This window comes from Procambarus clarkii, chromosome 11 (assembly GCF_040958095.1).
Source record: "Procambarus clarkii isolate CNS0578487 chromosome 11, FALCON_Pclarkii_2.0, whole genome shotgun sequence".
In the NCBI taxonomy this organism is placed as follows: domain Eukaryota; kingdom Metazoa; phylum Arthropoda; class Malacostraca; order Decapoda; family Cambaridae; genus Procambarus; species Procambarus clarkii.
Window position 1 is genome coordinate 32334618 of NC_091160.1, and position 61599 is coordinate 32396216.

General features: G+C 41.5%; 3 protein-coding genes across 11 annotated transcripts in view; 1 reads left to right on the forward strand and 2 right to left on the reverse strand.

Moving 5' to 3' along the window:
- Nucleotides 1–138, reverse strand: part of LOC123748791 (NAD(P) transhydrogenase, mitochondrial) — a 70114-nt gene extending 69976 nt beyond the window's left edge. Inside the window, exon 1 of one of the 2 annotated variants that reach the window (XM_069322505.1) lies at nt 2–138. The gene's annotated coding sequence lies outside the window, so the exon portion shown is untranslated. The remainder of the gene's footprint in view (nt 1) is intronic. The other variant, XM_069322506.1, reaches the window with a different exon arrangement.
- A 143-nt stretch (nt 139–281) lies between these two features.
- On the forward strand, nt 282–21353 carry LOC123758244 (isocitrate dehydrogenase [NADP], mitochondrial). Its single transcript, XM_045742384.2, has 9 exons — nt 282–476; nt 2390–2505; nt 4601–4745; nt 6297–6496; nt 13706–13843; nt 14014–14127; nt 18567–18714; nt 18987–19191; nt 20534–21353. Exons 1-9 carry the CDS (start codon nt 377–379, stop codon nt 20706–20708), a joined length of 1341 nt encoding a protein of 446 aa, XP_045598340.2. The 5' UTR covers nt 282–376; the 3' UTR covers nt 20709–21353.
- Nucleotides 21354–25406: 4053 nt separating this feature from the next.
- Nucleotides 25407–59866, reverse strand: LOC123758245 (SOSS complex subunit B1-B). 8 transcript variants are annotated; one of them, XM_045742386.2, is made up of 6 exons: nt 59705–59843; nt 47118–47288; nt 38101–38186; nt 35295–35404; nt 31570–31670; nt 25407–26675 (listed from the first exon to the last, which is right to left on the reverse strand). In XM_045742386.2, the coding sequence occupies exons 1-6, from the start codon at nt 59737–59739 to the stop codon at nt 26255–26257; spliced, it is 924 nt and encodes a 307-aa protein (XP_045598342.1). In that variant the 5' UTR covers nt 59740–59843; the 3' UTR covers nt 25407–26254. The 8 variants fall into 8 exon arrangements, with proteins under 8 accessions (XP_045598342.1, XP_045598343.1, XP_045598345.2 ...); XM_045742387.2 differs by lacking the exon at nt 59705–59843 and adding an exon at nt 59391–59540; XM_045742389.2 differs by lacking the exon at nt 59705–59843 and adding an exon at nt 58468–58658.
- Nucleotides 59867–61599: the final 1733 nt, after the last annotated feature.

Below are 61599 nucleotides of genomic sequence, written 5' to 3' on the forward strand. Positions count from 1 at the left end.
CCGCTAGTTGAACCACAAAACTAAAGAAAATGCTGAAAGTTGATGTTGTTGTGAACACTTCGCCCCAGCCTGGCCGAGTGCTCGTCTGCTCGGCCCCGGCGCCGCCTCCTGCGCACCCTCACACCTTATACATCTCACATTACAATAGTTGACGTCAAATCTACAAACGTAAAACAATATTATATTGAAAATATGAATAATAAAATTTGTTTTGGATGTTCCAGTTGAAGATAAAAAGCGGTGTTGGTGGTGGATAAATGTTTAAGATTGTAAAGGTGTGAAGGAGGAGAGAGCCAGCAGTGGTGGCAGTAGTGGCTGGCAGCAGCGGCGCTCATACACTGGTCAGCGGCTCAACTCTACTTCTCTTCTCCTCACCATGACTTCTGCACTTGCCAACATCACCAAGGCAGCCCGTGCGGCGTTGCCATTACAGTCCCGAGTGGCTCTACCGACTATGACGACCCAGAGGCGCGGCTGTAAGTATTAAATCGTGAGATTGTGATTGTGGCCGGCGGTGGCCGGGTCCGGGTAGCCGGCCGCTGCTAATTTAGTCAGCCGGGTAATACTGGTCTGGCGGAGGTCGCCGGCGGGGACCTGCCTACCCGCACTACCTCCACTGTGTGGAGTTGGTGTAATGTAGGTTTGTCGTTGTAGTTGTTAATTATGGTAACGACGGGGCTAAGCTGTATGTTCCCTGCCTGTATGTAGGATTGACTGGGCACCTAAGTTAGTTTATCTGAGGGTAGGAAGGAGTGGAGTGTGCCAAAGCTCTGATGGGCCTGACACAAGCCTGTCATTTCCTATCCTGTTTCTACATATGTCACACGATTAAGTATTTCGTGTTTGTAATCACTAACTATAAAATATAATTATCAAACAAATAAAGAAAACATCATTTATTTATGAATTTAAGAAGTTAAAACACTTAGTGTTTACAAAATACAACCAGTGAAAAGTTTCACAATAGTTTCCACTAAGGTGTGAGAGATTTTTGGGGGAGTGAACTACTCTTGTTGTGGTGTCCTGTGGCGATCTGTGGTACTACAGCCGTGATGTGGCATACGACTCAGGATTCCACTGAACTAGAGGAGGTCCAATTAGTTTAGCAAACATAAGTGCTTATATGAAACAACTGTGGATGTCTTCAAGAGAAAACTAGATAGTTTTCTTCAAGAAGTGCTGGACCAACCAGGCTGTGGTGAATATGTGAACCTTTGGGCCCTCTCCAAGCAACAGCCTGTTGGACCAAGCTCTCACGAGTCGAGCTAGGCCTCGGGCCGGGCTTGGAGTAAAAGAACTCCCAAAACCCCATCAAACAGGTATCAAAACGAGTATACATGATTTGAGAATTCTTGAGCGTTTTGTTATCAGGTTCATGTGATTGAATCTCCCCTCACTCGGCAGTACTAATAGGAATAACTTGTAAACAGCTCGGTAATGAGTATAAATCTTGCGGGATGCAGAATCCTTAATCCTCCACATAGTCTAAAATCTGACAGGAAGTGAGGCTTGTTTCCACTGAGTCGCTGAGAGAAAGGTTGAGGGCTTTTTCTAACATTGATTTCAGCAGGCTGTCGTACTCTTCTGATTTAATATTATTGGAAGATGGCAAACATCTAAGAAAGTAGGTCAGCCTGGGGAGGGACAAGCATCTGGTGACGAGGTAAAGTGCATCATGAGCATCAATGTCTTCGATCCTCTTATCCATCCTCTTCAGGTCAGTGATCTTCTTACCAAGGACCTCGTCGATGGTGTTCCCTCCAAGAGGAGCTCCTAGGCGTGTGCTGTCATCAGGGTTGGTTATGGATATCAAGCAAAACAACCTTTATTTGCTCTATTATGTGCTGGTTGGTGGAGGTTATTTCACACTTGGAAGAGTTCAGGGTGAGGCCTGGACTTGCTCCTTGCTCCTGAATTATTCTTATGTCATTCAGGAGGGAGTCTGGGGAGCCAGCTAGAGTACCATCGTCCAGAAAACCATATGTTGAGCTCACTGGACAGGATATCAGTAATTTCCTTGATGACTAGGCAGAAAAGAAAAGAAAAGGAGCAAGAGGGTCACCCTGTTGGACACCTTCTTGTGATTCAATTTCATGTTCTGCGAGTAAGAGTTAGATTCTTGCTGTAACAAGTTTATAAACGGGTAGAGGGAAGGAAAATGTAATGAATCGCACTTAGTACTGTATCCCTTCTTACCAGATTGAACGCATTTTTGAAATCCAGTTTTATCATGGCTTTTTTATATGTAATTCCCTGGCACCGTATGGGTGCCAGGGGACCGTACAGGTCCATACATATTTATATATATATATATAAGTGAACAGGTTGGCACTTAGACAATTATTATTTAGAGTAGCCATTTTCTCTAATATTTTTCATTGCTTTCCAGATGGCACAGACAAACGCATTGAAGTGGTAAATCCTGTTGTAGAGTTGGATGGCGATGAGATGACTCGTATCATCTGGGAGAAAATTAAAGAGTACCTAATCTTCCCCTACCTTAAGGTAATGTACAGCTAGCAGTGTCCTCAGACCAAAATTCTAGCATAACTAGTGTGTTGTAGATCATTTTTCTTTGCTGCCAATTTAGGAAAATATTGTATCCAGTGCTGTGTTGTGCATATTTCTCTATACAAACAATATTATGAATACAGTATTCTTAAATTGTACTCTCCCTTCTGAACAAATTTAGAATACAGAGGTGAGAAGAGTTGAAAGTGTCTCCTAGCTATCTTTATGGAGTAAGAATGTTCTTTGGCAGTGTCTGCTTGCTATTTACTGGAATTGACCAGATGGTAACCATCCATCTAGTGGCCACAATTTTTCCTGAGAATTTTTTTCCAGCTACATTTTGAATGGCAGTAATATCTTGGTATTTACAGCTTCAGCTGGTAGGCAGTTCCAAGGGTTTATAACCCTATGGGTGAAAAAAAGTATCTCCTGTTCTGTCCTACATTGTAACTTGAGTCTTGAAGCTGTTACCTCTTGTATGTTTTACATGTTACCTTTTAATCTCTCGGTTGCACACCTGTTTGTGTGAAACATTGTAATGCTCAAACATATTCGTGTCACTAAGAAGCGTACTATATTATTTGCTTAAGACAATAAAACATTAAATTTTTGGTGTTTTATATTGTACGTAGTTATATATAACGGAGCAACAGAACCAACTAGGAACGAAAATACTGTATTCTAAATCTGGTCTTCACAAACAATGAAGACTTAATCAGAGACATTACAATCTCAGATATCACTCGGATCACAAACTCATCGAAGGGAAAAACTAACATAAATACTCATAATACACCTAAAACAATTATCTAGCGAGAGAGGTTATTCAATAAATTCAGTTATAATAATAAAAGAATAGACTGGGAAAAATAAACGGCTAACTTACAAACATTCAATGGGAAACCGTTCTAATAAACGTAATAAAAACCGTAATAAAATCCCACTCAAGGGATTGGACAACTGACTACCTACAACCTACAAGTACTAAAGCCAAGGGTGTACGTGAGGGCATTATTTGCAAGCACACAGAATGAAGAAACAGGAAGCGAAAATTTATCTGTACTTGGTGCACTGAGAGAGAGTCACGCTGTGTACCATGTGCTACTTTGTTGATTATTACTCACTTCCCAAGTACTGAGTGTTTAATACAGTGTGTTACTGTGTAAATAGTGTGTGAAACTATACATATTGTAATTTTAGTGAATTTTTAACAGGTAATATTGCGACAATAAACATTTATTGTGGACACATTACTGACACATGTATCACAGTTCCAGGGAACATTATGAACGTTCTACTGTATACATATTGTAAAGCACACAAATATGCATCATATAAAATAAAAAAAAATAAAACTGCATTGGAAATACATAAAACAAATAATTGAAAATATATTTGTGGCAACACCCGGCGCTTGAATGGCCCGCGCGACTATGTCTGGGCGATTCACTCACGGGGCAGCGACCAGGCCCTGATTACGTCACAGCGCACCTTATCCACGTCCCCACAGCCAAAGCAAGTGGAATTTGGTATTTATTTTTACATAGACATGTTCAGGGAAGGGAATTTATCATTTTATGAAGAAAAAATAATTTTTTGGGAACACTTTTTCATGCGCACCGGGGAAATTTCACAATAAACTCGGCACAGCACGGTGGCTAAACATTTGTGATAAAAATATGGTGTTGTGGTTATACTATTCAAAGTGGTGTCCAGTTATTTGTAATACTTATGGAGATGTAATGTAATTTTAATTGTATGGCCTTTAATAAGACTAGTTATAGATTGAGTACTGTACCATTCTTACCATACCTAGAGAGGATTTCGGGAGTTCTTCTACTCCCAAGTCTGACCTGAGGCCAGGCTCGACATGTGACGGTACTAATGTGCTTTAAATTGCCTTTGTGCTGAGAGGGGGGTATTAATAATAATTTGTAATAACTGTATTCTTTCCTTACCTTAGTACAATTCACCCATGATTCTTTTGTCATTTGGAACTGTTTTGAAGCCATTCTTAACCACTGAATAATAGTACATTTTAAAATCTCTGTGCATTTTAATACCTATATCTACACTTCTAACATTAAAGATTGACTGCAAGTACTATGACTTGGGCTTGCCGTATCGTGACCAAACGGATGATCAGGTGACTATCGACTCTGCTCTTGCAATCCAGAAGTATAATGTTGGAATAAAGTGTGCCACCATCACTCCAGATGAACAACGTGTTGAAGGTTAGATTTTTATCATTTATTTTGATTCTGGCAAGTTTCCAATGGAAAAAGTGTGATTGTTGTTGGGCTGTCTAGGTGCTTCAGAATTAGGCATCCCACCTCATCAAAGACAGAACATTAATTTTTGTATTACCCTAAACAGTTTGTATTTGTAATACTGTACTGATAAATGCAGAGACAACATACATGTTTAAAATGCCACCCATTTCATTTACCATTATCAGTTGCTAAACCTACAGGTCTGTTTTTAATGGCAGTCTTTTATCCCTAATCTTTGTTTGATATCTTTTTTTTTTCCCCTGCCATACTATACTTGTTTCTTTTGTCTTATATTTTTACCATTAGTAGTTTGACATTGTTCTAGATTGACTTCTCGCATTCTTAATCCATTTCCATTTTACAGTACTATTCTTTATTTTGAAAAGATTCTTTCCATGTTCACAGAGTTGTTGTAGTTGACTACTATGAATTTCTGTAATCTAAATTTAAGTAAAAAACTGTCTAATTTTCAGCATTTTGGATAAAGTTCTGCCAGATTTCTTTAGTTATTTTAAAATTTATAGCTTTACAAGTAGAAATACAGTACAGTGGAACCTTGATTAAAGAATTTAATCCATTCCGGCACCGAGCTCGTTATGTGAAATGCTCGTCTTTCAAAAACAAATTTCCACATTTATAATAATGGAAATAAAATTAATCCGTTCTACCACCAAAAAACATCAATATGATATTCGATGTTTTAAATAATGAAGCAACCTACCTTACATACACTGAACAAACCTTTGACATTTTTCTTTCTTCAAATTTGTTCAATTTTTTTTTTATATCAAAAGGTTCGTTCGGTGTTTGTCAGATAGGCTGCTCCATGTTTCATAAAAAAAAAAAACGGACAAATGCCATTAAGGTTCGTTCAGTGCTTGTCGGGTAGGATGCTCCATTATGACAATCTTTTTGTTTCAAATGTGTTCAATTTGTTTTGTATTTTTCATTTATTATTAATAATGGAGCAGCCTACCCGACAAACACTGAATGAACCTTTATGGCATTTGTCTGTTTTTCATTTTTTTTTATATAAGAAACGTGGAGCAGCCTACCTGACAAACACAGAACAAACCTTTTTGACATCTCTTTATTTAATTTTTCATATTTTTTTTTATTCTACAAAAAAGTCAATGCTGTGCAACATTGACATCCCAGCATCATTATCATCTTTAAACAAAAACAAAAAATATTATTTAAGTCGGAGGCGTCAGTGTTCGAAAAGCAACAGGAACGCACCATGTGGTTTTCTCGTTAATCAAACGAACGCTCGTCAATCGAGACAAATTGTCAGCGTTCGGCGCACTTGTTATTGAAATGGCTCGAAAATTGAGGTGCTCGTCACTCGAGCTTCCACTGTATTAATGTTAATAGTGTTTTAGTTTCACATTTAAATATACTATATATTACTATATAATTTTATTAATGTACTAATGCTATATCTATAACCCTTCCTAGGGCTGTCATGTTATTCAAACACTTAAGACTTGCATACATTTATAATTCTTCCAGAGTTTAAGTTGAAGAAGATGTGGCTGAGCCCAAATGGAACCATCCGTAATATTCTTGGTGGTACTGTTTTCCGTGAACCCATTCTTTGCCACACTATCCCTCGTTTGGTTCCTGGTTGGACTCAAAGTATAGTTATTGGCAGACATGCCCATGGTGATCAGTACAAGGCTACTGATGTTGTCATACCTTCTAATGGAACAGTAAGTATATTTAGTTAATTAAAATATTTATTTTGGAAATAGCATTTGCTGACTTACCTGTTTAATACCATGTACAGTAATTTTTTAAAGCTCCTACGCTACCTTGGGAATCACTTTGGTATTATTATTAAATGTAGGGCCCCCTCAACCTCACCACTCAGTCCCAGACCATTTTGTCTAGATCCCAACCCAATAGGTCTGTGTCAAGTTGGGGAGGGGGAAGATTATTTTTTCCTCTCTAGGCTAGCATTGAGGGAAAGGGTGCAAACCTCTTTCAGGATGGGTGGTCCCCATACTCGCTGAGAAGCCAACTGCCCTAACCTAATGGACTTAGCCATTTTCAGGTAAACTGTTATAAATGTGGGCCCTCCTCAACCCTATACCCTAATCTAGGGGCTTGGTTCACTAGGCAGTGTTGGAAAAGGGCTAGGTCAGGTTATGTTAAAGGTAGTTTGTCTAGCACGTTCTGTCTGAGGTCTGCCGTTAGGAGGTTATCTTGAGATGATATTGGGACTTGGTGTCCCCGCTGCCCGGTCCTTAACCAGGTCTCCTTTTTGTTACACACGCACCCCCCTTCCCCCCAGGAACCAGCCCGTAGCAGCTGTGTAACTCCGAGGTACCTATTTACTGCTAGGTAACAGAGGCATCAAGGTGAAAGAAACTTTTTGCCCATTTGTCTGCCTCCACCGGGATCGAACCCGGAACCTCGGGACTACGAATACTGTCCACCCAGCTATCGGGCGCCTTGTGCCTTAGGAGGCCGAAAGGTAGGAACTCCAGTGCTGTATTGCCCGAGTGTGTTAAGGACTCTTGCATCCCTCGAGGCACCTTGTGGAGTGTTAGTAGGGGAGCCGGTTTGTTCACATTCCTTGACCTCAAATGGGTTTAAGAAGTCTTGGGGCGTTGTTAGCTTATTTTTTAGAAAAAAACTTTGTTCGCTTCACACGTTTTTTACAAGGAATAAATAATACACAATTCAGGGGTATATGTTTCTCCCATTTCTGGCTAGAATGTGTGGGGAGCAAAAGGCCATCAGTGAAATAGAGAGATCCGAAATATTTTTTCTCCTATGCAAAATAGAGATCAAAAACCACATCTAGTATCGGGCCCTCTGTGAAAGGGAGATGGAACGTTCATCGATGACAACAAAGAAATGAGCGAAATACTGAGGAAGCAGTATGACTTGTTTACTCGTGTTTAGTGGCATGCTGAAAACAACTAAAGATTGATAACCCAAATAAATTTTTCATGGATATGATACCAACAAAATAATGTATCAGAGGTCACCCTATCCGAACTCAATTTTGAAGAAGCCATAGACAGTATGCCTATGCAATCTGCACTAGGCCCTAATTCTTGGAACTCTATATTCATCAAGAACTGTAAAAAAAAAAAAAAAACACAGGCCCTTCACATTTTTGGAGACAAACCCTAGATACTGGCATTATCCCTGACATACTAAAAACAGCAGAGATAGCACCACTCCATAAAGGAGGAAATAAGGCAGAGGCAAAAAATTACAGACCGATAGGTCTGAGTTCAGGCAATAAGAGACGTAGCTACACATAGTCGGCTGGTGGCTGCTGCCCTCACTGGTTCAAAGCCAGATGCACTAATATTTCTCCTCCAACAATACTGTTTGTGGTGTTATTACACTATACACACATTATATATAAGTATCTACATATTTTATTTACCAATACCTGCACAAATAAGCTGGTATGGTGCCCAAAGACCATAATGGCCACCAGTAAACATGACATGTCATGCAGACGATGCACCACCTTCACCAAAATGGCGGCTCCCAACATATTGCTATTATTACACTATACACACGTTATATATAAATATCTACATTTATGTTCACCATAGCAAACCACTAAGCTGGTATGGTAATTAGTCAATAAAAGATGGCCACACAGTCAGAAGACAACGCCATCTCCCTCCCTCCCTCAGCATTTCTCCTCCTACCATGGAGCACAGCGCTAAATATCACCACAATCCTGCTATTTTCAGAATCCTGGTCAGTTTTATCACAGTTAGGGAGTGCTTCTGTAATGCTATCATCGCTATATAATAGCATGTACGTATATATTTTGACATTTTTAGGCGATGCTGTGGTCACAAGCTGAACAGCGGTGCTGTGAGCTCATCCTGTGTACGCCAGCCTTGGTGGCTCACTCGGTACTAAGGCTCTCACACCCGGGAATGTTGCCCACAATTTTTTTTCTAGGTGGCATCTGGTAACTATCGGTCATGGCTGGACTATAGCTGCCCCTATCCCTCGCGGGGCATTTAAAATAGTCTATATATGTGTATTGCGCGGTTTCCATAAACTTACTCCCATCGTCTATATATGTTTTGTGCGGTCTAAGGGTTAAAGCTTGTCTACCTATGCATGCGAACACTGAACTCAGCAAAGCATTGTGGAGTGCAACTAGGATACAATGAGACATGTAGGACACTGCTGGGCATCCACTGCATTCTAAACTATCTCCTGCTATCTCAATTTGTTTTGCTGCTGGATCCAAAAAGTCCGGGACGAGAGTGAGAGGCTGACGAGTTGTTCAGCTCTCGCTCACTAATCCAAATCAAGCTCGTCATGACTTCAACCCATGATTGCAACCTCAAGTCCTGTGGCTATGGGTGAGTGGCGAAGTAGCAGGTACGTGTACATTGGAAGTTGTAATCAGACCTGCATACAGGGTCACTCAGGGCATAGGGGTCTTTCTCTACTGGACCGAAGCAGCAGCCGAGTTCGGCAGCTCTCTTCAGTTCATGGAAAGGAATTTATCATTTTACAAAGAAAAAATAATTTTTTGGGAACACTTGATTTCATGCGCACGGGGGAAATTTCACAATAAACTCTGCGCATCACAGTGGTTAAGGATCAGGCAGCGGCCATGTTGCTTGCTTAATTCTCTTTCTTGCAACAGGCCTTTTTGGTTGTATAGTTGGAGGCCCCAGAGTTGCCTTTCTTGGGTTTTGGATGTGGGGGGGGGAATTGGTGGCTTAGGCCTTGGTTCCGTCTGTGTCCCCACTTCCTTCCCACCCTGCTCTGCCCCCACTTCCTTCCCACTCTGCTCTGTCCCCCCCCCCCCAACCCCCCCAATCCCCCCCATCCCATCTGGGTCCCTAACATCTGAGGGTTTCGATGTTGGGACGGGGCCTAGCTCGGGTGGCTTTGAGTGCTGTCCCTTCAGATTCGGATGCATAGGTAGTTTAGCTTGGTTTTCCTGCCGGGGGCTTCTGGATCGACTTAGCAGACTCCCTTCTTGGAAGCATTTCCCCCTGGACTCTGCCTTTTCTTCCCGCCTCTGCCTATCTGCCGGGATAGTAGGCATGCTGAGTGCTCGCTCTGCCCCTGGGCCTTAGTTGAGGGTTTTCTTCTTGAGATAATTTCGGGGCTTAGCGTTCCCGCGACCCAGTCCAGGACCAGGCCTGCTTTTTGTTACACATCCTCAGGAAACAGCCCGTAGCAGTTGTCGATCTCTCAACTATTTACTGCTAGGTGAACAGGAGCATCAGGGTGAAAGAAACTTTTGCCCATTTGTTTCCACCTCCACCGGATGTTGAACCCGGAACTTCAGGACTACGAATCCAAAGCACTGTCCACTCAGCTGTTAGGCCCCTGCCCCCAGGGACTCCGTAGGGAAAGGGGGGAGTCCACTTGAAGTTCTTGGGCTCCTTGTGCCCTTGCTTGTGCTCTTTTTTTTTTTTTTTTTTTTTCTCTCTCTCTCTCTCTCTTTTCTCTCCTTTTTGCAAGGGTTGTTGCTGCAGAAGAGGGTATGTTCATCCCCTCCTTCCCTTCAATGTATTCGTATTACCATATTGGCCGGCGTGAATTACGGTCCCCCTCGTCGAACATGTTCATCTTTTACTTGGCAGTTTTGTTATAAAAAAATATTTCATTATCCATTTATTGCACGTTTTTCACATGGTTTTGTTACCCCTGCGTTTCCTTCCTCTCAGATCAGCAGTTTCGTTGTTTATATTTTGGCCAAGAGTGGTGCTATCCTGGTTTTGATGTTGCCACCAGGGTGGCACACCCGGTCGTGGTGTGCCATCCCTCCGCTGCAGTTTGTTTGTTGTCCTCCGCTCTTTGCAAATGGCTGTCAGGCAGTTGAAAGTTTATCATTCCTTTCCCAGTATTTTGGTTGTTTTTCATTTCGTTAATGAACCATTGTTCTTACCAGTAACTCGGCTGTTCCCTTATGTCAGACATGTCTATGATATGGGTGGGGAGGTGTGAATTAGTGGAGCTTCCCTCATCACTGCAAATGTGTCATCGGTAGGTAAGTTTGTACTCACCTTGTTGTTCTTTTCTAGTTGTGCTTCTGGGGGTTGCGCTTTGACTCTTTGGGCCTACCTCTCTCATCATTCTGTTGGTGTACACATTTTTGAGCTTCTCGAGCTCTTTGATCTTGTGTAAGGTGTCAGCCTTCACCACATTACTGCTTCCTGCATTCCATTTCCTTACTACTCTGCCACTGGACACATTCTTTTTGTCTCCGTGGCTCCTTTGGGTACTCTGCTTCAACCTGTGTCCCATTATAGATGTACCAAATATGTTGATTCTTCCATCTTTTTCTACTCTACCCATTACCCCTGATGAACGTCCAGCCCAACCACTTGGCCTAAACAACCTTTCAATTGACGCTGCTTCCTTCCTTCTTTCCACGGAGTGGACGATCGACTCCGCTTCCTTCCTTTTGGCTTGGTCGGATGTACGGGTGCCAGGAAGTGAACCTCTTCACGTCAGCATTGTCTCGGCATCTTCCATTGTAAGTGGCGCCGTTCCCCGACTGCAAAACGCTAGTGGTGGATGCTTTTTGGCAGGACTGGTAGAGATGGGGGTTCATGTACCTCTTTCTCCCAAGTCCAGCTGTTGCTCTGGGTTCTGGCTCTGCTGGATTCCTATTGGGGGAAGAGTGATTCTCCTGGCTCCATGGTGGCAGGCCCAGCCTTGGTTTCAGGTGCTGCTTGCTCGGTGTCCAAACTTGGGCATTTTTGTGCGGCTATGCCTCTTTCAGCAGGTTGGACCAGTGAGGTACCTTGCTGGTTCACTTTACTGTTCCACACTACGCGTCTGGTATTTCTGACGGACAGGTCTCCATTTGTATGGTGATCAAGTGGCTTCTTTGATTGTGTCCCACCTGCGGTCTTCATCTCAACGATAGTATGAAATTTCCTGGTGGTCTTTCCGTCATTTTCTTCTCCATCAGGTTCCAATGCCGCACTTATTGTGCGGTGTTGGCAGAGCTGTTGCAGCTTGTGTTCGGGGTGGATGTCATTTCAGTTCCGCAAGCTCGTGTGTTTTTACACCTCCGGCCTGCTCATGCACTGTCTGAGCCTTCTTGTTCTTTGGACTGGGTTCTTTTCTATCCTCTCGATTTGTTGTGGCCCCTTTGGTTCGGGGTTGCTTTTTGGAGGCCTTGTTTTTAGTTGGCTTTGGCCTCTGAGAGTTGGGTTGGGGAGTTTCATGCTCTTCTCCGACGACAGGGATTCTGATCGTTTGGTCTAGGTGGTCGTTTACGGCTTTCTCTTCTTTTCTGATGCAGAATGAGACTGCTGGCTTCTGCAGGTGTTCGTTGTTGTGGATGCTTCGTTGGTTAGGCCAGGGTGCTTCGCATGTTGGCCAGTGGCGACTTTACACACCTACCTGCCTCTGGTTTTGTATTGGTGGACACTGTCTAGGTGGATCCGGTTTCCATAGTTCCCTGTTATAGGACTCATGTCTGTTTCTTCTTTGTTATGAGACATGCAGTGCTGCCGCCTCTTTGGGTAAGTCCCTATTTTTACTTACCTTTGAGTAGTTAGCTTCAGGGAGCCAACAGGGCTCCCCACAGAATATCAGCGTTAAATGTAATGAAATGCCATTTTCTGGGCAAGCCCCCTGGGTCATTTCCTGGTCGATGGCAATTATGACATGCTTAACTTGTAAAGTGCTCATAGGCCATTGCTCCCTGTGCCTCCGAGGGATGGGGGGGGGGGGAGGGCAGGTTCTGGCTCATGGCCTCCGGTAGGCAAAAAGACTCCTGTGACTGATGACCCCAAACTAATAAAGCACATCAGTTCAGATAGCTTTAGGAAGCCTCCAGTGCTCATCCAGAAAAGGGCCTTTATATACATTCAAGGCTGGTTTTTTATGCACCGTTATGAACCACTAAACAGGTTTAACAAATGCACTCGTTGAATATATTTTCTTTGTATTTTTAATGTTTTTACAATGGTTTTTCAAGTGCAATGATACTTTATATCACAGAACTTGTAGAATGACAACATGCACAAATATATTAGTATCACTAATATGTGCACAGTATTATATTATTTGGACAATACAGCATATTATTTTTGATGTTAGGACACTGTATACAATTGTGTACGGTGTACACGCAACTTGCAACTGATGACCATAATAAGTGCTTCACTGACGACTTTTGTTCAAACTACAACGCTGTAAATGCTTCACCCAGGTACTACAAATAAATGCCAACAGAACCTAAGCACCTAACCTAACCAATGCTAAAATATGCATAATTTTATATGCTAATATAAAATATTAATTATATTTGAGAAAATTCCTATTTTAAATGAACAGCATGTTAAAATTGATGAATGCATCTTTGGGATAGACCGCTGGGTGGAATGGACTTATTCTGAGGACGGGTTAGATTACTATGCACATTGATAACACTAGAGAAAACACTGCTATTATTATCAGATGCCTGGTCACTAATGATGCTTAGATGCACCCAACTACCTGTGTGAGCTATGGCTGTGTGCCTTGCGCCGTGAACATTCACCTGCATCAGGTTCACTAATATCCAATCTTGTACATGGTCTTTATAAATGTCAAGGTCCTCTATCACTGATAAATAATTGCAGTTATTTATTTCATCTTTTAAGTGATGCTGTACACACGAGCTGCATGGCAGTCAAGATGGCATCTGTGTACTGGAGGTTTAAGGAAGTAGATTTGTACCCATAGGAATTTTAAATCTTGTGTGGAATGGTACTTTAATACAGATCTAGATGTGACATACGTTTGAGGGATTAATGGTAATAACATTCCTAGATGTGACATGCAGGTAAAGTGTTAATGTCTATTGATATAATCACTAATTATAACGATATGTTAAAAATAGTTTGTAATGTGCTAAAAGTACAGTTCCACAATTGCATGTTTAATTCCTAATATATTGGTAGGTGGAGTTGGTGTATACTCCAGAAGGTGGCCAGCCTCAGAGAATGAAGGTGTTTGACTTCAAGAATGGAGGTGGTGTTTCCATGGCCATGTACAACACCGATGAATCAATTCGTTCTTTTGCACACTCTTCCTTCCAAGTATGTAAAAAAAATTATATTGTAAAATATAACAATTATTTAATTTTGTAATAGTTATTACATTACTGATCCATGTTATTTATCCATGTTAGAATATTACTTGACTAAATCGTGTGAAGCTTCATAATCTCGTAAATTTTTCACAAATTATCGTTACATCTTGTTTGCAGGTTGCACTGTCAAAGGGCTGGCCACTCTACTTGTCCACAAAGAATACAATCCTTAAGCGGTATGATGGGCGTTTTAAGGATATTTTTGAAGAAATTTACCAAGCAGAGTACAAGGTACAATTGTAATTTACATCCATTTTTGTCATTTTATTCATGCTTGATCATGGAATGAAATATGTTGTAAAATCATGATCAGTTCGTACATTAGTACAGTGTATCCTCACTTGAACAAATTATATGGGGCGAGGCCAATTCAGTCAATAAGGGACTTTATTCAATCTGTCAGTCCCTAAGCAACACCCTCTAATGCAGCAAAAAAAAAAATCAGAGGGTCCACATCTATTAAAATGCATATAAAGGTTTACAACAGCTTACCAGGAGAGTAGCATACTGCAATATCTTCAAAAATAACCCTGAAGCACATTTAGGCAAGTACAAATCCATCTGTAATACTAGTGTGTGTGTAATTACCTTGGTGTAGTTACAGGATGTCCTGTCTTCCTAGCACACTATCATATAATACTTTGAAACTAGTGATGGTTTTGGCCTCCAAAACAAGAACTGAACCTTGTAGTATTCGGCTAGTAACACTCCTCCAGTCAGATACATTGTCTCTGATTACTGCCCTCATCTGTCTGTTATAAATTTTTTCATCCATGTCAGAAGTCTCCCTGTCACCACTCCAGGATGTTCCAGTTTCCAGAAAAGCCTCTTGTGTGTGGGACTTTATTAGGTCCAGATACAGTCAACCTAACCATCACTCCTGTAGTATATCTGGCTCTATCATAAAAACTAAGTAGATTTGTTGCACACATCGCCTTGAAGTGATAGTGAGTCTTTTTCCATGTTTATTTCCCTCCCGATTTTTGTATCATTGGCAAATTTGCAAATGTTGCTGCTCAAATCTAAATCTAAATCATTTATATATATTATGAATAACAGAAGTCCCAGGACAGAGCCTTGAGGCACTCCACTTACAACATTTTCCCAGTCTGACAACCTTATTTATACTGTTTCCTTTGGTATGGCCATGCCCTAATCCAACTTAATATAGCACCCCCAATACCATGAGCCTCTATCTTTTTAATCAGTCTTTTATGTGGCATTGTATCAAAGCTTTGCTAAAGTCCAGGTACACATCACAAACCTTACCACTATCAACTGCCTCAACTATGCTGGAATAAAATGATAGCAAATTTGTTAAACATGAACGTCCATTTGTAAAACCATGTTGTGAATCATTTATTAATTTGTTTTTCAAGATGAAGATGAATGGTATTTGTAATTATCGATTCAAGTAACTTTCCCACAATAGATGTTAGGCTAATTGGCCGATAGTTTGACGCAAGTGACCTATCTCCTTTCTTAAAAATTGGTACCACATTAGCAACCTTCCACGACTCGAGCACTCTGCCTGGTTGATTGGTTGATGCCTGACTCTTTAACAAATTATTAAATATGGTAGACATTGGATCACAAAGCTCCCCTTTTCATTCTTTAAGCACCCTGGCAAACACTTCATCTGGCCCTGGGGATTTGTTTGGTTTGAGTTTTACTACTTGTTTAACATTTATCATCCCTGGTAATTGTTAGACTAGTCAACTTGTCCTTGTCCCCACCCACATAGACTTGTTCAGCTGAAGGCATAGAGTAAAGTTTTTCTTTAGTAAATACAGATAAAATATTTATTAAAAATACTACTCGTCTCTTCGTCATTATCGGTTATCTGACCTGTCTCAGTTTTTAATGGGCCTATCCTCTCCCTAACCTTTGTTCGATATAACTGAAAAATCCCTTTAGGATTTGCCTTGCTTGGCCTGCTATACAAACTTCACAGTTTCTTTTTGCCTCCTCATCTCTCTCTCTTTTTTTTTTTTTAACATTTCTAACCAGTTGTACAAATTCTTGTTCTAAACTGACTTCCCCATTCCTAATCTTTTTGTACCAAGCTCTTTCTACCTATAAGGTTTTTCAGATTTTGTTATCCATTTCGGGTCATTAGTATTCGATCTATTCAATTTGTAAGGTATACTACGTTCCTGTGCTTTGTTTAGAATGTTATTTAAATAAGTTATATTTTGAATCACATTGAAATTCCCTTTTTCATCACTCATCGCTGGGTTCACGTCTTGCTCCAAGACTGGCCCACCCCTATGCCCAAGACTTTCCAATGTATTTGACCCAAAAAATTTCTTAGGATATTAAAATTAGCTTTTAAAAAATCTGGCACTAACAGAATTTTCTCCTGCAGGTCTATTCCATTCCATGGTAAATCTGATTTCTTTGTGATCACTGTTCCCTAGTTCACTCCCTATTTCGATGTCATTAATCTGTGTTTCCTTGTTAGTTAACACTAAATCTAAAACATTATTTTCCCGTGTTGGTTCCGTAAGAAAGCTATCGTCAATTAATTCTAGAAAATCTTCTGCTTCGTTATTCCCTGTTCTGTTAATCCAGTTTATTCCACTAAAATTAAAGTCACCCATGACACAAATACTGTTAGACCTAGATGCTCTAGATATTTCATCCCATAGATGCTTTGCTTCCATTGTCTAAATATGATGGCCTATATACAGCTCCTAATATAAGATTATTTGCTTTTTTGTTTAATTCTACCCAAATAGTTTGTGTGTATGACCAAGTTTTGATTCCCTCTTTGAGTCATTTCAAATTTTCCCTAACATATTAGATGAGGAGGGGGAAGTAGCCATATATCTGTGTGAAATGTTTCATGTTTGTGCCAGGCTTTGTTTCTCCCGCAAACACGATCTTTTATCACCTCCTTTCTCCATACCAATTCCCATACGACTATCTACTAATAGTTTAAACCCAAACAAATCCCTCCCACCACAGGATCCAACAAGTTAGCAACAACTACTACTCCAGCATTGGATAGATGCACCCCATCCCGAGCATACATGTCATTTCTTCCATAGAAGTGTTCCCAGTTATCTATAAGTGATAGTGCATTTGATTTACAATATTTGTCTAGTCGGCAAATGACACCAAGTGCCCTCGACAACTATTCATTTCCAACTCCCTTTCTTGGAAGAATGCCACATGTGATCGGGATTCCTCCCTTGCTCCTAATTCTATGGCTGTCTTAAACCTCTGTATCAGTTCCTCACCCCTAATTTGTCCAACATCATTTCCACCGGCATTGATAAAATTAATGAGTTTGTTCCCATTTCCAGCCATAATATCGGCCATGTTAACAATATCGCCCATTCGTGTTCCCAGATAGCAAACCGTTCACCCGTTTTTTCCCTATCTGGCACAAAAAGTTCTATCCAGATACCTCACTTGTGAATCTCCAGCAACCAAAATTTGTTTAGGCATTTCCTTTATTTTGTGAGCACCTTGAGGGACCTGCGCTCCTTTCGTTGACTTTCGCGGGAACTACAGCCTCCACACAGCATTCGTCCTCCCAACCCATTCACTATGCTGAAGTCCTTATGATATCTGTAGGTGGCCTTGTCAAAGTCTTCTTAAGACTCCTATCCTTTACGACATTCCATGTCAATGACTTTCTACTGCTGCGCTCCTCATTTGTTACTTCTTGACGATGTTTCGTCTGTCTTGGCTCCTTTATCAATCTTAGCTCCTCCTACAGGGAATCCACCTCTGCTCTCAGAGCTCCACATTGCTCCCTCACCAGCACTAGTTCACTCACTACAGTTTCCATTTTCCGGACAGGATGACGGTAGTATAAACCCATAGTATGGGTTTATACTACCCATACTATGCATATATGGAAAGGAAATAAATTTACTAAAGGACACAGGTTCAAGCAAAGAAAACAATGATGCCGAAAAAGTGTTGTTTTTCTTTTGCAAACAGTGTGGTAGACGGTTGGAACAAGATAAGTGAGGTGGAGGCCAAAACAATCAGTAGTTTCAAAGCATTATATGATAAAGTACTGGGAAGACAGGATGCCACAAGTGTAGCTCTCAAGCTGTAACTACTCTTGGGTAATTACAGTAAGCAAGTGTGTTGGTGGGTGTAGGGATAATAGTTTGTCATATTGACGGTAAAGTTTTTGCATATTTTAATAATTAAACTAAAATTCATTTGGATGATGGAAAATTATTAATACATGGTGGGTTGATACTAATTTTTCTGTACCATGTATATTTACTTATTAATATTTTATTATAATATGTAAAATATTATTTGTCTGATTAAAACTGTTTAAGCACAGTACAGTTGATTAGTTTGATTAGGCTGTTCATGCCTGATAACAAGCTGCATCCTGATGCTTGTACTCGGCAATAGTTTGGATGAACAGTCCTTGCCTAATCAAACATTTGTATGTTCCACTGAATTTGTACTGAAAATAATTTGTTTGGATCATCCAGGAATTAATTAGAACGGGGTTTGTCAGGATGCACTGTACTGTATTAAAACCTACACTTTTATATACAATTATTGGTATTTCATAGATATTTTATAATTGCATTTCTGCAGTAAGCAAGCATTTAACCTGAAAACTACTACCTATTTTATGCAAATATGGAAAGGGAATAAATTTACTAATGTACGAAACCTTTCAGAAACAATTTGATGCCAAAGGTATTTGGTATGAGCATCGGCTCATTGATGATATGGTAGCCCAGGCTCTAAAGTCCTCTGGGGGCTTTGTATGGTCCTGCAAGAACTACGATGGTGATGTCCAGTCGGATGTGGTTGCTCAAGGCTATGGTAAGTTAAGCATGTATACTCTCTAGTTTACGACATGTTATTTGATAGTATAGGTAATGGATACCAAGTACAGTGTAAGGAGGCTGACTCCATACACAGTTTCAAATGTAGATGTGACAGCCCAGTAGGCTCGTGAATCTGTACATCACTTGATTGACGGTTGAGAGGCGGGACCAAAGGGCCAAAGCTCAACCCCTGCAACCACAACTAGGTGAATACAGTATAGCTATTAAATGGTGAAAACTTAATGGGCAATAAATCTTGCACAACAGGTTCACTTGGTCTGATGACATCAGTCTTGATGTGTCCGGATGGCAAGACAATAGAATCGGAGGCTGCCCATGGTACAGTGACAAGACATTACAGAGAGCACCAGAAGGGCAACAAAACCTCTACAAACCCTGTAGCCTCAATCTTTGCCTGGACTCGAGGTCTTGAGCACCGTGCCAAGTTGGATGGAACTCCAGAGCTGGCCAGGTATACACTAGTATGCACTTTATAAAAGGTGTGATTAGTACCATTTCTGTATAGTATATATAGCCATTTATTCTAGAAAAGTTAATATTGCTAATAACCCAACTCCCTCACCTGTATTTTTTTTTCTTTACAAACAGTTAAATATCAATTTAAAAATTGTATCTTTCAACTGGATTAGCAAAGGCCATTCATTACTAAAATGAAACATTTCTGTTCAGCATCAAATGTTAGTGATGAAATAAATAGGCTATAATTTTCAGGTATATTTGTAAGGTAATAAGTTGAATACTAACCTTAGGATAACTTGGATAAATTATTTATTCCTGGTAGAGTTAGTCTTCAGTCATTGCTGAATGAGGTTTAGGTACCAGTTTAAAGTATACTTGTGTAGTCCATCCTTCACCGTGTCTCAACTTTCATTCAAAATTAAATTGTAAAATGAAATAATGACAAAAAAAATAGATTGGGGCTTGACAAAGCAAGGAGTGAAAGTAGAGGAGGGGGACATGTTCCTTATACTTAAAGTTGAGAGGATTGCAACTAGGTTAGTACCAAAATTGAGAGCTAGGCTATGAGGACAGAGGGAATTCACCCTTGTGTGATTATATCCTCTAAGGTTATAAGATAATGAGGAGAACACACATTTGACAAATGTATGTATATTTGAATTTAATGATGGTAGGATGAGGATATAGGTGGAAGCTGGACACTGGCAGAGGTGTAAGGAAGTTCATTTCATACATGCATGGTCAGCAAGTGGAATGCATTGAAGGAAAAGGTTGAATTCCATCCATAACTTTTAAAGCTTTCATTCTCTCAATATTTAAGAATAATTAGCACAAGATGTGCAAATGGCTAGTGGAGTGGGGGCAGATTTGCATAAAGTGCTAAATCATGCTCCCCTTCTTTTTATATGTATAAACTATGTGCACAAGGCGTTTTGAGGTCATCTTGAGATGATTTCGGGGCTTTAGTGTCCCCGCGGCCCGGTCCTCGACCAGGCCTCCACCCCCAGGAAGCAGCCCGTGACAGCTGACTAACTCCCAGGTACCTATATACTGCTAGGTAACAGGGGCATTCAGGGTGAAAGAAACTTTGCCCATTTATTTCTGCCTCGTGCGGGAATCGAACCCGCGCCACAGAATTACGAGTCCTGCATGTTATCCACCAGGCTACGAGGCCCCCCTTAGAAGTGAATGATCTAATCTCGTCAGTAATATATGTAAAATTTGGAAACATTGGCTAACTTTACAATTTTGCCCTGTCATTGTCCCTAAAATAGACCTAGGGTTGTTCTCTTAACATATTTGCTCTAGTGATAATGTGTGTTGTTTATTTTCAGGTATGCTCAGTTATTGGAGAAGGCCTGTGTTGATACAATTAATGCTGGTCACATGACAAAGGATCTTGCTGGTTGCATTCATGGTATAAAGAATGTAAAGGATGGAATGTACTTGTATACAAACGACTTCCTTGAAGCAATTCGTGAAGATCTAGCAAAGAAGATGTCTGCCTAAGACCATTTATCTCTGGAGTAGTGCAGCTGAAGAGGAACTACAATAATATTGATACTTTAGATAAATTTAGACAATTCAAAGAATTGTCTGAACATAGTTAACTACTCGTAATTCTGTAAATTGAATTTGGCTCCGTTTTAATTTTTGAATTATTTAATAGTAGAGCCACAGTGATGGTAAATATACTTTCTAACCTTTTGGACCTGATGGGATGACTGTTATTCAGTGTGCATGCTAAGTTTTTATATAGAAAAATGCAATTTTTATATCTAATAAGGGGTCTCCCCCTTAAACAATTACCAAAACATATTAATTTCATGCAAATTGCTTTCAGAACACACGTCTTTAAATGCTGTTGTGACATGGGTCTGAACATAGTTAATGTAGGTATGCTACCATACAAGGTTTTTCTTTGCATTGAAATTGCTGTTAAAATTTTTATTTAAATTGTATCTAGGAATTTGGTCCATTTTTTAAAGTATAAGCTATTTATATTTTGAACCAATCAAACTTGCATTTAGCTGCTGAAGTTTTAAATATTTGCCACTTAATTAAAAGCATTACCAAGATTAACTATGACCCTTCTTTGTGCGTGTCATAACTTGCCAAGATAAGTCATTCCAGTGTAAATAAAATACAAACATTGCAGACGTTTCCTCTAACCCAAATCTGAAATACGTATTATAAAGCAATTTTAAGAGAAATCACTAAACCTGGGAAGTTATATAGAACCATTCCAGGAAGGCTGTGTAATTATCAAATGAAGGCACCAAACCGGGAAGGCTATGTAACACCATCAAATGTGCAGAATAATCAGTGCTAAATATCACCAAGGATTCCAATACAAGGACAAACGCATAAGGTGAACGATATCAAAAGTATCCAATTCACCAAGAATTCTATTGAGGGACAAGTGACCACGAGGGACGGTCGGAAAGCAAGAGACACGCTCGTCCTAGAAGTCATGTTACATCATTCATTCTAGTATCAAATGGTTTGCAATACTGTATAAAGGCTCACATTTTAAAACTGGCCCCATAATGATCGGAAAAATGGTTTTAATCAATATTTTATTTTTGGACATTCTTGTTGTCCTTGGCAGGGACGGCCCTGTCGGACGTCGCCAAAGTCTTGAAAGTGTGAATCCTTAATCTGCTCCGGGCCTTAAACCACACAATACATACATACAATGGGAGTAACTTTCCCGAAACCGCGCAATACGTACATATACGATTGAGGGTCTAACGCGCGATTTTAAATGCCTCGAGGGATAGCTCCCGGGAGAGGAAGAGCAGAGTAGCATGGAGGGTGAAGAGGTTCCAGTCAGCTGTGGGAAATTGCCACCTAGGGAAGGAAGGGAGAGTGAAAAGAGAAAAATGTAACAAGGATGGGGAAATGGTCACTGTTATGGAGGTCATCAAGAACCTACCATGTGAAATCTAAGGAAAGAGAAGACAAGCATGGAGAAAGATCAAGACAGTAGTGGGTGTGAGTGCATGAGTCCACGAGTGGGTTCACCAGAATTCAGAAGAGAGGACAAATGGTTTGAGAAGATGGCCCCAGGTATTTGTCAGCGCATCACCCCAGAGGGTATGCCGACAGTTGAAATCTCCCAACAGGTGCACAGGCTCTTGAAAGGAGTCTTAACAGAGTCCATTTACTCAAAGATACGAGCTGCAGAGTATTGGATGGGCAACTGAAAAAGTGGGGAACGAAGGAAATATCAGTATGAGTCAAGAGAGCAGAAGAGTTATGGGCCCCCAGCAAAAGCTGGAGGTGGGGAGAGAAAGGAATAACCACGGAAGTGACCAGGACAAGCACAGAGCATTGGCTCCTGGAGATACACACACAAAGCCGTGAAAAAAATGTGTTATCAGAAGTTGGCATAAAATCCACAAATGTTCCATTGAAAAATAGAGAGAACAGAAACAAAAGCAAAGACGAGCACAGTATATTAAGTAAGATCAAGATCAGTGAAATGGAGGTTAGGTAAATCTTTGGTAAATTATAGGTAAATTTAGCAAGGATGATGGAGTCAAGGGAGCGGGAAGCGGCATTAGAGAGGGACGGTCAAGGGAATCAGGGGGAGGGGGGGGGACAGAAGCATAGTAGCGCATCTAATCAAGGGCAGCACCCGAGAGAACCTCAACCACCAAAATGGTAGGGGATGCAGGGATAAAGTCGGAGTTGGAAGGTGGGGAAGAAAGCGATGCCTTCTTATCTGCCAGAGACAAAGAGGAGCCAGGCTTACATTTCTGACTTGAAGAGACAGGTGTGCCAGTAACAATGTACTGGGCAACAGCCTCCATAACCTCAACAGGAGAAGGAGAACGGGAGTGATCAACATGAAGATTGCTGGGAGGAGGATGGACAACAGCTTGGAGGGCCAAAAGACAGAGGGTAGAGCTGGGAAGAAGAATCGGGGGAGAAGGGAAAGAGGACACAGGAGATGGGTAGACTGGAAAGGAAACACCAGACAGAGAACGAGGAGGAAGACCTTCTTGTTCAGAACGTAAACGGCAGGCGAGGTGGTGGTAGGGGTGTTCGGGTCCAAGGCATGGAAACGTGAGAGTAAGGAGGGGAGGGCAAGGAGAGGCGGGATGCAACACGAGCATACGACATGAAAGCAAAAGAGGGCAGACAGCGTACTTGGCGTCTCGCCTCATGAAAAGACAAAGGATCGCAGTGTTTCAAATTGAGGATGGCATCCTCAAATTTGTAGTGCATACACGCGTGGGAGAAGGTAGGGTGGTCATCACCGCAATTGATGCAGATGAGCTTGGGAAGAAGAGCACTCTGTCTTACAGTGGCCCGAGTCCCCACACAAGGGGCATAGACACACTGCACTTGTGCATTTGAGGGGACCATGCCCAAATTTCCAGCACCTATTGCAGAGTCTAGGAGGGGGGAATGTACTCCTGAATGGACCTGGAGTACAGAGTATAGAAGGCAGACGGGATCTACTATCAAAAGTGATCTTCACAGCTCGAAGAGGTTGACAACAATGACCACAATGAATGTATCAACCTGGAGGATAGAATGGCATTGGGCTTCAGGGATATGTTGAATATCCTCATGGCAGTCTTTCAGCTCCCTAAAACTAGTTGCAACATGGTGCAGTAGAATAACTGTGCCAATACTAGCATTTAATTGGTCATTTTTGGAGATCCTAACAGGGGTCTTCCCAATGCTGGACAACAAGGCTAAAGGGGGGCAGCTTCCTGAGGAGCAGCAGCAATGACACATGTACCAGTATGGGTGGGGTTAAAATTAACAAAGGTATCCACTGAATCAGCGAGGTGTTTATGGAGGAAAAAATCGTCAGGACATGTAGAATCCAGATGGTTAAGATCAAAGTACTTAGGCCATATAGCAGGACCAAATATGGCTTGGAATGTAAAAGAACTGGAAGGAATCGTGTGGTGCATCTGCGAAGGGAACGGCGCCGAGCACCTCTAGTAAGATGGGGGGGTAAAAGGTGCAGTTGTCACAATGAGACAAGGAGCCATTCCAAGAGATGAGGTCCTCACCACTATGAGCTTGGGGCTCGACCCCGCCACAGAGATGCGAGGGAAGCGGAGAGGGGTAGTTGGGAGGGACAGGGAAGTAGCTTGGTCTGGGCCCAATGTAGTGGGGGCTATAGAGCCTGGCCTTCCATCACAGTTCGACTCTGGGGCCTGGTCACCCACCCTACAAGTCTGGGGAGTTAAAAAGAGAGTCAGTCATCGGCATATATCAGCAGGTAATAATTTCATCCACAAATAATATCCACCATGAGCCACAATTAGAGGATAGGACACCCGACAAGATGGGGCCTCCCCAGGGGTGCATAGTGAGCATACGCCCCGCAATTGCCACCTCAAGAACCGTCAGTCTGTCGAGATTGGGTTCAGCAACGAAGGCAAGGATAGACAATAAAAGCGTCCCCTCGCTCAAAACATCAGGTACCATAGTTTTACGGGTGAGAGCGTGCGCCTCCCCAAACACTTGGGTATCAAAACAGATGATGATGTCTGAAAGAATAATCAAGAATGGTAAAAAGTTGGTGGGAAATGACAATCACAGAGGAGAGGGGGGTGGGGGGAGGAAAATGAAACATAAAAAAAGAGGAAAAGACATCCAGCACAATTTGTGAAGACGGCAGCAGGAGCAGAAGCCTCCAAAAGGACTGTCCCATGGAGCATCACACCCAGGCAGCCACCCACCAAGCCCCCTCACGATGACAACAGGCAGAAAAGGGAGGGGGGGGGGGGTATAAAGGGACTAGTGATTGGCATTAGGAATGAAAGATAACTGGTCATGAAAATTGGGACAGTGTCCCACATCACTAATGTGATAATAAGGTGGTCTGTTTCACAAAGTGCCCAAAGTTAAGACTGATTAATACATATCCTAACCAAAGTTGTTTCCCAACTATTATGGTGGTAGGAGACATAATTATTGAAAAGAAGGCACAATCATGGGAAGACACTGTCACTGGATATTTAAAGGGCACTAACAATAAATTTGTTAAAGATACCAATATTGAAAAAAATAGGTCCAGAGGCAAATGACTTCAAAGGGTATCTGAATTGCCATGGTTTTCATAGAGGAGACACCAGGAAAACAAGACTTGTGCTCTTGAAAATTGGGACATCACCTCAAGGTGTAAGACCAAATGGGTCAAAATAGAGCAGGGCATCATCAAAAACAAAGCCAAACAGCAATGTACCTTTTATTAATGGCCTTCACACAGAGGCAAGGGCAATATTTGGAGATTTCACAGAGACTCAAAAATCGACAGTGAAATCTGTATTTCCATTTAAATCACTTTTTGAGCTTTGTTGTCTATTGTAAGCCACATCCCCAATTTTTCCTTTTGGGGAGAGGGAAGGAGGGGGCTCAAAAATGCACAGTTTATATTTGTGCAAATAGTTCAGCGCTTTCTTTTGATAATTACTTATACTTGTGCAAATATAGTAGGATTTTAACATATGATTTATTAAATGCATAAAGTTTATAATTTATGGCTCTCCAAGTCTTCCAGTAATATAAATGACAAATATTTTGTAACATAACATATACTGTATATGTATAACGAAAGCTCCGTCAAGAAATTTCTATTACTGTACTGTATTTTCAACAAGATTTGATGGAAATGCTGAGCTAACAAATTACATTTGCATAGATTTAAAATTTCCAACTCTGTGACGATCATACATTCTGCTTTATTGCAGTTAGTAATTTAAAGTAATATTATATATGAAGTGACAATGGTAAACTTTGATGGAACATTTTTTCAATTCATATTCTATAAATTAGTATAACAAAAAGTTTCATATACAGTACCTTCTTATGACAAATGAATTGCTATAATTAAATTGGAAAGTTGATTCCTTTTATAAAAAGAATACCCACCTATAAATTTTATATTTTCATAACCAAAAGCTTTTAACAGATACAAAAAATGTAAGATACGTTCATGATAACTTACAAAAGGGCTTTCATCTCCTTCCATACTAACAATACTAACACTCCCATATCACAAATGGATATACAGTACAGTATTACCTTTTGGTACTTTGTCTATTTGTTGGCGCATGGTTACGGTTTTTACTTGAATTTGTGGAGCTATTTGAGTTGCCTCCTCCGTGTCTTCCTCCAGTACTTTGGTGACCGTTGGAAGCTGTTACACTGTTATTGTTGTTGCTGCTGCCGCCACCGCCACCTCCTCCTTTAATTCCCCGAGGATCCAGGTTTCCTCCATTTGTATTGGGCTTCTGCAATCTAGGATCTCGGACTGATTCTGTCAGCGGTACTCCACTGTTGCTTCCAGGGCCTCCTTGTGACCCTGGGCCTCGTGTGCCACCACTCCCAGAGTCTCCACCACCACCACCACCACCACCACTGCCTAATGATTTATTAGGGGCTACAAGCTCTGGGTTGGGTTCAGACATATTTGGCTGCTCGGAAAACTGCATGCAAAACCTGTGAGTAAAAAAACAAACAAAAGTACAATGAGAATATACGAGTACTGTTGGAGCTCAGTAATCTGAAAAAGTTCTCAACTTTTTAATCTGGACAGAAATTCAGGTAAAAGGTTATACACACTGTAACAGCCAAGGAAATTCCTCCTTTTTTTTTCTTTCCTTAATTATCCTCTCTTCTCTTCCTTCCTCATCCTTGTTCCCTCAGCTCCCAGTTTTTTTGTTTACAACAGGCAGGATGGAGAGCCATATATTGGTGGGCCAACTCGAACAGCTTGCCTGGTTAGTTGAGAGGTCCTTCCCTGTCTGGTGCAGTTGAAGCCTGTTGCCCCAAGTGGAGACAAAGGTCCAGGCACCATGTGTTCCCATGAGAACTTGGTGACCCTCTGTCTCCGGCCACACCCAGCAATAGGGCTAGGCCTTGTTACTGGTCCTTGGATGCTGTGGTGCATGGTTAGGTGCCATACGGGCAATGTTTCATAGCAAGTTTTGAGAAACTTAAAGAAATTCAGTGTGAATTGGGCAAAGAGTAGGGAACGATCTGTGCTATCACTCCGTGGAAAACTGGTTGTGCCATCCGCCGGTGGAAGTAGCAGATTAAAGTAGATGTTTCCTGAGTTTTATGCACAGTATTTCAGCACCATCTGCTGGTGTGTTTGTGCAAAATGAATTTTTCAGAGAACCAGACACAATAAGAATTCCAGAGAACAACATAGAGCACATAGGTGTCTAAACAAAGTGGAAAAATACTCAAGGAGCTAAGTAAGAACAAAGCAGTTGGCCCAGATGGAGTTTGCATGGTTGTATGGTGCCCATATCTAAAGAAGTACATCAAGAAACTGGAAAAGGTGCAAAGACATGCAACTAAATAGATACCAGAACTGAAGGACAAGCGTGAAGAGGAGAGGTTAGGGGCATAACCTTTAACCACTGAGCTGCTCGGCTTCCAAATACGGAACCCCTCCCCCCTCCCCCAGTGCGCAGGAAATAAATTCTCTGGAAAAAATTATTTTTTGTTTTGAAAGTGTCAAAAACCCTTCCCCGAGTATGGATATGGTAACAAAAGGTCAAAATTGTACTTACGTTGGTTGCTATGGGGTCTGTACGTTCGCGTGTGACGTCATCATTCCCTGGTCGACTGTGGCTTACGATTCCCGGGGCCAGTAGGGCGCGCGGCTCAAGATGCACTAGTTGCCACGAATATATTTTTGTTCATTTTTTGCGCACAGTTCCAAATACAATTTGTTTGTTTTTTACGTGCCAATTCTATGTATAATGAACACATACACTATATTATGGCAGTAGAACATCTGTACTGTCCAAAGACACTGTGTTACGTGCATGACACAAGTGTACACATATCCGGTACATATTTCCAATGTGTCGTGCTAATTTATGTATATATAGACTCTATTTACACACTGTAGAGTATCACACACTATATACACACACCATAAACACACTCGGAACTCGGAACACACCCCTCCTCCCACCATACGTTATTCACACCAATGTTTCATGTTCATTTATGTATAGTTACAACATATATACACACTATATACATTCACCATCAACACACTCAGAACTCTGCAAATGTAAGCTGCCACACCCAGCCAGTCCTCCCTCACTCCCGGAGCTATACAGGCTGATATGCTAATGTCAGACTTTGGCGTCAGTCATGTGTGTGGAGTTCTGTGGCCCTACCGAGGACCACGAGCCAGAACCTGGTCCCCTTAGAGAAGCATGAGGAGCAATGGCCTATAGAAACCCCCATGTGGTTGGAAGCATTGCATGTCTGCTATGGACCGGGTCAGGAACCCAGAAAGGTAAGCGTCCCAAAACAAACCCCTTTTCTGGTGAAAATGCTACAAAAAGCCGAACAAATAGATAGAACTCCCCCAAACAGAAACGAGCAAACGTGCATGACGTCACATGTCGCCGCGCCGCTGTCTGCACAGCTCTCCCCTCCCCAGGAGGGAAAAAGGGGAGCCCCAGACCCCCGTGCCAACAATCCACACCTCAGTTTTGAGGCTGATGCTATAGGCAGAGGTCGTGTGCTCTAGCTCCAGACGTTGTTTCAGCTCTGTGCCTTGCGTGTGTTGGCTGTCTTCTAGGTGGTGTGCAAGCCGGGAGCGATTCTTCAGTACTCGGGATGCTTGCGCCTAGGGTTCCCTTCCCTAGGTGCCCAGTAAGTACTGCCCTTGGGGCTTGGGGAGACCTTCCACAAGTTCCTTGGGGCCTACCTGTAATTGGCCGTTGGCTGCTCGGTTTTTGGCCGCTCTTTGTGTGCAAGGGAGTTCTGGCTCCCTTAGTTTGCTTTAGGGTATGAGGCAGTTTGCACTGGTAAGGGGTGCAGGGTACTGTGCAGCTTGTTTTCACCATTCATAGCAACCTGTTCTTCTCCGCCTAGGTACGCTGTCCTCTTGTGGAGTTTTCTTTTCTTTTTTGTTTTGTTTACCTGGTGGGGGGATCTGCCATGGTTATTGCCCCTGTGCACTGAGTGCTCTTACAGTTGGGTGGTACCCTTTGCTTGGTCCCCGTGAGTGCACATGTCCTGGAGGTTCAGCTATTAGAAGCTGCTCCTGCTTTCCCCCCTGCTTCCGGCCCCAAAACGTCTGAGGGTTTCGGAGTTGGGGCAGGGTTTAGATGGTCTCGAGACTCAGGCAGTCTCGGGGGATGCCCCTTCCGGTGTGGCAACGGAGGCATTCGAGTCGGTTGTCCCTGCCTAAGCCTCTGGGTCTGACCAGTGGGCCCCCTTCCGCCCGGGTTTTGCGGCTGCACCGGCCTTTTCCTTCGAGTCCGGGGCTTTGGGAGATGACTCGGCCCAGAGTCCTGAGGTGAAGGTTCAACAACAAAAAACAAACAAAAAATATTGTATGTGACATACTTTAGCCACGATGGAGCTAGGAAATTGAGTAAATTATGGGCGCTGAGTAATGGGGGCTCAAGGTCACTAGGCCATGCCACCCTGTGGGTGCGGCAGTTGCCACAAATGTAATGTTTCACGATTATTTTGATGTTTCTCATTTGTTTCTTCTCGGTTTTTTGTTGTAATATTATTCACTGTGTAATTTGTGAAATTTATATAGTTTAATGTGTAGAACATCGCTATGCTCAAAATTATGAGGTTCATATATGTGACATTATATTCCATGATCAATCAAACAATGTTTTTGCTGTTATTACACTATATACACACATTGTATATACCTATCTACATGTGTGTTCACCATAAAAAACCACTAAGTTGGTATGGTGAGCCCAAAACAACAAGAGTGGCTGCCACACCCAACCAGCCCTTCTACACCTAAATCGCTAACTTTCCTACTCCCACAATACTGTTTGTGGTACACTTCCAAATCTGCAGCACAGGAGTTTCGGACGTAATGGTGGAGACATAGGTCATCCAACACTCACGTTTAACCGTACGGATGGCCCTACGGGCCACCGCACTCGCCTTCCGAAACAAAAGAAAAGAATCGGCCGTCTGCCGGCGGTGGTGTCTCTTCCAGGCTGCACGCTTACAGCGGACAGCCCGAGCACATTCAGCATTCCACCAGGGAACGTGCTTCTGTGGACCCCGAGAGAAAGAGCGAGGAATAGAACGGAGGGCAGCGTCGAAGATGGTGTCATGAAAAAGGAGGAGAGAGCGAGGGAGAGGTCAAAGAGAGTAGCACTGAGGGTAAATAGGTTCCAGTCTGCCTTAGCAAACTGCCACCTAGGGAAAGAGAGGGGAGGGTGAAAAGAGAAAAAGCTAACAAGGATGGGGAAATGGTCACTGCCATGGAGGTCATCAAGAACTCGCCACATGAAATCCAAGTAAAGAGACAACGAGAAGAGAGAAAGATCAAGACAGGAAAGGGTGCGAGTCCGAGAGTCCAAATGAGTGCTCACCAGAATTCAGAAGAGACAGGGAAGAAGAGAGGATGAATGGTTCAAGAAGGTGACCCCGGGTGTTCGTCAGAACATCACCCCAAAAGGTATAACGACAATTGAAATCACCTAGCAGGAGCACAGGCTCTGACAAGGAGTCCAGTAGGTGTTTAAGATCAGGAAGAGAAAGCGGGACACTCGGGAGGGGAAGATAAACGAAACAAACCGTGTACCATTTCCTCACAAAGATACGGGCAGCAGAACAATGGAGGAGATAGAAAAAGGAAGGGTGAGCAGCCACGTTAGTTGGATGTCGATTTGCTTGTTTGCTTTTAGAGGGAGTTCTTTGGCTCTGTTCGGACGTAGGTTGCAATTTTCACAGGTGGAGGGTTTGTATTGGTTTGCCTACCTTTCTGGGTGCTATATCTGGTTGATGGCAGAAATGACATACTCTAAATGTAGTACCCAAACATTGCTCCCTCAAGTTGTGGCTCTGGTCTCCAGTAGGCACACACAACTCCAGGGACTGATGAGACCAAACTAATATGGCACATGTCAGTTTGAATAGCTTCAGGGAGTCGATGGGGCTCCCCCTTAGAAAAATTCTCATAATTCTGGATAAGAAGGGATGGGGAGCAAGTTCCAGATAGAAAATTAATAAACATATATTCCAACTTTGTTAATTCAAATTATAAAATGGCTTCTGCCCTTCATAAATAACATGTAGAAAGTATAGAGGTAATTGAGTGCAAGTGTAATGGTAGTATTGTACTGTGAGCAGTGCTTTGATCAATAGTGCATTTGGATAGTTGTTATCAGTAGACATATCTGGATAGGTTGAACCTTTCCAAGTGGAGACCACTTGGAAAGGTTTAACAAGCCCTAGAATCAATTGCAAAATTAATTTGAGTAATAGTCAATCAAAATATAATCAAATAGTATAGACATAATACAAGAAGTGAGAGCCATGGAATAGAAACAGAAGTACAGTATGATAAGTAGCTGTGATGTACTTTACTTACTCATTCACTTTTTGTAAATCTCCACCTTTGCCAACATAGAGTGTTAGGCAATTCTTGAATACACTCACATAGCCTTTCGTCAGGTTAACAATATCACCTGGCTGAAACAAGAAGAATCACTTGACTGAATACTGTATCAAGAATGCTATAATTATGGGACAGCATATAATTACACAACAAACTTTGCCTAACACTAATCAGTTGGTTTTATCATTAAACTTTCATCCTGGATTTCCATTCACCTGGGCTCTAGGAGACTCGAACTGTGGACCCCGTGCGTGAGAGGGCGAAGCTCTATCGACCGAGCTATTGAGTATTCTTAATAAGAAAAGTTTCCTTATTAAGGAAATCTATAAGGAATTTATCCATTTTTACTAAATTTATCTTAAGCCCTGCACTGCACAACCTGAGATATCTCAGTTGATGGATGGGTGGTGTGCCTACAGAGATATGTTGTTTGTGGGTATATCGTAAGATTCAAAACTCATGTGCAGTAACCTGGGTAGCAAATGGAGGTCTGAGGCCTCCAGTGAGCATCCGCCATCTTGAAAAAAGAGTTTCCAGCATACAAGTAACAAGCATAACAATTGCTGCTACTATTATAACAACTATGGTAATAACTATTGTAACATTGTAACAGTTGTTATTAATTTGTAAACCTAAGGCTGTAATAATTGTACTCTATAACCCCATAAGAAGAGTCCGCCCTTACAGCGGAAAATGCTCACCCTGATTATCATAGTGAGGGGGAGAAATGACTACTGTGTTAGAGATATCTCTACAATCAATTACAGTCTGGATGGATAATAAGATCACTCGTTTAACAAATAAATGACGTAACCAGCCTGACGGCTGAGTGGACACCACTCGTGATTCGTAGTCCTAAGGTTCCGGGTTCGATCCCCGGCAGAGGCAGAAACAAATGAGCAGAGTTTCTTTCACCCTGATGCCTCTATTCACCTAGCAGTAAATAGGTACCTGGGAGTTAGACAGCTGCTATGGGGCTTGCAGCGGCCCACAGGCCCACATATCCACCACAGCCCAGTTAGTCCGGCACTCCTTGGAGGAAACAATCTAGTTTCCTCCTGAAGATGTCCACGGTTGTTCCGACAATAAAAGTACTGTACAGTATTTCTTATGCTCGCTGGGAGGGTGTTGAACAACCACGGACCTTTGTTGTTTATACAGTGTTCTCTGATTGTGCCTATGGCACCTCTGCTCTTCATTGGTTCTATTCTGCATTTTCTTCCATATTGTTCACTCCAGTACATTGTTATTTTACTGTGTAGATTTGGTACTTGGCCCTCCAGTATTTTCCATGTGTATATTATTTGATATCTCTCTCGTCTTCTTTCTAGTGAGTACATTTGGAGGGCTTTGAGACGATCCCAATAATTTAGGTGCTTTATCATGTCTATAGGTACTGTATATGTTCACTGTATTCCCTCTATTTCAGCAGTCTCTCCTGCTCTGAAGGGAGAAGTGAGTACTGAGCAGTACTCAAGACGGGACAACACAAGTGACTTGAAGAGTACAACCATTGTGATGGGATCCCTGAATTTGAAAGTTCTCGTAATCCATCCGATCATGTTTCTGGCTGACGCAATATTTGCTTGGTTATGCTCCCTAAACGTTAGGTCGTCATACATCATTATTCCCAAATCCTTTACATGCTGTTTTCCCACTATGGGCACATTTGATTGTGTTTTGTACCCTGTATTACGTTTAAGGTCCTCATTTTTACCGTACCCGAGTACCTGGAATTTATCACTGTTAAACATCATGTTATTTTCTGTTGCCCAGTCGAAAACTTTATTAATGTCCGCTCTAAGTTTTTCAATGTCTTCCGCAGAGGTAATTTTCATGCTGATTTTTGTGTCATCTGCAAAGGATGATACAAAGCTGTGACTTGTAATTTTGTCTGTATCTGATATGAGAATAAGGAAAAGCAGCGGTGTAAGGACTGTACCCTGAGGTACAGAGCTTTTAACTGCGCTTGGACTCGATTTTATGATTGAATGTTACTCGTCGAGTCCTGTTTGACAGAAAACTGAGTATCCAGCGTTCTACTTTACCGGTTATTCCCATTGACCTCATTTTGTGTGTTACCACTCCATGGTCACATTTATCAAAAGCCTTTGCAAAGTCCGTGTATACCACATCAGCATTCTGTTTTTCTGATAATGCCTCGGTGTCTTTGTCGTAGTAATCAAGTAGCTGTGAGAGGCATGATCAGTACTTTGGAAGCGAGTGAAAATCAAAGAAGCAGTCCATGGTACACAGCGTGACTTTGCAATCGATGCACAAAGTACAGACAGATTTTCGCTTCCTGTTATTTTGTTCTGTGTGCTTGCAAATAACACACTCACGTACACCCTTGGCTTTAGTACCTGTAGGTGGTATGTAGCCAAGCTTGTGATGCATAAAGTAGTCTTGAAAAGATTATAGGAAAAGATCAATTTGTAAGGTAGTCTTGAAAAGATTGATTTATAAGGTAGGATTGAAAAGATTCAGGTATTCTGGAAGAGATTCAGCTATTCTTGAAAAAATTGCTTTTGTAAGGTAGGATTGATAAGATTCAGGTATGCTGGAATATTCAGCTATTATTGAAAAGATCACTTTGTAAGGTAGGATTGAAAAAAATCCAGGTTCTCTTGGAAAAACTTTTATTCTTTCTAAGAAAAGCTCAATGACAAAAGTCTGTCCTGGTATCACTCATATCTTCACCTGTATATGGAAAAGTGGGTGCAACACCAACATCAGAATCATCAAATTGAGATTTGTGTTACAAAATTATCACAGTACTCCCTCGCGAATTCACCTGCGCTCCTTGTATTGCCACCATTACCCCTGGCAATAAACACCACCATGGAAGCCGCTAACACACTGTTCATCTATACTACTTGTATCAGTCATCACTGAACCCAGAAAGCGGTTCATCTATAGTATCTATAAAAATTGGAGACTGACACGGGTGGGCACGGGTGGCGCTCAGCCACTACTGGATACGCTCGCTGTAGCATCCTCGTTGGTGCTGTATCACTTGTTTCGGACCCTTGAGTTAGGTCCTTATCGTGCCTAGCTTCATCAATATCAAGATCACTTATGTTCTTCAAACAATAAGGTCTGAATTTCACCGACAGAGAGCAATCTTTCAACACCACGTTCGACAGGCGCGGATTGGGAACCAGAGGCGCGTGCGTCATGCATGGTTGGTCACTCAGAACTGAGCCAGCCACCAGCCCTAGGGTATTCTGGGAATTTTTTTCAAGATGGCTGCCTCTCACTGGAGATCCTAGGAGTCCACTTCGTACCCAACCTACCGCTCGCGAGATTTGAATGATACGAAATCATGTTTTCTTGGCCTGCTCTTTTTCTGAAACGAGTTTTATTGGCAAGCGCAGTCCAGTGGTTAATCATATTTTGTATGGACCACTGAAAAACTTTATTAACATCAGATTGGAGGTTTATTGTGTCCTCTATATTGTCTACTTTTATAAAAATCCTAGTGTCATCTGCGAAGGATGATACAGTATGTACTACAGTTTGCATTCTTGTCATCTGATATTTGCATCGGATATGAGGATGAGAAAACATACCAGAGCAATCACAGTACCTTGGGAGACATTAATGAAGGTTAAGCCACACTTACCACATGCAACATATGAGAGTTTGTACAATGTCAGTCTACCACCTACGATTAATGGTGTGATTCCCCAACTCACTTGCAACAGCTGGCCTGGCTCATCCCACAGAGATATGTTGATACACCCACTACGGTCTGCCACTTTTACCGACCTCACTTCGTGGTTTTCCTTAGTCATATTTGGTCTACCTGTAGACATATCATACATACAGTAATTACAGTAATATCATATCATCCAAAAACTATCAGCTTTACTTGAGAAAAATTTCATTCTTCCTTTCAAGTTCTTATCAAAAAGTGATAAGCCAGTATGGCTATACAGTACCAGTATAGTACTATGCAAGTCACAGATGAATTAAAAGTTCCTAGATATCACTCTGAATCCCTATATGTACTTAAAGACAAGTTTATCTACACTTAAAGAGGCAGATTCACTGAGGATTTTATCAAGAGAAATTTGGTGTAAATAAACACTTGAGAAGTAAAGTTTGCAATAATCTGGAAAATCATAAATCAACTAGACATGTAACTGTAAGCAAAACAATGCAATTCAGACAATTTGAGACAGGCTATCATTCCAATAAGTATACACAAGTTAACCTTGTGTGGCAGCTACACAAGTGGACCTTGTGTGGCAGCTACACAAGTGGACCTTGTGTGGCAGCTACACAAGTGGACCTTGTGTGGCAGCTACACAAGTGGACCTTGTGTGGCAGCTACACAAGTGGACCTTGTGTGGCAGCTACACAAGTGGACCTTGTGTGGCAGCTACACAAGTGGACCTTGTGTGGCAGCTACACAAGTGGACCTTGTGTGGCAGCTACACAAGTGGACCTTGTGTGGCAGCTACACAAGTGGACCTTGTGTGGCAGCTACACAAGTGGACCCAGAACATTACTAATATCCTATGGCAGACAAATAAGGAAGCTCATGAATATTGATCATATTTGATGGCATGAAATATATTACAGTATTGGTAGTAGTCAGCCATCTGTCAGTTACAGTTAACATTATTATTTATAAATTAGTAATCCAAAATGGAATGGGATTATAGGAAATGGCATAGTTGAAATAGCTGCCTTAGCTACTGCATTCACTAAATCATTACAGGCAACACCAATATAATGCACTTTGTTCAGGACAAGAAGCCTGTACTAAATCTTACCAAGGTTCCAATAGGTCAACTACTGACCTTTCCCTGGATGCAACCCCACAACAGATGCCTAACTCTCAGGGTACCTACTTACTGCCAGGTGAAGAGAGGCATCACATGAAAGGAAACATACCCATCCATTTCTGTCCTGCCCTGAGTTCCAACCAGATATCCTCAATCATGAGGCAAGTATGAAGGACACCACTGGGCATCCAGGAAAGCTCTACTTTCTTATACCTGTTCAAGATATACCAGTATACAATGGAACTTTGGTTGACGATTGCCCTAGAAGACAAATTTTTTGGAACACGACGTCAAATTCATCACAAAATTTGGACTGGAAGACAACAGTTTACTTGGAACACGATGTCTGTTCGTACACATATGGGGTCGAACGAGAGCGTGGTGCTGGGGGCAAGGGGCAAGGCGCTCTCAGTTTGTTTACAAGTCTACTCCGACGACCGATCTTGAATTCTTTGTAAAGAATTTCACTGTTTTAAGCTTTTTGTTTTCTGAACAGTAAAGTTCTTATTATATATCACACCATGAGTCCCAGGATGGTGAGGGGACTGGATGGATGGATGGTGAGGGGACTGGATGGATGGATGGTGAGGGGACTGGATGGATGGATGGTGAGGTTGCTCCTCATGCCTCTCTGAGGGGGCCGGGTTCTGGCTCGTGGTCCTCAGTATCCCTAGAACTCCGTTCACACTGACTGATTCCAAAGCTTAATAATATATATATATCAGCCTGGATAGCTCCTTGGAGCTAAAGGGGTTCCCCCCAGAAACTATGTTTTATTGTCCAAAGAATATAATATTGTGCTCATGTTAGTGACATGAATGTATTTTTGTGTACTGATGTTCTGCACATTTTATTACAGAAATTTCTCAAATTACACTCTTATCTTGTGCATGGCCTGGGAAATATCCTCAGGAAAGTTTAACCATCAAAGCGCGTGAATTGTGATGTCATCGCATGGTTTCTTCTCTCCACCACAGCCAAAGCAAAGTACAGTATATCATTTTTAATATTCATGTAATCAGGGAACACATTTTAATAATATTACAAAAAAATAATTGTTCATATTTTTTCCTCTTGCACCAGCCATGTGTCATGTAAATCTTGTGCACCAGCTGGTTATGTAAATCTTGTGCACCAGCTGGTTATGTAAATCTTGTGCACCAGCTGGTTATGTAAATCTTGTGCACCAGCTGGTTATGTAAATCTTGCGCACCAGCTGGTTATGTAAATCTTGTGCACCAGCTGGTTATGTAAATCTTGCGCACCAGCTGGTTATGTAAATCTTGTGCACCAGCTGGTTATGTAAATCTTGTGCACCAGCTGGTTATGTAAATCTTGCGCACCAGCTGGTTATGTAAATCTTGTGCACCAGCTGGTTATGTAAATCTTGTGCATCAGCTAGTTACCTTACCTTGCGACGATTTCGGGGCTCAACATCCCCACGGCCCGGTCCTTGACCAGGTCTCCTTTATGGTTGTAACATGAATGTAGGGTGTATGGGTGTACAAGAATGTAACAACTCTTGTATATATCTCAAAAAAAAAAAATAAATAAATCTTGTGCACTAGCTGGTTATCATGTAAAATCTAGTGCACAGAGCAGAGGTTAAATATTGATCCTCACTGACATGACAGAATTTGTCAGCACCATAGGAAAGTCTAATGGTCAGATTTTAATTCTGTACACCAGGATCTTTTAATTAACTTACCAATTTCCAACACTATGAACACAAGCCTGAGGTTCTTCATTCCAGGCTTCAGCTCTCGTATTTGTGTGTATTGGATGTCCATGTTACTATAAAGAAGAGAAGGGGACATAGTAAAAACTATAAGCTAGGTGTTTAATAATATTAAGCACTGATTAATACTATTAATAATTTAACATTTATATATAATTAACATTTAACAATTGGAAATATTACAGTATATATAAATAACTAATACTGTACTACCATTACACCATACATATTTTAAATTTGAATCATCTATATAACCCTTTACACTTAAAATTAGTTTAGGCTAAAATAATTCTGAAGACCCACTTTATACTGAAGAGATTACTATTTTCTTCATTATCTATATGAATCCTATCACGCTTTGTTCCCTCAAGGAACTTTCCTACAGGAGTAGCCCACTAGGAAACCTTCCTCAGGTATTTCAGCTACAGTGGTACCTTCGTTTACAATCGTAATCCATTCCCAGAGACTCATCGTCAACCAAAACTAATTTTCCCATAAGAAATAATGTACAGTAAATTGAATTAATCCGTTCCACAACCCCCCAAAAAATAACTTTAAAATGCGTTTTATATTGAATAATACTCATTTTGTACTAGCTACAATACAGTATGTATATCTTACCTTGAATGAGGACTCTTGTTGGCATATGGAAGACAGTGAGGAGAAGGGAAGGAGAGATGTTAGTGTTTGGAAGGGGAGTCCCCTTCCATTATAACATCAGGCAGTGATGACTTTTCTGGGGTACTCTCTCTCCTAAGTTTTGTCTGCATACCACTAAGACCTGCTTGTGGCTCACTACTTTTTTTCTCACTAAAAACCTGTCAAGCAACACTTGTTTTTCCCTACGATGTAACCCTTGTCTGAAGTGAGACATCACATTGTCATTAAAAAGGTTAACACAACAGCCTTTTATAGCTTCATTTGGGTAAGCCTTTTCAACAAAAGTTTAGAATGAACTTTACCACTGACTTTCTTGGGACCCATGGCATGATATATAATAAGAACTTTTATGTTAATAAACAAAAAACCAATGTTGAATGTAATGAAATGCCATTTTCTGGGTGAGACCTAGAGGCTCCCCAGAGCTATACGGGGCTGATGTGCACATATTAGACCGTGGCAAGTCAATCAATGGAGTTCTAGGCCTACCGGAGACCAGAGCCAGAACCTGGCCCCCCTCAAAAAGAGAAGATTGCTCAACAAGAGCAATGGTCTAAAGACACTCCCGTGTAATTGGAAGCAGTCTTTGTCTGCCATCAACCAGGAAGGTAGGAATTCCAAAACAAACTACTGGTGGTCAAAAATTGCAAACCGAAAGCCGAAACTAGCAAGCACAACTCCCCAATCAAAAACAAGCAAACAAGCATGACGTCACTACAACCTCTGCGCATCCGTCTGTGCAACTCCCCTTTACCCGGTAGGGGGATGGGGGAAGTCCCTCTACCGGGTACGTTCTGGCAATATTTCTTATAGTCGCTGGGAGGACGTTGAAGAACCGCAGACCTCTGATGTTTATACAGTGTTCTCTGATTGTGCCTATGGCACCTCTGCTCTTCACTGATTCTATTCTGCATTTTCTTCCATATCGTTCACTCTAGTATGTTGTTATTTTACTGTGTAGATTTGGGACCTGGCCCTCCAGTATCTTCCATGTGTATATTATTTGGCATCTCTCTCGTCTCCTTTCAAGCGAGTACATTTGGAGAGCTTTGAGATGATCCCAATAATTTAGGTGCTTTATCGCATCTATGCGTGCAGTATATGTTCTCTGTATTCCCTCTATTTCAGCAATCTCTCCTGTTCTGAAGGAGGAAGTGAGTACTGAGCAGTACTCAAGACAGGACAACACAAGTGACTTAAAGAGTACAACCATTGTGATGGGATTCCTGGATTTGAAAGTTCTCATAATCAATCCTATCATTTTTCTGGCTCCCGCAATATTTGCTTGGTTATGCTCCATAAACGTTAGGTTGTCGGACATCATTATTCCCAAATCCTTTGCATGCTGTTTTCCTACTATGGGCAGATTCGATTGTGTTTTGTACCCTGTATTATGTTTTAGATCCTCATTTTTGCCGTACCTGAGTACCTGGAATTTATCACTGCTAAACAATGTTATTTTCTGCTGCCCAATAAAAAAATTTGTTGATATCGGCCTGTAGTTTTTCAATGTTTCCGCAGAAGTAATTTTCATGCTGATTTTTGTGTCATCTGCAAAGGATGACACGAGGCTGTAACTGGTATTTTTGTCTATATCTGATATGAGAATAAGGAAAAGCAGTGGTGCAAGGACTGTACAGTACCTAGAGGTACAGAGCTTTTAACTGTGCTTGGACTCGATTTTATTTGATTGACTGTTACTCTGTGTTCTGTTCGACAGGAAATTGAGTATCCAACGTCCTACTTTACCAGTTATTCCTATTGACCTCATTTTGTGTACTATCACTCCATGATCACATTTGTCGAATGCCTTTGCAACGTCTGTGTATACTACATCTGCATTTATCTTTTCTTCTAGAGCTTCTGTGATTTTGTCATAGTGGTTGAGCAATTGTGACAGACAGGATCTTCCCGCTCTAAATCCATGTTGTCCTGGGTTGTGTAGTTCATTATTTTCCATAAAACTAGAAATTTGATTCCTAATCACTCTTTCCAAAACTTTTATTATGTGTGATGTTAGTGCAACTGGTCTGTAATTTTTTGCCAAGGCTTTACTACCCCTCTTTGTGCAGCTGGTATCTCTCTCTGTATCCAGGCTCTTTCTCGATATTATGCTGAGCACTCGCGCTACTGGTACTTTACATTTCTTAATGAATACTGAATTCCAATAGTCCGGCCCAAGAGCTGAGTGCATGGGCATATTGTCAATTTCTCTTTCAAAGTCTTCCGAGTTTGTGTTAATATCCGTTATATTATTTGCAGCTCGAATGTCATTCATAAAGAAGCTGTCTGGATCATCAACTTTCATGTTTATTGGAGTGCTAAACATCACCTCATACTGGCTTCTTAGAATTTCACTAATTTCTTTGTTGTCCTCCGTGTACATACCTTCAGTTGTGATTAAAGGTCCAATACTGGTGGAGGTTTTTGATTTTGATTTTGCATATGTGAAAAATTATTTTGGATTTTTCTCTATCTCTTGTATAGCTTTCTGTTCCAGTTCTATTTTTCAGGCTTATATGATAGCTTCAATGTTTATTCTATTTCTTTGATCTCCCTGTTTAGGTTTATTTTCCTTTCTTGTGATAGTCGTGTCTGCCTAAGCATTTGTTATTTTTTTCCTTCTCCTGTACAGTCGTCTGTGTTCTCTTTCTGACCCGCCTCACAGGAACTTGCTTCAAGCAGACCTTGTATGCTTCAGCCGTCAGTTGAGCTATTCCCTGTGAGGGAGTTTTGTCGCTTAAGACCGTTTCCCATTGAATGTTTGCAAGGTCTACATTTATTTGTTCTCAGTCGATCCTCTTATTGTTGAAATTGAATTGGTTGAATACCCCTTCTCGCTTGTTGGGTCTCTTAGACCTACTACCGTTATTTATGCTAGTTCGCACTTCAATGAGCTTAATGTCTGAGTGTGTAGTATCTGAGATTGCAATGTCTCTGATTAGCTCATCATTGTTTGTGAATAACAAGTCTAGTGTGTTTTCATTCCTAGTGGGTTCTGTGATCTGTTGATTGAGCGAGAATTTGTCACAGAATCTCAAAAGTTCTCTGACCTGTAACTGGTTATTTCCCAGGTCGTTCCCTGCTATGATATTTGTGTTTGCCATTCTCCATCTTAGACTTTGTAAATTGAAATCTCCAAGGAAGATAATATCTGGGGCTGGGTTCGCTAGATTATCAAGGATGTTCTCTATTTTGTGAATCTACTCTGTGAATTCTTCCTCAACCGTTGTATCTGGCAGTTTACATATTAGAATAATAATTAGGTTTATTTTTTCTACCTTAATTCCAAGTACAGTACCTCTACCACCTCATTAGTTGAGTTTAGTAGCTCTGTGCATACCAGGTCCTCTTTAATATACAGATCTACTCCTCCATTTGACCTAGTTTCTCTATCACATCTATATAAATTATAATTTGTAATCCAGATTTCACTATCCATGTAATCTTTTGTATGGGTGTCCGTGAATGTCCCAAATATTGAGCTTGACTTTAATAGGAGGCCATTTATGAACTTAACTTTATTTCGTGATTTTGACTTTAGACCTTTTATGTTGGCAAATATGAATGATTGTCCATATTGTGTGTCACTTCCGGAAGGTTTTCATAGTTCTCCCTCCTCTCTACCCTGACCCAGGGTGTGCTGGTCTGGCAATGGTTTGTCCAGTTTTGGAAGTGGTATTGTGGAGTGTGGTAGTTTGTGTGTAGTTGGGGGGTGTAGTATGTGTGGGCTTGATGACGAATTGTAGTCCAGTCTTGGGCATTTCCCCCTCTTCATCCGTACTCCTGCAACGTTTCTGCCTGTCTGCTCCTCCCTCTGGTTCTGATTGCTTCTAAAAAATTTCCCGGGCAATTATACAGTATTGGACTTCCTCTATTAAATAGCGCTGTGTACCTCTCACATGGAAATCAGGGCAATGAAGATCATAGCATTTCCTCTCATTCACTGAGAGTTTGCATAGCTTAGGGTAGAATCATCTACAATCTGTTTCAAAACGATATCTGCCTTTCCCTAACATGTTTCGGCATGTCCGGGAATGCATGAATGTGCATTCCATGCCTCTGGTCCCATATCTGCACTGTCCTTTTGCATAATATCTGCAAATATTTTCATCTGTGGCTGTATTTTTATTGTTTGTACCCGTGCACAACTTGCTTACATCTGTGTTATTTGTTCCAACTTTCTCGTTTCCGCATTCTTTCTCGGTACAGTATTGCCCTTATCTTTCTCCTTGTTGCTTCCGTCTTTCTCATTTGTGTTCTCGTCCTTCTCATTGTTTCTCTCCTTACTCCTATTACCAGTTTGCTCGAAAGTATTGTCTTCATTTTCGTGTACCTCGACACAATGTCCTTCTACATTGCTAATGTGGCTCTCTAAACTCTCAGTTCCTGGGTTGTGTTCAGTGTTTGTTGCTGTCTTTGCATACTCTGCATATATTTATGGTAGTTTTTGAGTGAATTGTAGCCTATGTACTTCAGGAATGTCATTCATTAGTGTGGTGATGTTTTCCCACATCAGTCTATCATTGTGACAGATCCAGTAGTTATCTTGTCTGTTTGCATATTGTATAGGTAATCCTGTAAAACTCAGGTGAAATCTTATGTTACAAATGTTACATACAATCCCTACAACACTCTTCCGAAGTGGCTTAAAGCAGCCTCCACACGTCTCCATGTTGGGTTTGTGATGTAGAGATTGACTGTTCCCCTATTTGTGATGTATTGTCCATTTATCCCTTGTTGACTTTAGTAATTTTACTATTTATAATATTATATGAATATATTTATAATATTACTGTATATGTATGTATATATGATGTGTATACAGTATATTTATAATATTATATATGTTTATTTGTTCAACTTTATGTGGGGTACTTATCGCATGGTGGAGAAAATGGTCCCTTTGGGGGACCGTACAGTTGACGGTTGTCCCAGGTCGCGGGCTGGATGCCACCGGTTGCCAGTTCCTTGATTTTATAACACTTGAATTATTTGCCTGTATTATCCTAAGGATTTTCTGGTTACTTTCCGGCTTGCAATGGTATTCACTTACTCCATTACTAGTTCCTAAATCCACATTCCCATATTACAATATATATTGCCAGTATATTATCAATGAGGGAGTATATTATCACTAATTATATAATGTGTGTATATAGTGTAATAACACCACAAACAGTATTGTGGGAGGAGTAATGTTGACGAATTAGATGTTGAAGGAGTGAGGGAGGGCTGGCTGGGTGTGGCAGCTCACTCTTGTTTTTGGGGCTCACCATACCAACTTCGTGGTTCATTATGGTGAACACATATGTAGATAGGTATATACAAAGTGTGTATATAGTGTAATAACAGTAAAAACACTGATTGATCGTAGAATATAATATACATGTAACATATATGAGTCCCATAATTTTGAGCATAGCAATGTTCCAAACATTGAGCTATATAAACTCCACAAATTCCACACTTTTGAATAATATTACAGCATAAAACCAGAGAAGAAACAAATGAGAAACATCAAAATAATTGTGAAACATTACATTCGCAGCAACTGCTGCCGCACAGGGTGGTGGGGCCTAGTGACCTTGAGAACTCCATCGCTCAGCACCCATAATATGCTCAACAGCTCTATCGCTCAGAGCTCATAATATGCTCAACTTCCCAGCTCCATCGCTGTTAAAGTATGTCACATACAATATTTTCTTTTAGTTTCCCGTGATCAGAGACTGCATTTTAACAATATAAAAAGAGAAAATAATTTTTTGGAAAGAAATTATTTTAATGCAGAGCAGGTCAGTGGTTAATAGGGTATTAAAAGTATCAACACAAGACAGAAGATGAAACAATGGGTATGAATTGGATAAGTTTAGATTTAGGAAAGTAAGTAACTATCAAAAGAAAACACCAAACCGGGAACCAAATGTGGCTCCACCAAATGTGCGGAGTAATCAGAGGGCACTAAATATCACCAAGGATGCCAATACGAGAACAGAAACACAAAGCGATCGATATCAAAAGTATCCGATTCACCAAGAATTCTATCGAGAGACAATTGACCGTGAGGGACGGTCGGAAAGCAAGACACACGCTTGTCCTGGAAGTCAGGACATTCAACAAGAATGTGCACAACTGTAAGAGGAACAATGCAACTTGGACAATAAGGAGCAGGACGGTGCTCTATCAAGTGACCGTAAGTTAAACGTGTATGATCAATACATAACCTAGCCAGAGCCGTTTCCCAATGCCGGTTACAGTGGTAGGAGGAAGGCCCTCCTGGATACACGACTCTTTAAGAGTACGCAGTTTGTTACCAGTAACAGAAGACCAACAATCTTGCCAACGGGCAAGGATGGAGGAATGAATAACTGGATAAAAGTCGGAATAAGGAATACCTTCACGGGAGATGGGAAAAGTGCGGATAGCTTCCTTAGCAGCAGTATCCGCACGTCATTTAAAGAGACACCAACATGGCTGGGAACCCAGCAAAACTGTACTGACTTAAATTTACTGGAGATAAGAAACAGCCAATGTTGAATCTCGATGACCACCGGGTGGACCGGATTAAAGGACCCCAAAGCCATGAGGGCACTACAAGAGTCAACTACCACCACAAAGAGGGATTGACAACGAGAAAGCAGGAGACGAAGAGCATAGAGAATAGCATAAAATTCTACTGTGAAGATGCTAGCCTCCGGAGGAAGGCGACACACATAAGTGTGGTCAGGAAAAACAACAGAGTAGCCCACACTGTCAGCAGACTTAGACCCATCGGTGAAGATGGAAACGGAGTGGGAGTGTGAAGAAAAGTGCTCAAGGAAAAGGCATTTTAGAACTGAACGAGGGGGTAATAGCTTTAGTGATGCGGGTCAGTAAAGTACAAAATTTGGGAAGGGGGACCCTCCACGGGAACAAGGACGGAAAAATACGAGGAGAAACATTGGTAATACAAACCGAAAGAGAATCTTGTAAGTGAGACAAACGGACAGAAAGAGGATGGTGGTGAAGAGGAACAGTAACTACAGGTGGGGAAAAAGTCAAAGCATAACAGAGGCGAGAGTGAGGATGTTGTAAGGACTGTGCAAGATAGCGAAGACAGTAGCGATCACGGCGGTCCTGGAGAGATAGGAAGCCAGTGTCAGCGTACAAGCTGAGAGTAGGAGTTAAACAAAAGGCACCAGAGCCGAGGCGCAACCCAGTATGGTGCAAAGGATCAAGACTGCGAAAAATAGAAGGAGAAGCAGAAGAGTATGTAGAGCAACCATAATCGAGTTTAGACAGGACAAGAGAAGAGTGCAAATAGAGGTGTGTGCGCCTATCCGCTCCCCAAGAAGCATGGGACAAAACCTTAGAGCATTCAACTCGGAGGCAAGAGATATGGGGCGACCAAGACAAACAACTGTCAGAGATTAATTAGCCCTAAAGCTTCGCGGAATCTTTGTACACAAGGGGATGACCATAAAGTGACAAAGAAGGATGACATGCTTTCGAGTAAAAGTCATAACACAAGTCTTAGTTGCAAAGAACTTGAAGCCATGATTCGTGGCCCAAGATGACACGGCATCAATCGCAAGTTGAAGACGCTGTTGAAGGAGAGGCGAATCATCACCTCAACAGCAAAGGGTAAGATCGTCGACATAAAGAGCGGAGAAGATGCCAGAATGAAGAGAGGAAAGAAGACCATTGAGGGCAACCAGAAAAAGAGTAGTGCTCAGAACACTACCTTGATTTAGGAAAGGTGTGGGTAAATACTGGTTCAGTAACAGGGTTGTTGATTTCCGGAACCAATTACCGCCTAACATAATAGAAGGATCCCTTGATTGTTTCAAGCGTAGATTAGACATATATATGAATAAGATTGGATGGATATAAATAGGAGTTGTCTTGTATGGGCCAACAGGCCTTCTGCAGTTAACCAAACCACACACTAGAAAGTGAAGGGACGACGACGTTTCGGTCCGTCGTGACCATTCTCAAGTCGATTGTGACATTCTCAGAATCGACTTGAGAATGGTCCAGGATGGACCGAAACGTCGTCACCCCTTCACTTTCTAGTGTGTGGTTTGGTCAACACATTTCAGCCACGTTATTGTGACTCCTCGTCTGCTTCTGCAATTACCTTCATTTTTATGTTGTTATTATTTGCAATACAGTACAGTATTTGCATACCATTTCAAATATTTGAAATGTTCAAAATAATAATACTGTATACAACAAAAATACACCCACTAACAACTATCATTAATAACTTATTGAAACACTAATTTATTGTTAAAAATACACAATTAAGAAATAAGGAACCAATAACCAAATTGTATCCTATTTACTTATTGTTATTTGGTGTAGTGACTAGCACATTCGCTTCACAAGCAAGAGGTCCAAGGTTTGAATCCTGGGCAGGATGGAATGATTTGGGCGAAGTTCCTTCACTCCATTTTGCCCCTGTGCTCCCAGAAGAAACTGGGGACCTGGATGAAAATCGACTAGCAGATCGTGTTCTGGGGACAAAATGTTAGGGTTAGGCTTTAAAGTGAGCTGAGGTAGTGCACACCTCAAAGCCTGCAAGCCAATACAGGAACAAAAACTTCCACCGATAGCCTTGTACCATTTCAGCATAAAAAACTAAATTAGTCCGGTATTGAAAGTAATGAAATGCTGCTTTCTGGTGGGTCCCTCAGACTCACTGAACTAATCACTTGGTAGTCTCTAAACCTTTGATACCCACCAGGCTCTAATAAATCACGAGTGCCTACCTGAGACCAGAACCAAAATTTGGCTCCCTCAATAGAGACAAGGGGAATATAAGATCACTATATAACCAAGAGAAAAAATCACCAGAAAGGTAGAGCACACAAAACCAGCAACTCCTTAGGCAACATTTGGAACAATGGTCTAGATCCAACTGCTAGTTAACCCTTAAACTGCGCATGGTACATATATACGCCATGAGTAACATGTCCCATTGTGCGCATGGCGTATATATACGCCGTAGGGTGCCAGGCACGATTCAAATGGCACGCAGCTACACGGGGTTCACATTAGCTTCCTCAGGGCTCTTGTAAACAGACGCCATTTTTTTTAAATCGTGGGCAATATTCTCAGAGTGTGAGAGCCACAGTACTCTTGGAGCAACCAAGGCTGGCGCAACCAAGGCTGGCAACATGAGCGAACAGCATTGCTGTTCAGCTTGTGACCACAGCATCGCCGAAAAATGTCAAAATAAATTTATAACTGCTATTATTTAGCGATGACAATATTACAGATGACCCCTGACTGTGATAAGAATGACCAGGATTGTGATAATAGCAGGATTGTTGTAATAATTAGCGCTGTGGGAGGAGTGATGCTGAGGGACGGAGGGAGATTGCATCGTTTACTGCCTGTGTGGCCACCTGTTATTGTCTGCATTCACCATACCAGCTCAGTGGTTCTCTATGGTGAACACAAATGTAGATACTTGTATATAATGTGTGTATTAGTGTAATAACAGCAAAAGGATTATGTTGGGAGGAGCCATTTGGGTGACAGAGGTGACATCGTCTGCATGATTTGCCTGGCTGTGTAGAGGGTGGCCACTATGCTCTTTGGGCACTCTACAAGCTTAGGTGTAAAGTTACGGTGCATACAACATGTAGATACTTATATATAATATGTATATATAGTGTAATAACACTCCAAACAGTTTTGTTGGGGGAGAAATTTTAGTGCGTGTGAACTTGAATGAGTGCGGGAAGTAGCCGCCAGCTAACTGTGTGTAGCGACGTCTCTTAGTGCCTGAACTACAGTATATCAGCTTAGTTATACAGTTGTTGTGAACAAAACATATACTGTACATACTTATATATAATGTCTGTATATAGTGTAATAACACCACAAACGGTATTGTTGGGGGAGAAAGTTTAGTGCGTGTGACCTTGAATAAGTGAGGGAGCTGCCAGCTGTGTGTAGCGACGACTCTTAGTGCCTGAACTAACTACAGTATATCAGCTTAGTTGTACAGTTGTGGTGAACAAAACATGTAGATACTTATATATAACGTCTGTATATTGTGAATAAAATATAAAACAGGATGGTGGGAGGAGAAAGTGGGCGAGTGAGGCGTTGTTGAGGGAGTGGCAACGAGTGGCTGGCTGGTGTGTGGCGGTCACTCCTAGTTGCTTTTCGACTCTCAATACCAACTTAGTGGTGCGTTATGGTGAACAAAACATGCAGATACTTATATATAACCTGTGTATAGAGTGTAATAACAGTAAAACTATTTGTTTATTGTTTTATGAACATAATAATTGAATCATTAGTATGCACACCATACTTTTGAGTATAGCGATTATTCACCCATTTTATTATATAAATATATCACAATACACACTACTGAATAATATTACTGCAAAAAAATAAGACAAAATCAATCAGAAACATTGAAATAATTAAGTGATATCATCTTTGTGGCAACTCCCACCTGTCAGCGCGAGTGACGCTGACCGGCTCTGACGACTGCTCTGTCAACACCCAATTTTTGCCAGACTTCCTCGGTCTATTGCGCCCAAAATATGTCACCTATGATTTTTTGTATTTTTCCCGTGCTCAGGGAACACATATTAACATTTTTAGAAGACGAAAAAAAAATTTATAATTTTTTTTCTTGTGCACAGGGGTGTAAATCTCCTCAGGACCCCTTAGCAGCTTAAGGGTTAACAGCACCTCAGTTACCACCAAATGACAGCCCTGGTGACCCAGAGGACCTGGCCAGGCACCCATCATTTATGCATCATACAAGCAACAACCTCTGAACACCACAGGAAGGAGTTTTCTTTTTTGAAGAAGGGTAGGGCAGGAACAGATAGCCACCAAGAGACCCCATCATAAAGTAGCATTTCAATACATGTATTCAATACACCATATTCAATGGTGGATTTCTGGGAGGGGTCACCTCAGTGTCTCCTCGAGCTAACTCCCCACAGAGAACAAACAGAAGACATCCCTACCATGGAAGAAGCCATTAACCACACAGGGATCAGTGCCAAGTCAATCAGTCCAAGCATGTCTGGAGCTGCTTAGGGACATGTAATAGGTACTGAGCCCTAAGATCTAATTAGACTGCCAGAACCCATGAATTTGAATATACAAGCCCAGGACATTACAAAAGAAAGGAAGATTCTGCTACAAACTTGTAGACAGCATGGACTGGTGGATACACAGCAGGCTGATTAAACCAAACCCTGGAACAAGGAATCAGGGACATAGTATTAATAAATAAAGCATCCAACTATATGTGCCCCATGGGTGCCATTGCAAGTATGTACCATCATACTGACACCATCAAACAAGGAACATGATGAACCTCAGGACACCACAACCATGCCTCAAAGACAAAGGACCCCTTGGAAACCCAGTCTTATTCCTGACCAAAAAAGATGGTAATGGCTGCAGACACAGGAATAAAACACTGGGACCAATTAACAAAGCCCCTGCTTTCAGAGAAGAGCATGAAGGTCACCAACCAGACTACCAGAAGCAAAGGCCAACAAAAAGATCCCCCCCCCCCCTCAAAAAAAAAAAAAAGATGTCCTGGACCAAAGGGGAGGGGGACAACACTGAGATAACAGAAAGGAAAGAACCTGATCTTGAGGTTATCTTGAGATGATTTCGGGGTTTAGCGTCCCGGCGGCCTGGTCCTCGACAAAGCCTCCTTTTGTTACACATCCCCAGGAAGTAGCCCGTAACAGCTGTCTAACTCCCAGGTACCTATTTACTGCTAGGTAACAGGGGCATCAGGGTGAAAGAAACATTTTGCCCATTTGTCTCTGCCTTCACCGGGAATCGAACCCGGAACCTCAGGACTACGAATCCGAAGCGCTGTCCAACCAGCTGTCAGGCGCCCTGCTTCACTTAAAATGTTTTTAAATACCTTACCTTGAGGTTACCTTGAGGTGCTTCCGGGGCTTAGCATCCCCGCGGCCCGGTCATCAACCAGGCCTCCTGGTTGCTGGACTGATCAACCAGGCTGTTGGATGCGGCTGCTCGCAGCCTGACGAATGAGTCACAGCCTGGTTGATCAGGTATCCTTTGGAGGTGCTTATCCAGTTCTCTCTAACACTGTGAGGGGTCGGCCAGTTATGCCCCTTGTGTGTAGTGGAAGCGTGTTGAACAGTCTTGGGCCTCTGATGTTGATAGAGTTCTCTCTCAGAGTACCTGTTGCACCTCTGCTTTTCAACGGGGGTATTCTGCACATCCTGCCATGTCTTCTGGTCTCATGTGATGTTATTTCTGTGTGCAGGTTTGGGACCAGCCCCTCTTAATATTTTCCACGTGTAAATTATTATGTACCTCTCCCGCCTGCGCTCAAGGGAGTACAGTTTTAGGCTCTTTAGTCGGTCCCAGTTAAATTTTGAATCCACATCGAAATCCCTTATAATATTACCCATCGCTCTGTTCACGTCTTGCTCCAAGACCGGCCCACTGGTATAGGAGCGATTTACAATATTTGTCTAGTCTGCAATTGACACCAAGTACCCTGGACAACCATTTATTTCCAACTCCTTTTCTTTGAAGAATGCCACATTGGGATTCCTCCCTTGCTCCTAACTAATTTTATAGCTGTCTTAAACCTCTGTATCAGTGCCTCACTCCTAACTCGTCCTACATTTCCATCGGCACCGATACAAATACTGTAATGGGTTTGTTCCCATTTCCACCCATAATATCATTAATGTTGTTTACTATATTACCAATTTGTAAATTGGTGATATTTGTTTGCTCCCGAATAGCAAACCCTTAACCTGTTCCCCCATCTCTGGCACAAAAAACTATATCCAAATATCTCACCTGGGAATCTCCCACAACCAAAATTTGTTTAGCTACTTCCTTTACTGTATGAGCACCATGACGGACCTGCGCTCCCTTTGTTGCCCTGCCTTTCAAGTGAACTGCAGTCTCCCTACAGCACTTGTCTTCCAGCACGGAGAATGGGTTGGAAGTCTTTATGACATCTGTAGGCAGCTTTCTCAGAGTCTTCTTAAGACCCTTAATCTTTACAACATTCCAAGGCAAAGACTTTCAAATACTGCTCTTCTCCTGTGTTTCCTCTTGACGTCGTTTCAGCTGTTGTAGCGCCTCCTGCAGAGACTCCAACTCTGTCCTCAGTGCTCCACATAGCTAGCTTCCTCACAGCACCAATTCACTCACTAAACCTTCCATCATTAGTGTGAATGGATATAGAATGGTCTCTCATATCCTACAGAATGGATATAAATTAACTAGAATGCATCTAGCGTAGGATAAAGTTAATCCCCCAAATTAGAAACCTGTCATATGAAGAAAGATTGACAAAACTTAAATTATATTTTTAGAAAGGCAAAGAATTAGGGTGTTACATGATAGAGGTGTACAAGTGGATGAATGGATATAACAAAGGGGATATTAATAAGGTATTAAAAGTATCAACACAAGACAGAACACTAAACAATTGGCGTATATTGGATAAGTTTAGATTTAGGAAAGACCTGGGTAAATATTGGTATGGTAACAGGGGTGTTGATTTATGGAACCAGTTACTGCATAACATGGTAGAAGTAGGATTCCTCAATTGTTTTAAGCGTAGGTTAGATATATATATATATTAATGAGATTGGGTAGATATAAATAGGAGCTGCCTCGTATGGGCCAATAAGCCTTCTGCAGTTACCTTGTTCTTATGTTCTTAAGGTGGCACATGCATCATATGTTGCAACCCTTGAATGGGGTTCTGCAAATGTGGTCCAACAACAATAGACACCACACCAGGGATGAGAACAGCCATTACTCCAGCAAGCAGAGTGGAAGAGAGAAAAAATGGTCATTAGTATGAACCAAGGATGAATAACACCTGGAGTAACCCCAAACAGCAGCAGCAGACTATGATGAGAGCTCTGTAACACCCCCTTAAAATAAGACCAGTGGTTGAACTACCAGTACCAACGTGGACACAGACCAGCAGAGGGGCAGGGCACTGGGGAACATACTGCAAAATTCACACCAACCCTTGACCTGAAAAAATGTGGCAAATGAAGATGTAAGCAGACACCAGAGCCAGGAACTGGAAATGTGTTTGCAGCATATCCCTGATAGGAAAACAAATTCCAGCCCACCACAGAAACTAGGCACTGCAAAGGAACCATAGCACATGCACTACTTAGGGTAGGCCCCTCAGGAGCCCAATGGAAAGGCTCCCAAATCCTCTTAGGGAAGAGAAATCTGACCAAATGAAGGAGCAATGAAAGTGGCAACCAGAAGACAATTCTAGCTATATGCATTTGAGGTGAATAAACAAGTTCAAGATGTGCCGGACCAACCGGGCTGTGGTGGATATGTGGACCGCTCCAAGCAACAGCCTGTTAGACTAAGCTTTCACAAGTTAAGCCTGGTCTCAGGCCAGGCTTGGGGAGTAGAACTACCAGAACCCCATCAAGCAGGTATTAAGGTATCAAGTGAATGCAAAAGAATGGCACAAACCATCTACATAAACCTGAAAAGAAAAACACAGTACAATGCAGCACGATACCCAAGGGCATCTGCACCAAGAATATGAATGATTGGAGTGGCTGCAATCTGATCTGTCCCAGTCTAAGTTAGACTTGGGAAACGAGTGTGTATAGGGTTCACATCAGTTACAAATGCAGTTCATGCAAGTGTTAAGTGTGCACTACCTTTCTGGTGGGGTTTCCTATGTTTCAGTGGTGATCTTGCATCCTGCAGACTCTCCTTGCTTTTAATGAGACCAAATGCATGTCCTAGTCTCCAGCAGGCATTTGTGATTCATCAGAGCCTGGTGGGGTACCCAAGGTTCAGGAAACTACCAAACAAGTAGCTTAGAAAACCATTAAGGGAAGCCCTCCCAGAAAAGTAACTAGCTTCAGGCCACATTGAGAGATGATTTATCAATTGGGCCTACAGTACTGTCAGAGTTAGGAAGGACCACAAAGAATGGAAATAATATTAAGCTCATATAAACAAAATATGCAATATTTTGCATATTACCTTACGCAGGTATCTGTTTGTTATATTCGTTACGTAAACATACACTTCACACCCTGCAGCTAACAAAGTGCCACATGGATTACCTAGACTTGATAATAATGTAGTACCAACCAACTAAAAGAAATCACCAAACATTCTCACATAAGTTCTCTTCAAATATTATAAACTTTAAATAAAAGTTTTCAAGAAAATGTATACTGTATCTGTAATTTTAATTGTAGATTTCTATCATCCTTAACTCAATATATCTATAATCCTTAACCCTTCCTTGAAAGAACGTACATTTATAGAGCATAGACCAAAATACTGTACCATACTCGGGTATGATTATGGTGAAACTGCAATGCTAGATTGCATTTAGATAAAGAAAACTATGTTAGATCTCTAGGGGGAAATGCCTGACCAATGGAATATAGCAACAAGCAACTTTCTTGCCTAGCAACACCTCTGTCCAATTAAACACATTAAAAAAAATTTAAATGACCTGTAGTATCCTCTCTTGAAATCGAGTTCATCAACTATTTTTAATGTCCCCATTCTCTTCTAGATTACTGTATATTGCAAAGCATAATTAATGTCTAACAGGACATGATCACTCTTTCCCAAGGGAGGAAGGTACTGGATGTCAAATATCTCCTCTTCTTTTCTGGTGAATATTAGATCCAGTACTGACGGAACATCCCCTCTCCTCATTCTTGTGGCCTGCCTGCCATGTTGATACATAAATGTCTCCAGAATGTCATTTACGATTATCAGTTTATCATCCCGATTCCAGACCTGCAATGCTATTACAGTATATCAACTTCTCGAGGGTTTTCATTATTAACTCTTACCTTCAGGTGTAGCGCTTGTGGCACTGAGCACATATTTCATCAAATCACTTCAACATGCTAGGAGGGCTGCATGAGCATCAAGTGTGTCAAGCTAACACACATTTTTGTATTATCTACATATATTATCATTAGCTTGACACACTTGATGTTTCAACATACAGTGGAACCTCAGTTGACAAATGCCCCTCTTTACGAATTTTTTGGTTTATGAGCTCCCTTTCTTCACAAAATTTGACTCAGTATATGAGCTTTGCCATGTTTGGCGAGTTTGATGATACATGTATGGGCCGACTGAGTGGGTGTCGAGCTTCAGTTTACCAGTGTCTCCCGCCTAGTGACGACCGCTCTTGAATTCTTTGTGATGAATTTCATTGCATACAAGGAGTCACAATAATGTGACTGAAATATGTTGACCAAACCACACACTAGAAAGTGAAGGGACGACGACATTTCGGTCCATCCTGGACCATTCTCAAGTCGATAACCGCGCCTTAAGAATGGTCCAGAATGGACCGAAACGTTGTCATCCCTTCACTTTCTAGTCTGTGGTTTGGTCAACATGAATTTCATTGATTTTGTATTTTTTGGTTTCTGAACATAAAAGTTCTTATTATATATCACGCCATGGGTCTCTGAAAGCATTTCAGAGGCCATCATTTGTGAAAAAGCAAGGATATTGCATGAAGATCTTATGAAGAAAACCCATGGAACAAGTGATGCAGATATGAATCACTTGATATAAATCAGGGGGATGGTTTGAGAAATTTGGAAAAAGAATCGATATTCATAGTATTGGGAAGTTCTTAGGTTCATAGCTTTGGCTGCTGTTTTGGGTAATGTCCTGGGCTGACATTCGGGCATGGGGCTTTTGGAGGTCCAACAGGGTCCTGGCCGCACGGTATCTCATTCATTTTCCTGGCCCTTCTCGGGCATGTGAAGTTTTGGGTCGCAGGGTTGCAGCCAGTTGTCTCGACTCTCTAAAAATCAGATATTATGTTCCCCACTCTGCTCTCCTCTCATTATACTAAGCACTAATCTATCCCTATCTTACATACAATATCTGTGAATGGGGTTCAACCATTGCAAATTACCTCATGCCCATCATCACTCGGCAAAAATCTGCTATCAGAACTATAACTGTCTTCAGACAACACACAGCCCCTCTGTTTAAGTCCCTTAACATGCTAAACACACACTCTCACTCCATACATTCTGATGTGCTATCAACATGTACAAAACCTAGTTCCTAAATGCTAATCTTGATCTGGAATGTTTCCTTGATAGGTGTAGCAGAACCCATGAGCACCGTGCCAGAAATAAATACATCATTGATATTCCCAGAGTCAGACTAAATCTGTACAAACACTCCGTACAAAAAAAAAAAAAAAAAAAAAAAAAAAAAAAAAAAAAAAAAAAAAAAAAAAAAAGAGGATCCAATCTTTGGAACTCACTCAGCTGATGAATTAAAAAATTGTCCAACCCATGCACTGTTCAAAGGTAAAACCAAAAAAAAAGTACTTAATTTCATCCTCATAGTTTTCTACCTTGTGCTTCAAACTCGCACTGTATCTTGTACTACCCACTTCCCCAATTTTATTAGTACTTAAGACACATATTCTTACCTGTGTAATCACCAACTTATATTGTAGTTATTTGTCGATATAAAACCTTGCTAAAATGTACCTTTTCATCTTACCTGATATATTAGATTAAGAACCCGCCCGAAACACTATATGTGTTAGTGGCTTTCCATGAATGTACAAATACCAGACTGCGCCCTGTGTGGTATTTCATTGACGAAACTTTGACTTGTATTTTTAATTTTTCTGTTACAGTTAATCTTAGTCTGAGACAGTGGTTACAGACAGTGGCAAATGAAATAGTGACACCTCGGCTTACAAATGCCCCTCTACAAATTTTTCAGGTTACAAGCCAAATTTCTTTGTAAAATTTGAATCGGTTTACAAGCTTTGCCTCGAGTTATGAGTTTGTTGATACACGTATGGGTCGACCGAGCGCGTGGTTCCTAGTGGCAGGGTCGCCCGCACTTCAGTTTACCAGTGACAATCTTAGTGACAATCGTGCTTGAATTCTTTGTAAAGAATTTCATTGTTTTTCTGCTTTTTTGGTTTCTGAACATAAAAATAATTATTATACAGTATATCATGCCATGGTTCCCAAGAAAGTCAGTGGTAAGGTTCAACCTAAGAAAACCCATGTGAGGATGATCATAAATCAAAAACAAGAGATCATTCGTAAACATGAAAATGGTACACGGGTTGTTGAACTAACTAGGCAGTACAACAAATCTTCAGGGGAGGAGGAGGAGGAAGTAGAAGATGTCCCTTCCTCATTAAGAAAATGTGTGCAGTATGGGAAGAACTGCAAAGTTTTACTGAAAAGACTCACCCAGATAAAGCTTTAGCAGGCTGTTGCATTGATCTTATTAATGACAATGTGATGGCTCACTACATACATGTGTTAAAATGTAGAGAAACACAAATGTCTTTAGACAGATTCTTAGTACAAGCAAGCAAGCAGCGACTCACAACCAGTTCCTAGTGCTATGCATGCAAAATGTAGGAGAGAGAGTACCCCAGAGAATTGTTGTTGTTTTAGATTCAGCTACTCAGAAAAAAAGAGTCTCAAGTAGCACGGGCTATGGCGAGCCCGTAAGTGGAGGCTCTTTGGAGCCATTGTATCAATAGCTGATACTGGAGATCTGGGGATGGATGGGGGTCTTCATGGTGGATTTCAGCCTCAGAGGGCTTGCTGTAACAGTTATGGAGCTGGTGGATGTGTGGTGACCTCCAGGTCTTCTGCTTTTTCTTTGGCTGAGATTTTGGCTGAGCCATGCTGTCATTTGGTGAGGTGGCCTCCATGAGGAAGTCTTATCGAGTACTAGTAGGTGTCGAATTTGTGCTGTGGCGGTGGAGCTTCTACTAAGATTTCCTCGTCTGAAGAGTCCGTAACAACTGTAGTTGGTGATTTTGACTTTCGTCTCGCAGCCTGAGGTAGGCTCAGGGGTCGTGGATTAGTAGTAGAAGCTATCTCAGGAGCATTGGTGGAGCTGTTAGTATTTGTAGAGAGCACGTCTGCTAGTGCATTGCTGAGATGGTGATGGTAGGGGTGTTGGGAGCTGGGGAGGGAAATTCCTCTTTGTTCCAGCTGGGGTGGTTCTGGAATCTATGTTTAGATCGACCTCGTGGTCATTCTGGTGGTATTCTCCAGAGTGGTAGTGGAGGCAGCGAGACTTGCGTCCGGGGCGACAATGGGGTCTAGGCCGTTGGCCAGGTACAGTGCGTTGAGTTCCTTGACGAATCGTTGATTTTCTGGTCCAGCAAACCTCTCCGCTAGTCGAATAAGACCAGGGATAATGCCTGCACGTGATGCAAGGGGCTGTCACTCCAGAGAAGTCATCACTGCCTGATGTAATAATGGAAGGGGACTCCCCTTCCAAACACTAACACCTCTCCTCCTCCCCACCATCTTCCATATACCAACAAGAGTCATCAATAAAGGTAAGCACTAACTTGTATATACAATAGTACTAAATATTTTGGTGAATTAGATATGAAATTTATTTTAAAGCGATTATTTTTGGGAGTATGGAACGGATTAATTCAATTTACATTATTTCTTATGGGTAAATTCGTTTTGGGTTGCGAATTTTCGGCTTACGAATCGTCTCTGGGAATGGATTAAATTCGTAAGCTGAGGTACCACTGTATAACACCATCAATGGTGTCCAAGAAATGTGTAAGTACAGTACTTCATTCATAATGATGTGCTGCTGGGAATCCTAGCCAAGTATCCCAAATTTACTTACTGTAGGTGCAGCCTACACATGACTGTAAAGCTGCCGCCCAGTTGGGTGGGTGTGCAGCACATGACTGTAAAGCTGCCGCCCAGTTGGGTGGGTGTGCAGCACATGACTGTAAAGCTGCCACCCAGTTGGGTGGGTGTGCAGCACATGACTGTAAAGCTGCCGCCCAGTTGGGTGGGTGTGGAGCACATGACTGTAAAGCTGCCGCCCAGTTGGGTGGGTGTGCAGCACATGACTGTAAAGCTGCCACCCAGTTGGGTGGGTGTGCAGCACATGACTGTAAAGCTGCCGCCCAGTTGGGTGGGTGTGGAGCACATGACTGTAAAGCTGCCGCCCAGTTGGGTGGGTGTGCAGCACATGACTGTAAAGCTGCCGCCCAGTTGGGTGGGTGTGGAGCACATGACTAGTAACTGTGTGACTCACCATAGATAAGTGCCTTGTATAGTGACTTGTGAGCCTCTTGTTGAATCACTTGATAAAAAAAGAGATTATTGATATGTATTTGTGTAAATAATTTATATATATATTTATATATATTATATTGTATATGTGTGTATATATATATATATATATGTTCATGTGTATGTAACATCAACAATTGTGTAACTAGCTTCATAAGCTTGTCACTTGCTGAGCTAACCGAGTCCTGGGGTTCAGTGCCTGAACCCATTATGTGCCTCTGTAACCCTTTCCGCCACCGCCAACGGGATAGGTATGGGGTGCATAATAAAGAATATGAATTATGTAATCTCACCAACCTATTGTACCTTCCTGCAAATATAAATTATTTTATTATTTTTAGACGCAAGAGGATATCCTAAGTAACAAGAAAGTTACGTGTTCATCTCAACAAAACTCTCTTTCCCAAGAACAATGTAGTGACTGTCACAAATTTGCCAGTCGCCGCCAAGTCCAAGCCCACTCACTCGATTGGTGATGAGTCGCTTGATGAGTTCATGATTATTGTGTTAATTTATAACCACAAGTAATGGAGAGTGTGGGAGGTGGAGGACCTGGAGCACGTGGCAACGCCGCACTAACCAAAACATCACACTTGGCACACCAGCCACAACCAACTATGCCAAACTTGGTGAATGTTCTCCACTTCCTTCACCCAACATCAGAAATCTCAGCATGACATCAATCCAGCAACAAATAAACATTTAGAGGAAATACTTTTACCCAAGTTTTCAGAACTAGGATGACAAACACACGTAAATAAGAAAGAGAGCTGAACTACCGAGCACCGTTGCTTTCTTTCCTATGGTTGGCCATCGTCGATGCTACCTCTGGACTGGACAGATTTTCTCCCCCTTTCTTTACGCTCCCCTCCGCTCTTACAAGCTCTGGTAAAGGGACAGATTAAAGAAGCCCCCAACCTTCCAAACGAGCTGTAATGGAGCCCTATTGGAAATATAGGTTAGCGTAATTTTAGGGAAGAAGACGAGAGTACACCTTGCCTCCCGTGAACATTAGATGCCGACGTCGGGCACCCATTGACGGCTGAATTCTTCCACCACCTCCCTTCCATCGAGGATCACTTTTGGAGCACCCGTTTACACCTAATATTTTTTGAACTCTCAACAATTATTAAACATTCTAGCATGTAAAATAAGAACTATTAATCCTGTTAGCCATACGGCTATGTACTTTATGTTTATCAGATTATAAAGGCAAAACATGTTTAAGATTTTCCACTATTTTTGATACTGCATTCGTAGCAGCAAGACCAGTCACGTGACCTGTTGGTATTTTGATTGGTTAAATATTATATCTCTGCTTATAATTTTCTCATTCTAAGATACGTACTCGAAAATATGATACTTTAGATCATGAAAAAACATACGGTGGTCCAATTATTTTACGTAGAATAATGTTATTTTATACAGTAAAATCAAACCTGTGAAATGTGCCGGAGTAAAATTAAGACGTCACCCGCCTTGTATATGCCATATAAAACACAAAATTTTATCTTCTCGGAACATAAGAATGAAGTTAACTGCAGAAGGGCTATTGGCCCATACGAGGTAGCTCCTATTTATATCCACCCAATCTCGGCACATTGCTGTCTATACCTAAGGATCAGAAACTCAATGATGATTATTTATGCTTTAATAATATAATCTGTACAAATCACAGCCGAGTCCAACAGCCTGATTGACTAGACCACTTACCGCATGAGAGCCCTGGTCAGAGACCGGCCCCTGGGGACGTACTAACAACTCATAACCAAATGGCTTTTTTCTCTTGTGATAAATATGTTGCAAGGCAACTATTTTCAATGTACTCTGATCCCTCCAATAAGCTATATTTCACATGTCTCAAACCAATCCTAAATGATTTTGAAAGGATGAATTTACTTTATCAAAAGATGAAGCAGATCAGTATAGCCTTCACACTGTCTTAGAAAACTTCACTCTTGGAATACTCAGAAGAATCTTTCGTCCTCATCATGCAAAGCTTCATGTTAATTTGGACTACAATTCTATGTATCTGCCCCTGGAGAAAGTGGACTTTGGTTACGAATTTTCAACACTTCTGGCCACTAACAGACAAAACAATTTTACAACCCAGGAAAAGTTTCAAAATGTTCAAGAAAGATGCGATAATTTTTTAATGAAAGCTTGCAAATAGCTTCTTTCTCGTATTCTAAGTAATGTTGAAACTATAAAAAAGGTGAAAAATCTGTTACCTATCATATGCCTTAGCTTACATGGCCACCATTTTCGGAACTTCCGTTAGTATTAGCTGACCAATCTAAGCTTAGTGAAATTGAAAGTCAGTGGCGCCTACTGTTAACCATTGACTAGTCCAACATTTGTAAGGGACAAATTCCGACATCTGAATCGTCATTTTAGACCAAGACAATAACTGTCAAGAACACTGCTGGCGATCCCATACTGATTGACCTCGCTGAGTTTGTGTTGAAAATATACAGCTTGCCAATCAGTAATGCCCTGGTTGAACGGATATTTTCGAGAGTAACGTCTGTGAAAACTAAACTGAGAAATCTTGAATGGGAATGGGACTTGAGCTTTTGACATCAGTCTTGAGAATCAAAACATATCTTGAAGAAAATGTAACTTGTTGCTCGTCATTTGAACCACTCATGTCAATGCTTAAATATGAGTCTAC

Coding starts and splice junctions, on each gene's coding strand:
- LOC123758244 (XM_045742384.2), top strand. CDS start 377: ATGACTTCTGCACTTGCCAACATCACCAAGGCAGCCCGTGCGGCGTTG. Junction 2,506..4,600: donor TAATCTTCCCCTACCTTAAG/GTAATGTACAGC, acceptor CTAACATTAAAG/ATTGACTGCAAGTACTATGA. Junction 18,715..18,986: donor TGTGGTTGCTCAAGGCTATG/GTAAGTTAAGCA, acceptor CTTGCACAACAG/GTTCACTTGGTCTGATGACA.
- LOC123758245 (XM_045742389.2), bottom strand. CDS start 58,655: ATGTGCTCCACACCCACCCAACTGGGCGGCAGCTTTACAGTCATGTGC. Junction 47,289..58,467: donor ATGTGTAGGCTGCACCTACA/GTAAGTAAATTT, acceptor TTTTGTCCCCAG/AACACGATCTGCTAGTCGAT. Junction 35,405..38,100: donor GTTCATAGTGTTGGAAATTG/GTAAGTTAATTA, acceptor ATATGTCTACAG/GTAGACCAAATATGACTAAG.